Genomic DNA, 72,089 nt, shown 5'->3' on the forward strand with positions numbered 1-72,089 from the left:
GATAGGCTGCCCTTCTCTGGCCCCAATGACATCAACCACATAACATTCCACTCCTGAAGAAGTACTGAAGTTTGTTTGTGAAAATAAACTCACAGACAGTTTTGCAAACATTTTTATAGCTCTATGCATTCTTTTAACTTTGCCAGTTTTTGTAGCTAGTGGGGAACGTAGCTTCTCAATGTTAAAATTGATAAAAACATATCTGCGTTCAACAATGGTGCAAGAGAGACTTGTTGGACTTGCCACAATGTCAACAGAGCATGAAATAGCTGGAAGACTGGATCTAAAAGAACTAGTGACTGAATTTTCAAAACTTAAAGCAAGAAAAGTCATGTTTTAAGAGCCCAGAGTGTTTTTTATTCAGAGTGTTTTGTAAATACAGGTTAAAGTTCATTGAAGATTTTTCTTATTTATTTTTATATTGGATGTGGTGGTAATGGCAGTTAAAGCACGATAGCATAATGGATGATTTTGGATTTGAAATAATAAAAATTATAATTAACATTTTTAAAGCATTTTTATTTGAAATTCGACTGAAATATCATCTAGCTGTCATGTACAAATCTATTCTGAAAATTTTGTGTCTCTATTGTTTGTGATCCCAGAAACATTGGTTGGACAGATGGATGGACGGACAAACAGAATAAATAAGCCTCTGTTTTAAAAAAAAATGCTTAAAAAACATTAAAAGGAAAAAAGGGGCAAAATGTTTCCCAGTTTACCAAATACCTCAGCCTAGATCTGCCCTTGAGGTTTGGGGATTGCATGGTTCACTTAGACACCAGTAGCTGGCAGCTAGTCTAGGGCTGCCCCTGGCTGTACCTGTGGATTTAAACACTGAATGAAGAGGACATTTCATCAGAGTATGGGGATGTGATATGGAATCTTTCCTCTCTCAGTCAGCAGTTGCAGTACAGGGTCGGTGGCTAGAAAATTGAAGCCACTGCTTGGCTACACAAGGCCTACAATACAATGATGAGAGGAAGGGATGATCCGGGAGTTAAGGCATTGGCCTGGCACTCAGAAGACCTGGGTAAAACTCCTGATTCTACCACAAACTCCTTCTGTGATCTGAGGCAAATCCCATAATCTCTTTATGCCTCAATTTCCCTCATTGTTCCTTTGTCCTCGTTAGATTGCAAGCTCTTGGGAGCAGGGACTATCTCTCACTATGTGTCTGTGCAAAACCCAGACCAATGGAGCCCTGATCTCACTTGGAGTCTCTGGGTGCTACCATCATAGAACTAATAGGATATAGAAGAAAGCCCTGCCCTTCGCCGTCCCACCTCATGGTCCTGTCCAATTTTATCCCATCACTGCAAAGCCCTTTCCCTCTACTGCCCCTTCATCCTATGTATCCTCCATTTTGATCTGCTCCTCGCTTACTGATACTGCCTCTATGTACTCCCACATTATTACCCCTTCTTTCTCCTTCATTATCTCCCCACAAATAATCTCATCTATCTATTTTACTATCTACCTATCTATGTTTCATGCCACCCTCGTCACTGTGGTAGCTGAGAGCCTCACCCACTTCTTCTTCTTCTCTCATTCCCTTATTTTCCCACTTGCTGTCCACCCCTTTCCAGGATCTCAGAGATGCACAATCTGTATCCTTTCCAACTTCCCGCGACCACTGTCCTGACACTTGCCCCCCACTGGTTACCCTCTGCAACTGGAGCAGAAACCAGCCAAACCTGCTGCTGCCCTTACTGAGCCAACCATCTCAAGGGACTGTGCACCAGGTGCTCAGCTAAGAACTGGTGGAAGAGAAAGCTGGTTAAAACATACCGGTTATATATGGAAGGAGGGTTATTACCCAATAATGCTTTTAGGTTTGCAGGTTCCTCAGTTCAAGCACAGTGTCAACCAAGATGACAGCTATCACACACACATGTGTTGATTTCAGTGACATTTTCTACAAGGGAATGTGTTGATTTCAATGGACTTTCAGGAGAAAGTCAACACAAATTCTTTCATCTTTCTCATTTCATTTTGAGAATGCGGAAACATTTTGTGCTGATAATGTTGAAACGTTTTGTTTTCAAAATGTCAAAACTTTTCATTTTGATTTTATTGTTTAGAGATTTATCCTATATTTACTATCATATTATATTTTATATACACTATATTTAAAATGGCCTTTTATATTTAATATTGCATATATTAGGTGTAGTACTCTATATAATATTATGTTTGAAGGTTATCAAAATAAAATGTTTAGATGCTTCCAAAATGGCTTTTTTTCAGAATTTCCATTTTGTATTAAATTTAAACATTAGACTTTTCATTTCAGAACAAAACCAGATTTTGAAATATAGGTATTTCCCACACAATTCCATTTCCCAACCACCCCTAGTGGAATGTATTGGTGCTCTGGTGACACCCCGGTTTGTCCCTGAACCAACCCCAATGTGTGACCTCTTGAGGAGCCTGATGGGGGCAATGGGGTGGGAGGCATCTCTACCACTTTTCTACCAGTCAAGATCTTCCCCTGACAGGGGCACTGTCCAAAGGCCAGTTACCATTTATATAAGGACCCTTTGCCCTGCCTGAATCACTCAAAGGGTCAGATCAGTGGCCAGGTCTTGCCCAATGGCCCATCCTTAGGAGCTTGATTTACACTGTGAGACCCAGAGGAAGATTGTACTTAAGAGACATTTATTTTCTTTTATTCACTGATAGTAACAGCATGGATAGGAGTCAACATTTGTGGGCATTCCAACTCATTTCAATAGATATTGCTCCTCACACATTTTGTTGTCTCCCAAATGAAGCCGATGCATAGGTTACAACCCCCCGTCTTGCACCTTGGTGTAATTATTTACACCTTTGCAAAGTATTGTCCAGCATATAGGGGAACTGAGCTAGGAGTCAGGAGATCTGCATTCGATTCCTCTGCTACTGACCTGCTGTGTGACTGTGAGTAAGTCCCTTCCCCACTCTGGTTTTATTTCCCCTCCCACCCTTTGTCTGTTTACACTGTAACTCTTCAGAGGCAAGGACTATCTCCCATGTGTGACTGTACAGAGCACACTGGGACTGGGATCTTGATTGGTGCCTGTACATGTTACTATTATTCAAATAAATATAACAAACTGTCACATTCTTATTGTAGCATTCAATCCCTGCTTTAGGGAGATGGAAAAGCTCATGCCAGCTGCAAGGCAGTGGAGAATCAGGCCCATAGGTCCTCACCCTGCAAACTGCTAGATTCACCATTTCCCAGGGAGATCAATGAGAGATGCGTGCTCAACACCCCAAAGAAATATGTCCTTGATAGCAATGTACATACGTTTTGCATGCATGGTTGAGAACAAGCCCCAGTATTCTTCACAAGGTAGAAGATGCTTAATGGAGTTTTGTGCATCATCTTTTGCTAGCTTCTGACTTGAGGTGGTTGGGATGTTTTGAGTGTTGAAAAAAATAGTTGAAATTTTAAAATAAATAAAAGGAGAAAACAAACAAACTTCTGAGACCATCACTGATATAAAACAAAGAGTCATAGAACTGTATGGTTGGAAGGTACATCTAGGGGTCTTCCAGTCCATTCCCACTGTGATGGGTTCAGTCACATAGAACCTTTTGGGACTGTCACCTGACGTACTGAAACTACCTCTGAGCCCATTTTCCCTGCCAGCCTGGGACTCCAGAACCCTGCCTTGTTGAGCCAGACATGCTAGCCTGCTGCAACACAGACCCAGGGTCTGAACCACATCCCCAAAGCTGAAGGCTTTAACTGAAAGCCACTCTGCAGGTACTCCCATCTCCAGCACCCAGAAACCCAGCTCCCAGTGGGATCCAAACCCCAAATAAATCTGTTTTACTTTGTATAAAGCCAATACAGGGTAAATTCATAAAAAGTCCGCCCCCTATAACACTGACAGAGAGATAAGCACAGCTCTTTGCTCCCTCAGGTATTAATCACTTACTCTGGGTTCAATAATAAACAAAAGTGATTTTATTAAGAATAAAAAGTAGGATTTAAGTGGTTTCAAGTAATAACAGACAGAACAAAGTAAGTTACCAAGTAAAATAAAGCAAAAACATGCAAGACTAAGTCTAATACATTAAGAAACTGAATACAGGTAAATCTCACCCTCAGAGATGTTCCAATAAGCTTCTTTCACAGACTAGACTCCTTCTTAGTCTGGGCCCAATCTTTCCCCTGGTACAGTTCTTGTTAGTTCCAGCTCAGGTGGTAACTAGGGGATTTCTCATGACTGCAGCCCCTTTTGTTCTGTTCTACCTCCTTCAATAGCTTTGGCACAAGGCAGGAATCCTTTGTGTCTCTCTGGATTTCCACGCCTCCTTCTAAATGAAAAAGCACCAGGTTAAAGATGGATTCCAGTTCAGGTGACATGATCACATGTCCTGTGAGACTTCATTACCCGCTCACTGGCACACAGGTATACAGGAAGTCTTACAAGTAAACAGAGCCATTTACAACCAATTGAGCTGGTTAATGGGAGCCATCGAGATTCCAAACCACCATTAATGGCTATGACAGGATCAGGCCAGATGGCTACAGGAGAGTGTTAGAAGGTACATATATTAGACCCAGATTAAGCAGGTCCATTTTCCCTGGGTAAAGTAACAGGGGCAGTTCCAGAACAAGAAGGAACTTGCTGGAACAAATTCAGGCAGGCAGGTTAATTAGGACACCTGGAGCCAATTAAGAAGCTGCTAGAATCATGAGAATCATAAGAGTGAGAAGGCGTACTGCTTGTATGATACATGCATACAAATAGGATGGATACATTCAGTAGAACATAACCTTTGCAAAGACATGTTATATGGCATATCTAGCATAAAACATATTCCAGTTATGTCATATTTACACACATAAGCATATTTCTAAAAAGTATTATGGGGTGCAACGTCACAGGCTTTCCCTTCACTTCCCTGGTTCTTGTTACTGTCAAAGTCAGATTCAGGACTCACATAATTTGTCAGACCACTCTGTTTATTAGCAAAGCGCTTTGCCAATGCAACCAGATATGTGAGTCCCTCTCTGAGGCTCAAGCTAACTTATTTATACAAATAAGCCAAAGCCAATTTAACATAAGAGACAAAAGGAAGCAGAAACTGACAAATATACATACATATCTTATTTGCATACTAACGTTTACCAATCTCCTAGCTCAGTAGGAGCTCTAAGTTAATTAGTTTGAGGACCCATTGTCTCACACTCCTTAATGTTTCTCTTCCTGACAACTATATTTCAACAAACCCTTCAAGTAGCATTTCTTTAATGAATTATAATTTCAATATAATTCATTCTACTTTCACAATCCCTCCTTTTGGTCATGCTACGCAATGACCAACAATGACTGGGTTCCACATATCAATCGTTCTTTATCTCTTTGTTCCTCAGTGATATTTAAAATCATCAAATTAGCACTCTGGTTTGGGGCAGCTATCTGTGTAGCATGCCTGACACAATTTTGGATACAACAGGAAAGTAACTGAAAACATACAAAAATTATTAGGATTCCAAACAGGAAAGTTAGGGCTCCCTGAAACAACCAGTTTCCTATGCCAGAGAAATTGAAAATGTTACTTAGCCACTTCCGTAAAGAACTTGGCTCTTCGTGGGGAAGATATGTGATTTGTTCTAAGTGGCTAGCATGATCTATTACCTCATTGGTGTTGTCTGGTATATACACACAGCAATCTTTTCCAATGAGAGCACAAGTCCCTCCTTTTGCCGCCAGCACTATGTCCAATGCCTGATGGTTTTGGAGGGCCATCTGTCGGATTGTCCCTGTTTCTTTGGCTAGGGCTCTTAAACTTTCTCCAGTTTCATTTGCCATTATTTCAACTACTGCTTGTAACCTTAGGAGCCTTTTTGCATGGTGTATTACTCCACCTAATGGTATGAAGGAACCGCCAATGGCCTCTTCCCAGGTTAAGGGGCTTATGTTATTTACATACCATTTGGCATCTGTTAAGTCCCTTCTTTTTTGCCTGAAATTGTGGAGGCGTTCTCGAGGGAAGGTTCCTAGCACTCCGAATTGTGGGACGAGTCAGGCGGGATAACAGATTTCTGACCAATTAGCTGGTAGTGCGGTATAAGCTCTGGTCCCACACACCCAGTGATGGCCTATTAAGGCTGGGAAGGGTCGGTTGCACCCATTTGTCATATAGGTATTTGCAAAGGAGGAGGAGTATCCCCCAAAGGGTACAGGGTAATTCTCCTGACGAGGAGTGGTGTTATTTACCCAGCCCGCCACTTTTTAGTTTTGTTTGAATAATCCCATACACCATTGGCCATAATAAGCTGAAGGCAACGGCTTTTCCCCAGATCCAGCCCTGTCCCATTACACACCCAACACCAATGAACTTTTCCCTCCACCACACTTATCTACTTAGATGCATTTATTCCCACTGCTTCCCAAGTGTCATTGCTGTTCCATATATTGTTAAACGGATGAGGCCCTCCAGTGAGGTGTGGGGACTTGAGTGGGATAGCCAGGACAGGAACACCAGTTTGAGAGTGGGCTGAGATGTGGCTGCAGACCCAGCAATTAGAAATATTAAGGGTCTGAGCTAGTCACACCTGCTGCTGGATAAAAGAATTGTCATTGTGGTCTCCCCAGACCGTAAGATACCAGCAGCCGAGGAACAGGCAGAGGCACATGTTGGAGGCAAGGCTCTTCTGGTTCTGACAACCTCAACTGAGGGAACCGCAGTCACGTTTTTATGCCTACCAGGTTTTTCTTTTTTCCTCTCGTCTGCTTCTGGCAACCCTTACGAGAGTGTAGATTGTAAGGTATTGCAGACTGTTCCTCTATGTCTTCTCCTGGAGTCAAAATTGACTCTGCGTTGTCCTGAGATGATGACTGGTTCTCTGGGGATGGTGCGTTCTTACACTGTGAAGCATGTATCCACGTTGCGATGGCAGATAGTCTGTGTAGTAAGCAGTTAACAGCCTGGGTTAACAGCCGTCTGTGTAGTAAGCAGTACCTGACGAAGACCCTTTCACTGGGGCTCCAAGGCGTGCTTCCGATGATGGCACTGTACGTAGACCCAATCACCTGGCTCGAGGTTGTGGCAAGCGTCGGAGGTGGGTTCTGTGGGCCAGGCGGCTTGAACCTGTGAATGAAAGTGACTTACAGCTTGCATTAGTCCCTTGCAATACTGAAGGAGCGCACTGTGAGTCAAGTTCAAATCTGGAATGGGAGTAATGGTAGTCATAGCTCGCATAGGGTGTCCCATAACAATTTCAAAGGGACTTAATTTATGCCTTTGGGATGGAGTGGATCTCATGTCCATAAGGGCTAATGGGTAAGGCTACTGGCCAGCTTAATCCTGTAGAGTCACAAATTTTGGCAAGCTTATTCTTAAGTACACCATTTTGTCTTTCAACTGCACCTGCATTCTGTGGGTGGGAGGGACAGTGCAACAGGTGTTTGATATGCAATATACGGTCCAGGTGTTGAACAAGTTGTCCAGTAAAATGTGTACCCTGATCACTGGACAGAGTAGCAGGAATTCCCTTGGCAGGCATAATATGATTTAACAAACATTTGGCAACAGACAGTGGTCAGCCTTGCGACAAGGAAAGGCTTCAATCCAATCAGAGAATAAACATACCATAACCAATATAAATTCATATTGTTGACACTTAGGCATTTGTACAAAATCAAGTTGCCAATGCAAGAATGGTGCTTAAGGCAGACCTCAGAACCCCTGGGCCACTTTTACAGGTTTACCAATATTATGGCTTTGGCAAATGGTACAGGCTGCACAGTGGCGGGCTGCAAAAGAGCTAAAATGGGGGGCCCATCATCCTGTCTTAGTTACAGCAGAGACCATCCTATCCTTTCTGACATGCGAAACACCATGTAGCAGGGCAGCCAGAGATGGGTAGAGTGAAAAGGGGGCTACAAAGGTGCCAGTAGGCGAGCGCCAAAAAGAATCAGGATGTAGAGAGCAACCTTGGGCAACCCAGGATTCTTTCTCGGTTTCTGGGGCAGAGTCTTGGAGCGGGGTGAGGTCAGTGAGGGACCAGGACGGTAAGAGGAGAGCGGAGAACAAGGGAATCAGACATTTTGACTAGGCACGCTGCAGCAGCCACAGCACGCAGGCAGGGGGATAAGCTTTGGGCAACAGGGTCTAAAGTGGTAGAGAAATAAGCCACTGGGCGGTTCTTTTCTCCGTGCATCTCAGTGAGAACTCCAAGTGCACACCTAGATTGTTCATGGCAGAAAAGGGTAAAAGGCTTAGAATAGTCAGGCAGCCCTAAGGCAGGGGCAGAAGCCAAACCCTGTTTGAGGAAAACAAAGGCAGAATTGGCCTCAGGGGGCCACGGCATGGGGTCAGGCACAGAGAATCAAGTGAGTTCCTGGAGAGGTTTTGCAAGGGAGGCATATTGGGGAATCCATTGTCTGCAAAATCCAGCCACGCTTAAAAACTTCCAGACCTGGCGTGGGGAGCGGGGTTGGGGAAAGCTAAGGATAGCTTGGACGTGGGTGGGAGAAAGTGCACGGGAACCCTGGGAGAGGAGAAAGCCAAGGTATGTGACAGAAGCTTGACAGAGTTGTAGTTTAGAGCGAGAAGCTTTGTGACCCTTATTTGCTAGGGCAGTAAGGAGCACTAAAGTTTCAGAGGCAGACAATGAAGGGGAACAGAGGAGTAGGTCACCTACATATTGGACTAGTGTGGACCTGGACGGGAAAACAAGGTCAGCAAGGTCTCGGGCTAATGCTTGGGAAAAATATGATGGGCTTTCAGTATACCCCTGGAGCAGTGTGGTCCATGTGTACTGTTGCCCCTTGTAAGAAAAGGCAAACAGGAACTGGGAGTCAGGGTGAAGCGGGACAGAAAAGAAAGCAGAGCACAAATCAACAACAGTAAAATGAGTTGCATCTGGTGGGATAGAAGCCAGAGTCTTTGAGAGAGGCAAGTTTTGATTCTGTCCACCTATGATTTGCCTCTTCCCACCACTGCATGAAACAATCAACCTCTCCTTTTGCCAATTTAGTTTTAGGTTGGCCGAGTTTGTCTTTTAAGACGTCTACTTGGTCTTTGTCCCAAGATCCTAACAGTGGCCACTGAATTTTGGGATTCTCCTGAGTTAGCCTAGACCATTTTCCAGAAATTTACAGGAGTCTGGACCCTTCCTAAAATACATAAATTGAGCCGGTGTTCTTTTAGATGTCTGGTTACCCATACAGGAGGACTTTAGACACCAATCACACAAGAAGGAAAGTCGGGTTCGTCAGAGCGATGCCTGGTGCAACACACCAAAGGAGTCCACAGGCTACTGCCTCAATCGCCCTTGCTTTCACACCAAGGGTTTTACCCAAGGCGCGGTGTGGCTGCGACTGTGCAGATTTCACTCACTCAGACCATAGGGACAGGAACCCTTTGCTCAGCTGATCCCCGGACGGAGACGGCGCCCAGACTCAAACACATCACAGGGAGGACGGATAGACACAGAGACAAGACAGTCCTCAGTCCGGACAACACACAGAAATAATTACCTGACCAGATTCCTGATGTCAGATCCCGGGATCCCTACCAGAACAGAGTGGGAACCAACAGGTTCGATGGCATAGACTTCACTGTGGTCATGCACCCTTCCGTTCTGGCGGAGGAATGCTCGGGCCAAATACCCAGGTGCCAGCTTGCCACGGCCGTCCTAAGAACAGTCAGGACTCACATGGCCCCAGTGAAGATGGTTGCCATCTCGGTGGAACCTCCAAATTGTCAAAGTCAGATTCAGGACTCACATAATTTGTCAGACCACTCTGTTTATTAGCAAAGCGCTTTGCCAATGCAACCAGATATGTGAGTCCCTCTCTGAGGCTCAAGCTAACTTATTTATACAAATAAGCCAAAGCCAATTTAACATAAGAGACAAAAGGAAGCAGAAACTGACAAATATACATACATATCTTATTTGCATACTAACGTTTACCAATCTCCTAGCTCAGTAGGAGCTCTAAGTTAATTAGTTTGAGGACCCATTGTCTCACACTCCTTAATGTTTCTCTTCCTGACAACTATATTTCAACAAACCCTTCAAGTAGCATTTCTTTAATGAATTATAATTTCAATATAATTCATTCTACTTTCACATCACACAGACAGGAAGCAGCAAAGGACCAGAAGTCCAAAGTGCAGAAAATTCTATGTTTATTGGGGTTAGTTCCAAACAAGCCTATCTATATCTATACATGCTGGCAGAGTCTGTTCCCCAGTGTTCCATTCCCAGCTCTGACACCGCAGAGCATGTCCCCCTTCGCAGCTCTGATGCCACAGAGCCTTGCCTGTGTCCCTGTTCCCTATTGCCCATTCTCGTTTCCCATTCCCCATTTTCCCTATTCCCACCTCCTCCTTCTTAGCAGGTGCAAATATACCTGCAATGCACGCCCACAGTCTCACCCCTTACAACTTAGGGTCATGTTCCATTTTGGGTCTGGGATCTTCATCCCACCCCTTTGGTACCCCATGGGAGGCGTAAGGAGTGAGTTTGTACTGTGGTCAGGGCCGGGCATTTCTTTGGTCTTTTAGTGTTTTATACGTTCCCCCCCCCATCCCATTTGCTCCTCCCGACTGGTTGCTTGACTTTCCTTGAGATAGGGGTTGAGGAAATTTTTAAGTGTGCTCTCAAGTTACACTTTAACTGCTCTTATCTGTTCCCATTGCACTAACAAATCCAGCTGACTAGGCGGAAGCAACATCACAGTGTCTTTGTCGCTTGTTAACACTGTGACATTGCACTCCATAATGTTTTATGGAAATATGCTTATGAGTGTAAGTATCATGTAACTGGGATATGCTTTATGCAAAATTTCTCTTGTAAGGTATCATTACAAAGCTTATAATCTACTGAGTGTGTTCATCTTATTTGTATGTATGTATCATTCTTGTCTCTGAAGCTAGAAATATGAAGTAGAGCTCAGAAGTCCTATTGTAATTATACAAAGTATTGGCCATTCATGATGGTTTGGAAACTTGATGGCTCTCACTGACTAGGACAATTGGTTGTAAATGGCTCTGTTTGCTTGCAAACCTCCCTGGGTAAGTGTGGGCCAACCCTGGAAGAATGAAGAATGAGGTCTCACAGGACATGTGATTATGTCACAGGATACTGGAATCCATCTTAAACATGGTGCTTTTCCATTTAGAAGGAGGGGTGGGGATCCGGAAAGACAAAGGGTTCCCAGCATGGGCCAAAGTTATAAAAGGGAGAGGAGCGGAACAAGGGGGTTCCCAGTCATGAGAAAGCCCCTGCTTTTCACGTGAGATGCCTGCTGGAACTAACAAGGACTGTACCGGGGAAAGGATTGGGCCCAGCCTAGGAAGGAGTCTAGTCTGTGAAAGAAGCTTATTGGAACATCTCTGAGGGTGAGATTTACCTGTAAACGGTTTCTTAATGTATTAGGCTTAGACTTGCGTGTTTTGTTTTATTTTGCTTGGTAACTTATAAAATCACTTTTGTTTATTAATGTATCCAGAGTAAGTGATTAATACCCGGGGGAGCAAACAGCTGTGCTTATCTCTCTATTAGTGTTATAGAGGGCGGACATTTTATGAATTTACCCTGTATAAGCTTTATACAAAGTAAAACGGATTTATTTGGGGTTTGGATCCCATTGGGAGCTGGGTGTCTGGGTGCTGGAGGCAAGTAACCTGTTGAGCAGTTTTTGGTTAAAGCCTGTAGCTTTGGGGGCGTAGATCAGACCTGGGTCAGTGTTGCAGCAGGCTAGTGTGTCTGGGTCAACAAGACAGGGTTCTGGAGTCCCAAGCTGGCAAGGAAAACAGGCTCAGAGGTAATCTCAGCACATCAGATGACAGTCCCAAGGGGGTCTCTGTGGCCGAACCCGTCACATACACATTTTAGTTTCAGAGTATCAAATACTCAAACCTAAAATTCTACCTCAGGCTAACAAACAGACCTATATATTAACACACAGTTGTGACTAAAACATGCTGTAAATTTACAGCGGGGATTACAGTGGATGAGAAGCTGTATATGAGACATCAGTGTACCCCCATTGCCAAGAAGGCCAATGGCAAATTGAGCTGTATTAGCAGGAGCATTACCAGCAGATCGAGGGAAGTGATTATTCCCCTCTATTCTACACTGGTGAGGCCACACCTGGAGTATTGCGTCTAGTTTTGGGTCCCCCACTACTGAAGGGAGGTGGACAAATTGGAGAGAGTCCAGCGGAGGGCAACAAAAATTATTAGGGGGCTGGGGCACATGACTTACAAGGAGAGGCTGAGGGAACTGGGGTTATTTAATCTGCAGAAAAGAAGATGAGAGGGGATTTGATAGCAGCCTTCAACTACCTGAAAGGGGATTCCAAAGGGGATGGAGCTAGGCTGTTCTCAGTGGTGGCAGATGACAGAACAAGAAGCAATGATCTCAAGTTGCAGTGGGGGAGGTCTAGGTTGGATATTAGGAAAAACTATTCCACTAGGAGGGTGGTGAAGCACTGGAATGCGTTACCTAGGGAGGTGGTGGAATCTCCATCCTTAGAAGTTTTTAAGGCCTAGCTTGACAAAGCCCTGGCTAGGATGATTTAGTTGGTGTTGGTCCTGCTTTGAGCAGGGGATTGGACTAGATGACCTCCAGAGGTCTCTTCCAAGTCTAATATTCTATATATAGGTGCATCAGATCCAGGTAGGGTTGCCAGGTATTGAGATTTCTACTAGAATGCCCGATTGAAAAGGGACCCTTGCAGCTCCGGTCAGCACTGCTGATCAGGTCATTAAAAATCCAGCTGTCAGCACAGGCAGGCTCCCTAACCTACTCTGCATGACTCCTGGGAAACTGTTGGCATTTCCCTCTGGGTCCTACGCAGAGGCACGGCCACAGTGGTTCTGCACACTGCTCCCGCCCCCAGCACTAGCTCAGCAGCTCCCATTGGCCAGAAACCGCAGCCAATGGGAGCTGAGGGGGTGGTGTCTGCAGGCATGGGCTGTGCAAAGAGCCACGTGGTCACTCCTACACCTAGGAGCCGGAGGGAAATATCGCTGCTTCCTGGGAGCCGCCTTAGGTAAGCGCCACCCACAATCCACATGACCTCCCACACTCCAACACCCTGCCCCAGCCCAGAGCCCTCTCCTGCATCCCAAACCCCTTTTTTCTGGCCCCACCCCTGACCCCAAACCCCTAGCCCAGAGCCCATACCCCCTCCACACCCCAAACCCCTGCCTCAACCCAGAGCTCCCTCCCACACTCTAACCCCCTGCCCCAGCCTGGAGTCCCCTTCTGCACCCCAAACCCCTCATACCTGGCCCCAGATCAGAGCCACACCCCCAGCCAGAGCCCCACTCCCTCCTGCACCCCAACCCCCCAGCCCAGAGCCCTTTCCTGCACCCCAAACTCCTCATCCTTGGCCCCACCCCAGAGCCTGCAGCCAGAGCCCTCACCCCCTCTCGCACCCCAACCTCCTGCCTCAGCCTAGTGAAAATGAACAGGTGAGCAAGGGTGGAGGAGAGCGAATGATGGAGGGAGTGGGGATGGAATGAACTGGGGGTGTGGCCTCGGAGAAGGGGCGGTACAGAGGGCAGGGCAAGAGTTTTCAGTTTTCTGCAAATACAAAGTTGGCAACCCTAAATCCAGATAGATGCCAACTAAGATTTTCAAAGAGGCCCAATGAGCACTCAATGACAGTTATGCACCTAGGGACTTTTGAAAATCCTACTAGCCACTTAGGTTCAACCTTCTGCTTTTTAAAAGGCAACCAAAGAGAACTTTCATTTAACCTGTATAGATAGAAATAGAACTACAAACATTGTCTCAAAGAATTAACTCTAATTCTCTGTGAAAGCAGCGATTGAATTTTTATTAAATCACACTGTTTACCAGTCACATGAGAAACACAAAGATACAGCATCTGTGTATGAGGGAGAAATGTATAATGTATAATATAATATCCATATTGCTAATCTGGAACATTCAGTAATAACATTGTGGCATTTAGAAAATTACTTATGCTATATAAACTATTCTTCATTTGAAAGGGTTTTTTCTTCCTGATAAGACTTCGATTTCCCTGATTTTTTTCCATCTTTGAAATTATTAATAGAACATTTTTAGCAAAAATTGTCAGGCTCAGATCCTTAGCTGCTGCAAGATGTTCAGGGAGTGACATCAAATTGCATTAGCTAGGGATCTGGCCCGCAACTCCTATGAAGATATGCTGATTTACACCACCCAGGGATCTGGCTCATTGACTACAATGGGTCTATGGACATTTACACTGGCTAGTGATCTGGATCTCTAAGCCCATTGCAGCTAGTTCAATTTACACAAACTGAGGTCCTGGTCTATTGTTTCCAATGGAGTTCTACTGATTTACACCAACCGGTCCCATAGACTTCATTAAGGATTCTGACCCTTGGTCTGTGATTTATTTCTGAACACAATTTTTCATGATTGAGCATATATATATATGCTCTGTCTGACATATTGAAATCAGGTTTCTAATAGAAATCATCTTTCAAAAATATAAATCATGCCTCTATTTTCTTCCCTGGTAACAGCATTCTCCTCATCAGTCTCCTGATGGCCTTTTTCATCTCGGCATTTCTCAGCGTGTAGATCATTGGATTCAGCATTGGGGTGATTAGAGTGTACAAGACTGAGACCAACTTGTCCATGGGGAATTTCCTGAAGGGTCGAGCATAGATGAAGATGCCAGGAATGAATATTAAGCTCACAACTGTCATCTGCGTTCCACAGGTGACCAAAGCCTTGTGCTTCCCCTCTGTGACATGTGTCCTTATCTCAACTAAGATGACGGTGTATGAAGTGAGTAGAAAGATGAAGACTATTATGAGAAGCAGCCCACCGTTGAAGACCATCAATAGTTCAATCAAGTAGGTGTCAGTGCAGGCCAGTTTGATGATTTGTGGGACATCACAGTAGAAATTGTCTAGGACATTAGGCCCACAGAACGGTAACTGGAGGATCAGTTCAATCTGTACAATAGAGTGAGCAAACCCACCCAGCCATGCCAGTGCCACCAACCTCACACATACACCTCGGTTCATGATAGTCAAGTATTGCAGTGGTTTATAGATGGCCACGTACCGATCGACTGCCATCACCACAAGACAAAAAGTCATTGCAGCACCGATGAAATGGAAGAAGAATATCTGGAGGAGGCACTCATTGAACGAGATGATATTGCACTGAGAGAGAAGACCTGACAGCAGTTTGGGGGCATTGACTGAAGAGTCGCTGACATCTAGGAAAGCCAAGTTGGCCAGCAGAAAGTACATCGGAGTGTGCAGCTGGTGGTCGGTAATCACGGCAACAATGATGGTGAAGTTTCCCACCCAGGTTGTCATGTAGACTATGAAGAAGACCACAAAGAGAAAAGACTGTAGCTTACGATTCTGAGTGAAGCCTACGAGAACAAATTCTGTCACTGTGGTGTTGAAATTCTGCTGTTCCATTTTGTGTCCTTAAAATATATCTGCAAATTGAACAGAAATACTATTACTGCTACTCCTAATGTTTTTATAATCTCCCCCTTAAAGTTACGCATATAACATTTATTTTAAACCCACATCAAGAAACCAAGGTGGTTTGGGAATTTTCTTATATTTCTAAATTAAACAGTACATCCTCATCCCCACTTCAGGGGAATCCTGATACAGCAGATGATTGTCATTTCACCAATACCGATCTTCAGTGTTGGGGTACTTGGAATAAGGGGGGTTGGCCTGCCCACCAAAGAATTCCTCTGGTAACCATTGTGTTCATTCCTATTCCTGCAGCCCTGGGGCTCTAGACCTCCCTGATTTTCTTTTTCAGCATCCAGGTTCGGGATCTTCAGTCTGTTTTCCCCTCTTCTTTTCTTTTTTTATATTTCAGGTTACCCCATTTTTTCCTACTGTACAACTGGGGATGAGAATGTGAAAAAGTGTGAGAAAACCACAACACTCTCACATGGATGTGTGGGGATGTAACACTTGATTATTACCTGTTCTGTTAGTTCCCTCTGAGGCACCTGGCATTGGCCACTGTCAGAAGACAGGATACTGGGCTAGATGGACCTTTGGTCTGACCCAGTCTGGCTGTTCTTATGTTCTTACATTTTACCATTTGAAACGCAAGAAGTGAAAATAGTGGCTCCCAATGAAATGAAAAGTTTCATTTTATTTTGACATGTTCTAAAGAAAATTTGAGAACATCCATCCCCAAAAGTGATTTTTCCGATCAAAAATGCTGATTCAAACTAATCCTTCTTTTTGAGAGTGACCTATTTTTTTCAAATGAACGTCAACCAGCTCTGAAAATCTCTCACATAGAGAACAGCGCCATGTCACTCCAAGCATGAGCAGCGGGGGAGGATGGCTTTGAGAGTAAACCACTGGTTTGGACTGTGGGGAGCTGCGTTTGGTTTCTGTCCTGCCATAGTCATCTTCTGTGCCCTTGGACAAATCCCATCCCCTCCTGCTCTGGGATTTTCCAAGAGGAATAGGGGTACTAGGGGACCAGTTCTCACTGATTTTCGTAGAGAGTTAGTTTCCTGATTTTTTAGGGTCCTTTGAAAATCACAGCCTCAGTTCTCCCTTTCTACAATGATGCTGCAAGTTTCCGTCTCTTTGCAGGAGTGCCAGGAGGTTAAATACTCTAATGACTGTGAGCACTCAGGTAAAGTATTGATGATGCCAATCATTTGGAGGCGATGAAAATCGGGGGATGGGTGGGTATAGCTGTGGCACTATTCAGAGTTCTCTGAGACGTCCAAGGTGAATCACTGCCACCTGCTTCCAGCGTGTGAGGGCCTCGTTTGTGTCCAGTAGGGGAAACCCTCCCCAAGCACCAACTGCTGGCACCACAAGTCTCCGCTTTGAACTCCACGGGCCCCGCTCTGTCCCAATGCAGGCTAGCAATTTACACAGCCCATTTGTCTCACTTTCAGACACCTGCACTGCAGACTGATCTGCCGCCTCTGTGGAAGACACGCACCCCACCTCAGTTCAACACTGGTCCTAGCACAGGGATCTTAGATGCATCTGTAGTAAAACCACATTGAAGTTTATTGAACAGAGCTAGAGATTCAAATGATAGAGATAGAGATAGAGATTCAAACGAAAGGAAGTATAAAGGTTTGGAAGCATAAGGTTATGAGTAAAAGAACAAAACATAGAACGTAACTGATAGCATATGCTTATTAACAAGTTCCTTTCCTGCCTAATATTTATAGTCCTTGCAGTGCTTGTCCGGTTCAGAAAGCGAGGATCCACCTTTCATGAAACACCCTCACTGGCAGAGTTTTGCCTCTGTAATGGACAACAACTCTTTCTTCCTCTTTTATACACTTAAGGAGGATTGGTTCTTACCCCAGGGGGCATCTTATTCTGAGACTTTTCTTGGGTTTTTTTTCTTTTGGCTTTGCCATCCTCAAACTGGCACCTGGTCCGTATACGGGCTGCTCCATGGATGTCCATTGTTCTCAGTGTTGATAGAGTTAGCCCCACATCCACCTTGCCTCCTGTGATGAAGTTTCACTTCAACAGTTTTGAAACCCAATATCCTACCTGGTACTCTAAAATTACTTCTACAAACATCACAAAATAACCCTTACAATCAGCCAGCTTTTAGCTTTTGGCAGAGACCACACAAAACCCTCTGTAGTGAAATACTGAGAAGATGGTTGGACACAGGGGTAATATACCTGCCTGTGTATGCCTCTGTTTGTCCCCCATCTGTACATATCCGAGATTTGCTACTCTGGTGCTGCTCTTAGGATGAGGATCTCTGAGCAGGAGATCTGTGAGGAATGAATTCATGATCTACAGGTAAGAATTTCTACAGGTTGAGTGAAAGGACCAGAACTATTAGCTCAAACATTGTGTGAAAGCCACCAAACTTCTATACATGCGCTAGCCAGTAAAAGGAAAGAGAGAGGCACCCAACATTTGCATAGGATACACTTTCATCACTGTTAGATGTGTGACTTTGGAATATTTCAGACACTCAGGATGGGATTTTCAATGGAACTAAAGAGAGTTAGGTGCACAACCCCCTTTCTAGTAGAAAGAAAAATATAAAAACATAAAAATGTCCACACTAGGTCAGACCAGTATCCTGTTTTCTGACAGTGGTCAATGCCAAGTGCTTCAGAGGTAATGAACAGAAGAGGTTATCATCAAGCGATCCTTCCCTGCTTATCCAATCTAATAGGGACCGGGGCCAGATTGGATCATCAAAAATTCCAATCATCCGTAGAGCTTCATCCCCAGTTCAGTTAACACACAGAGCCGGATAATGGAGACTCTGGTAAAGAGGATTCTAAGAACATAAGAGCAATCATCCTGGGTCAGACCAAAGGTCCACCTAGCCCAGTATCCTGTCTTCTGACAGTGGCCAATGCCAGGTATTTCAGAGGGAATGAAAAGAACAGGTAATCATCAAGTGTAGCCCATTCCCAGCTTTGGGCAAACAGCGGCTAGGGACACCATCTCTGTCCATCCTGGCTAATGGATGGACCTATCCTCCATGAACTTATCCAGTTCTTTTTTGAACTGTGTTATAGTCCTGGCCTTCATAACATCCTCCCGTCGGGTTACCTTTGTTTGACCCTTTGACCACACTCCTCTTCCTGTTATTTTATTAGCTGTCTCCTGAAATCACTTGGCTTCCAGGTCCTGCGAATCTCCCCCTTAGACTGAGGCGGGGGTGGAACCCTTTAGCAGTAGGCAGGCTTCTGCCCACCCACTTCCTGGATCTCAATAGGAACATCCTCTAGCAAAGAGTTTCATAGACTGACTGTGTGTTGTGTGAAGAAATACTTCCTTTTATTTGTTTTAAACCTGCACCTATTAATTTCATTTGGTGATCTGTAGTTCTTGTGTTATAAGAAGGAGTAAATTAAACTTCCTTATTTACATTCTCCACACCAGTCATTTAACAGCTAATTTAGACCCCATCATTTTATATGTATATTTGAGATTATGTTTCCCAATGTGCATTACTTTCCATTTATCAACATTGAATTTCATCTGCCATTTTGTTACCCAATCACCCACTTTTGTAACATCCTTTTGTAGCGCTTCGCAGTCTGCTTGGGACATCACAATCTTGAGTAGTTTTGTATCTTCTGCAAATTTGGCCCCCTTACTGTTTACCCCCATTTTGAGATCATTATGGTGTTGGGAATCTCACTCTGTTTTTGTCTGCTGATCCAGGCACTTCCCTGGGTTCTTTCTAGTCTTCATTTCTCACCTCCGCCTTGCCCCAGAGATAGATCTTTCAGATCTGGGCAGCAGAGGGTCCTACCATGGTAGAAGCAAGGTGTGAAGACTGGTCTACACCTAAAACATAGGTTGACCTCAGTACTTTGCTCAGGGCTGTGAAAAACTTTATCTTCTATGCAGCGTAGTAAGGTCCACCTAGTCCCCTCTGTAGATGAAGTTAGGTCAACGGAAAAATTCTTCCATCAACCCAATTACCCCCTCTCTGAGAAGTGAATTTGCTACATAGAAGGTAAAACCCCTCCCGTCAATGCAGGAAGCGTCTACACTACAGTGGCACAGCTGCAGTGGAATAGCTGTGCTGCTGAAGCCACTGTCATGTAGACATACCCTGAAAGAGACTGTCACAGATAGCCATGGCAGTAAAGGTTCTGTGCGCCATTTTCCTTCTAACTCATGGAGGCGCCCCCTGAAAACCCCAGCTAATCGTTTTTAAAGAGCTTTATAAAAAAAGATTCCTTTATATCTACTAAGCGTATTACCTCCGACCAGATCTCTCTTTACTTGTTAGCAGAGTCTGGGGGCTGTTCTCCTCCTAACCCATGCTCCTCTGAAATCTCCAGCTGATATCTGTAAAGCCCTTCAGAGGAGAAATCAATCTATAAGTATTAAATGTTATTTCCCCAACCAGATCTCTCTTCCATTATCGGCACTGCAATAACAATGCGTATCCTTAGGATCACATTGCACATTCTATGCACCGAGAATCAGTACCTCACACAACCAGCTGTACCTGTGATCTCTAAGCCAGCTTCCTCCGAATGACCGAGGATGGCCTGGGGAGTCAAATCTCAGAGCTGTTCTTTGCTGTTCTGACAGGCAGGGGAAGAGGACCTCGTTCCAAAGAGGGGACAGTGGCACAAAACTTCCCTTTATAATTACTGACTCTTACATGAGAAGAAACAACTCTAAAATCCTCTTGCGTGTCACGGGTCATGATCAAGAAAATTGACTCTTTGGGGAACTGGGGATACTTCCACTGGAGGACTCATTAATAAGTTAATGGAGTGTTGCAGTTTGTTTTTGTGTTTATGTTAGTCACTCAAATACAAGAGGCTGTGAAAATTCCCTTTAGTGCAGAGATGTCTGGGGTTGACACAAGGGGGCTATTGGGGGTCACAGTGCAAGAACTGGACATTTGACTGGCCTCCAAAGGAAATTCCAGGATTCCTGGGTTCTGTCCTGGTGCTGACATAGAAATCTGATCAAGGGGCTGAAACACAACAGAAGTAATCAGGGTTTAAGGTTTTCATGCCAGTTCTAAATGGGCAATGCAGTCTAACAACTATAGCAGGAGGCGGTTGTATTGCTGGATCCCTCACGGTCCCCGTTAACCTATTTTGTTCAAGAGGTCTACTGAAGGGACTAATAACCTTTTTGTGATGTCAAAATGTAAGGTCCAAGTTCAAAGTTGGTCTGATTCTGGGCTCATACAATCTGGGTCCCCAAACTTCAACATTTTGCAGCTCAACAGGCACTTGGGAACTTATTGTATCAATCAGAACCTGGTCTAGACATCTCAGAAGATTCTGGTACCTAATTTTATCAGGCAGTTCAGGAATAACATTAACGGGATCCTGATTAGTCCTTTGGATAGAATAGAATTCTAATTTGTAGGGTTCTGACCAGGCCAAGTCATTAAGGGTGTTACAAACAGCAGCCTCGTTCACTTTTAATTGGACTTGTGTCCCTAGCACAACAGCACACAAAGATTACAAGAGCAACTTGCTGCAAGTGCCAGTCTGAGGCCATATTCTTAAGCTAAGGCCTTTGGCTAAGCAGCAGAAGCAGCCATAAGTTGGAAAGCGACCAGTCACATCCTCACATTCCAAACCAGTCACATTGAAAGAAGGTGCTATGGGGCTGTTAGGAATACACTCCTGTCCTGATAATGCCTATCACCTCCAGAGAAAAATGTTTAAAGACAACTTAAAGTTTGATAGCATCCTGTCTGGCAAAAAATCACTTCTCAGTAGTTGTGGTTGTAAAACCCACATTTCTGTATGTTTTATCTTTATGGCCCCCACCTTTCCATTGTCAATCTGTCTGGTTCTCTAATAATTAATTTTGCTAGCTGTAAGTTAATGAGGGTAGTGGAATATAATTGGTTAGAGAATTATGTTACAATATGTTAGGATTGGTTAGGTAAATTTCAGTAAAATGATTGGTTAAGGTATAGCTGAAAATATTACTATATAAATTAGGGGCAAACAGAAAGTAAGTGGGGATTCGAAAATAAGGAAAAAGGAACTTAAATTTAAGCTTGCTGGAAGTTCACCCCAATAAACATTGAATTGTTTGCACCTTTGGACTTTGGGTATTGTTGCTCTCTGTTCATACAAGAAGGACCAGGGAAGTGAGAGGGTAAAGGAATAAGCCCCCTAACACTTCTTACCATCCTAACCTGAGTGGCTCTGGCTGGGGATTTAAAGAAAATTAAAGGAGTTACCTGCACAAACCATTTAACTTTCCTGGGGTATGTCTACACTGCAATCGAGGGGTGTGGTTAAAGCCCCTGTGGGCATACACAAGCTAGCACTAACCTAGCTACCTGAGTAGCAATAGCAGTGAAGCATGGGTTCAGCATGGGCTAGACAAACCCACTTGGAACCCTGCAATGTGCTGCTGCTCCTGACATGAAAAGAAGCACGTAAATATCACAAAATAATATAACGTTTAAAATAATATTCAAAACAACACTTCAGAAATCTGAAACAAAATTGAGAAATTTTCTGAAATGACAACTTTCCCAAACTGATTTCTTTTTCAGAATTTTCATTTCATGGGAAATTTTGATATTTTCCTCCCCAGAATTGGACCAATTACAAATTTAAAAATGTTGAAATTTCCAACAAATTGGAAATTCTGAGTTTTGTCCATACCTTCTCTCTTCCTTCTTTTTCTATCTATCTATCTATCTATCTATCTATCTATCTATCTATCATGATTCTGTAGTTCTGAGGGTATATCACAGCTAATTATGTAGGCACAATGACGAGGTATAGGCCAATAATTTTAAACCTGTTCCCTCATGTTGTTTCTTATTTCTGGGGTGGCTGAAAGTGGTACAGTTTTGAAAATCAAGCACTTGTGTGAATGTAGGTTGAAGTCCTGGGATGAAGTGCTGGCCCCATTGAAGTAAATTAACGTTTTGCCTTTGACTTCAGCAGAGCCAGGATTTCACCCTGTATGTTTTTGGGTATTTTCTTGTTTGTTTGCGTCTCTCTCTCTCTCTCACACACACACACACGCACTCTCTTTGTGTATATTCTCTCTCTAATTTTTTTTTTTTTTAACTTTTTCCATACAGGGACACAACCAATAAAGCAACATGGTCATTTTGGCATTAAAATTTGGCCAGTGGACAAATTAAATGACAATTCCGTAACTCCAGGCCAGAGGCAGTGCTAGCCCATTGGGGGCCCTAAGCAGGAATATTTTTGCCCCTCCCCCAACGCATAATAAAAAACACATAGGAGCCCCCCTTGAGCTGCTTGGGGTCCTAAGCAATTGCTTAGTCTGTTTACGCCTAGCGCTGGCTCTGTTCCAGGGTATGTGGGCTCATGATATCAGAGCTGGATGGTGGTGACATGACAGTTTCCATCCTGCATTCCTTGTGTATGCAAAAAACCCCATGGGCCCAAACCTGAAGCCCTTCCTTAGTCAAAATCCTTATAGACTGCAGGATCAGCCCCAGTGGGCCCTTTTGGTGCACAAGGAGGGCTGAAGTCTATCAACGGCTGACCAGCCTCAACTCTATGAAGGTCCTTCAGGCCCAGAATGGCAGTGCCTTACGGAGGTCTGAGCACAGCAGTATGGAAAAGGAGCATGACGCAGTATACAAAGAACTCAGGAGCCCTTAGTTCTCACCCCAGCTTTGCCACTGACCTGCTGTGTGTCCTGAGGCCAATCATTTCCCTTCTATCTACCTCTCTATGACCGCCTATTGTTCTTCCGTCTTGCCTACTCAGATGGTAAACTCTTTGGGGCTGAAGATTTCCACTACTATTGTTCTGGGCAGCACCAAGCATGATGGGGCCCTGATCTTTGCTGAAGTTTTTAGGTACTATAGTAATGACAATGGAACTGTAAGCATGGGCATGGAGCTGGTGCAGTTTACAAACTCTCCTGACATATGTTCCCTTTGTGGCGATAGGGAGACTCTGGTACACATCTGTGTATAGTGTGTGTGGCTGAAGTCCCTCTTCCAGTGCCTCTAGAACAGTGGTTCCCAAACTGGGGTTCGCAGAACGTTACAGGGTTTTCACCAGAAAAATGTCACTAATGGCGGCCAGAGGACCCCGGGCATTGGAGGCAGCAGGTGGGACCCAGTTGCAGGGCAGACGGCCTGAGCCCCAGGGAGAGCGGGGCCGGGCAGTTGGGGCTGGCAGCCCGAGCCCTGCCCCTATGAGTGGGGGAGCTGGCAGCCCGAACCCCAGCACTCTGCTTGGGGCTGGCAGCCCAAGCCCCAGGGAGAGCAGGGCCGGGCAGTTGGGGCTGGCAGCCTGAGCCCCAGGGAGAGCAGGGCTGGGCAGTTGGGGCTGGCAGCCTGAGCCCCAGGGAGAGCAGGCCCGGGCAGTTGGGGCTGGCAGCCTGAGCCCCAGGGAGAGCAGGGCCGGGCAGTTGGGGCTGGCAGCCTGAGCCCCAGGGAGAGCAGGCCCGGGCAGTTGGGGCTGGCAGCCTGAGCCCCAGGGAGAGCGGGGACAGGCAGTTGGGGCTGGCAGCCTGAGCCCCAGGGAGAGCGGGGACAGGCAGTTGGGGCTGGCAGCCTGAGCCCCAGGGAGAGCAGGGCCGGGCAGTTGGGGCTGGCAGCCTGAGCCCCAGGGAGAGCAGGGACAGGCAGTTGGGGCTGGCAGCCTGAGCCCCAGGGAGAGCAGGGCCGGGCAGTTGGGGCTCGCAGCCTGAGCCCCAGGGAAAGCAGGGCCGGGCAGTTGGGGCTGGCAGCCCGAGCCCTGCCCCCATCAGCAGGGGAGCCGGGAGCCCGAATCCCAGCGCTCTGCGTGGGGCTGGCAGCCCAAGCCCCAGGGAGAGCGGGGCCAGGCAGTTGGGGCTGGCAGCCTGAGCCCCAGGGAGAGCAGGGCCGGGCAGTTGGGGCTGGCAGCCCTAGCCCTGGCAGTCAGCGGGACCTGCAGCCCGAGCTCAGTGGAGCTCAGTTGACCGTGGCGGTCAACAGGGTCCAGCAGCAGGAGCCCCACAGAGTGAGGAGGAAATTTAAATTTAAATCCCTGGAAATATTCATTTTTAGGAGGGGGTTCATGAGATTTCACAATGTAGTGAAAAGGGTTCGCGGGCTCTTAAAGTTTGGGAACCACTGCTCTAGTACAGTGGTCGGCAATCAGGGTAATCTGATTGAAGGCTGTGAGACATTTTACTGACGTTGACAGTCTGCAGGCATGGCCCCTGCAGCTCCCAGTGGCCGCGGTTCGCCGTTCCTGGCCAATGGGAGCAGCGGGCCATCCCCGTCACCCATTCCCATTTGTCTCCGCTGTTGACTCTCATTTACTACACCCTCTGTTGGAAAAACACAGGCACAGCAACCTGTCTCATCAGCCACTTGGACACCTGGCAAACTTGTACCAGCCTACAGCTGTTGAGGGTTTTGCATTTGGCTGTCTTTCTGGTCACAGGCTTACAGCAGTGTTACAAAACATTCAGTCTTGGCTGGCTGAGCCAGACTCTTAATTGACAGAAGGAAAAAGGAGAGAGGTAGGAAAGAGAAAAACAAAGACAGGGAAGGAAAAGGACTTCTTGCAGGGAGGGGAGAGGGACAGTTTTTGGTTTTGGGGGGGTGGGAAGAGAAGCAGCATTGGTGGGGCCACGGGAGAATTGGAGGAGCAGGAGCAGGGCCTTGGGGCAGAGCGCAGGCAAGGCCACGGCTCGGGTGCCCTTTCGGTGGCACTGCTCCAAAGGCAGCTGGCTGGCGTACCTCCAAAGAAGAAATGAGGGTTTATAACAGTAAGTGAGAACAGGCTCTGATTCTGTAGCCGTGATCCTGGGTTACTTACTGGTAGCAAAGTTGGGACTGGACAGAGTCAGATCTCTCTGAAACCAGTGTCGTGTTAATATGAAGAGATTGCACAGCACCCCCCAAATACCCCCTCCACTACCCCACAAATACATTTGCCCACTACACACACACCCCTCCACCCTCAAATACCCTCTCCTGTCCCTGTACACACACCCCCTCCCAATACCCCACCCAGTACACATACACACCTCCACCACCTTCCAAATACCCCCTCCCAGTACACACACAGCTCCAACCCTACCAAAACCCTCTCCCAACACTTCATCAATACCTCCTCCAGGTCCCCTCCCCCAGCAGTGTCCTCTATTTGGGATCTTGAAATATTGTCACCCTAGATAGAGTTGAATTTTAAAGGCAGATCTTTCTGTTTCTTCATGGTGTGAGTGCAGAAGCCCCTGCCGTGTGATAGAGGCAAGCACAGGTCAGTCCCAGGGACTCTCATCTGGCAGGAGTTGGTTCAATCTCAGATTTCACTTTTTATTATTATTATTAATTATTATTTACTTTTTAAATTTTATTTGATATTTTTAAACTTTCAAATCTATATTACTTTAATTAACTTTCTATTTCTTTTATATTCTGGCCTGTCCCCTCTCACCCAGGCCTGAGACCCCCTCCCCCAACCGAAACCAGACCCTCCAGCCATCCCCATCTCCAGCCCCGACTCAGACCCGGCCCCTCATAGCTGGGCTGCACAGAAGCAGAGGAGAAAGGGGGAGGAGGCACTTGAGAGGGATCCGCCGTCATAGCGAGATGTGGTTCCCATAACTCCTTTCCCCCCGTTGGGAAGAGGAGCTGATACCACACCAGCAGGGGAGCTTATCAGCTCAGCTCCCCACCATGAAGATCAGGCCCTGCCAGCACCGCTCCACACCCACCTGAGGCTTGCAGTTTGGGGGGTAAGGGGTAACGCATGGACCCCTGCTTCCCAAACTATGCCCATGTTAAAAATTGGGGGGTGGCCATGGGTTTTTAAGAATTTTGTAAGCCCCTCAGAGATAATGGACATATATAGCCAGCCGCTGCTCATGTTATCTATTTCCATTTTTGATATCATTTCATTCACCTTTAAATTAATATAATAAAGGGGATGAGATCTGGGTGTTCATTTTTCCACCACATAAGCTCCAAGAAATGGTCCATCTCACAAATCCTACCTTCCAGGGAGCACAGCTGCCTATTTGAAGGCCTCCTGTTTGCAGGTGTTACTGATGGGCTTCCTCTCATCCTCCCCATGTGCTGTGGTGCACTTTGAAAAACCTGGGCAACATGTTCCCCTCTTACTGCACTTCAGCTCATTAAAGAAAATCACAGAATCATAGACTATCAGAGTTGGAAGGGACCTAAGGAGGTCATCTAGTCCAACCCCCTGCTCAAAGCAGGACAAATCCGCAACTAAATCATCCCAGCCAGGGCTTTGTCAAGCCTGACCTTAAAAACCTCAAAGGAAGGAGATTCCACCACCTCCCTAGGTAACCAATTCCAGGGCTTCACCACCCTCCTAGTGAAAAAGTTTTTTTTCACCTAAACCTCCCCCACCACAACTTGAAACCATTACTCCTTGTTCTGTCATCAGCTACCACTGAGAACAGTCTAGATCCATCCTCTTTGGAACTCCCTTTCAGGTAGGTCAAAGCAGCTATCAAATCCCCCCTTATTCTTCTCTTCCGCAGACTAAACAATCCCAGTTCCCTCAGCCTCTCCTCATAAGTCACGTGTTCCAGTGCCCTCATAATTTTTCTTGCCCTCCGCTGGACTCTTTCTAATTTTTCCACATCCTTCTTGTAGTGTGGGGCCCAAAACTGGACACAGGACTCCAGATGAGGCCTCACCAATGTCGAATAGAGGGAAATGATCACGTCCCTCCATCTGCTGGCAATGCCCCTACTTATACATCCCAAAATGCCATTGGCCTTCTTGGCAACAAGGGCACACTGTTGACTCATATCCAGCTTCTCGTCCACTGTAACCCCAGGTCCTTTTCTGCAGAACTGCTGCCGAGCCATTCGGTCCCTTGTCTGTAGCGGTGCATGGGATTCTTCCGTCCTAAGTGCAGGACTCTGCACTTGTCCTTGTTGAACCTCATCAGATTTCTTTTGGGCCAATCCTCTAAACCCAGCCTCCTGTCTGTGTGAAGTCCCTAAATCATGGAAACATGGCTCCCTATGTTTTGTTTAGGTCCCATGAGAGGTGCTGACCTCTGTCGTCATTTTCTTCACTCCTTCCTTGAGGCCCTTTTTTTCCAAGCCTGGCATGATGATGTTAGGGAGTGCAAATGTCAATGTTAGGATTCAGGCCTGTATTTTTGCCTAAAATATAGTATTTTAAGTTTTGCTTTTACCTGTTTAGTTTTTGATACATATATATTCTTACTAATACATGTGAACAAAGGGATCCTTACTAAGAAAAAAAACACTAGTATGTTGCTTTTCCCCAAGCCAAATGGGTTTTTGTTAGAATAATATAAACAAATAAAAGCAGTTAAAGTGTTACTGGGCATGGTAAAAGTGTAACATACGAGTGAACACTTAAAAACTACCCCAACTCCTTATATCAAGGCAAGGTCAAGCAATCAGTCGAGAAGAACAAAGGGGGGATTTTGGTAAGGGGAGAGCCAAAAAAATGCCTGCCTCTGACCGTAGCACAACCTCACTCTCTTACCCCTCCCATGGGGTACAAAAGGGGTGAAATAAAAACCCCAGACGCATGAACCCCCAAAACACAACATAACCATAGGTTGTAAGGGGTGAAACTGCGGTGGGCATTCAGTTCAGGTATAATTATGCCGACTGAAAAGAAAAAGTCAAAACACTGAAACACAAGGCTGTGTTATGGAACACATGCTTGCTGAAAACTAACCCCAATAAACATTGGATTACCTGCAGTTTGAACTTCTGGTCTTCTGCTTTCTGTGCGCACAACAAGAAGGAGAAGGGGGAACGGGGAAGGGGGGAGAAGGGGGACGGGGATGGGGGAGGGAGATAAAGAAAGAGCTCGCTAACGAACAAGATCCTCTTAGCTTCAAATTACTGGCTCATTTTCCTTTGTGGAGTCAAACAGAGCTGTTTCCACAGCTCCATCTAGTGGCAGATCCTTCTTATACACACACTTTAATTCTGGGTGTTTTACTCCCCAAACAAATTGAACCTTGAGACCTTTCTTCAGAACATTAAAACAAGCACCAGAGATACTTTCCCCTTCCATTTGATTTCTTAGATGAAACTTATATTGTGCTGCCTTTCACATGGAACCAGAATTGCTCGAGACAGTGAAGGCAGGAGAGAGCCCTGCCTCCCTGAAGGTTGGTACCCTGAGCCAGGTCTCTCAAGGCAGTGAGATCAGCCTGAGAGCACTAAGCTCTGTAACACTGGTGTTGCTTTGTGAGGAGGGGAGAGTTTGTGTCTCCTTGTTTTCCTGTCTTTGCAACTGTAACAGCTAGAGACTTTTAGGGCCAGATTCACAAGGTGGATTTAGTGTCTCACTGCCGCACTAGGTGCCAACATTTAGAAACCGCTGGCATTCACGGAAACCCTGCTCAGCTGCTCCCTAGCCCTAGAGGTGCCTACAAACCTCAGGTGTCTAAGTTTCTACCTGTAAAGCCCTCAAGACGCCAATTTTTTTGCCAGTGGGCCTGCACAAAGCCCCCTAAGCACTGATGCTGCTGAGCAGCTCAGCACCTAATTCAGGCCTAAACCTCACTGGGATTTGCAAACTAGGTGCTCCCCCACCTATCTCGGTTGAGGGGCCTGATCCCTGTGGGTGTGCTCAGATCTCTCAATCTCTCCTGCTGAAGCTTTTCCACTCTGTGTACATACTTAAAACTTCCCTGAAGCAGGGACTTGGAACCAAGGTCTCCCAGGAGAAGGGACTAAGCCACTAGGCTACAGAGAGAGTGAGAATTACTCTACAGCCTAGTGGCTAATATGGCTAGTGCATTTGCCTGAGAGAGCCAGGTTCCAGACCCTGCTTCAATGAAAGCTGGACCCAGGTCTCCCACCTCCCATGAGACTGCCCTTCTGGCAGGCTCCTGGAGTTCCCAGGATCCTTGGGAGCCCCGCCTGCCTGCCTGGTGGGCTGCTGCCCCCTACTGGGGCTTCCAGGCACCACACTCCTCTCAAGGCTCTTCCCTCCCCATTCCCACAATGTCCAGGAGGGGTGAAATTAGTGTGTGGAAAAATGGTGGTACGCTCCTGAAGCTTGACCAACTGTGAAGCTGAGTTGAATTCACAGAGATCTTGGTCCTCCAGTTTCCAGAGAAGAATATGAAAGATTTCAGGGGGAAATTAATCATGTGTGGCTTTTATGGTAGCAGTCCTCTGCTAAGGCAAACAGAGTCTGGTGTCTCTGTCCACACCACACTATCAGTTCACATTACACTTACCTCCCAATCTCCATCCACAATTCCATACTCCCAACCCAACCCCTCAAAGATCTACAATAAGGACAAATGCAAAGTACTCCACTTACAAAGGAACAATCAGTTGCAAACATACGAAATGGGAAATGACTGCCTAGAAATGAGTATTGAAGAAAGAGATCTGGGGGTCATAGTGGATCACAAGCTAAATTTTGAGTCAACAGTGTAACACTGTTGCAAAGAAAGCGAACATCATTCTGGAATGTATTAGCAGGAGTGTTGTATGCGAGACATGAGAAGTAATTCTTCTGCTTTACTCCACTCTGATATGGCCTTAGCTGGAGTACTGTGTCCAGTTCTGGGTGCCACATTTCAGGAAGGATGTGGAAAAATTGGCAAGAGTCCAGAGAAGAGCAACAAAAATTATTAAAGGTCTACAAACATGAAAAAAATGGGTTTGTTTAGTCTGGAAAAGAGAAGACTGAGGGGGGACATGATAACAGTTTTCAAGTACATAAAATGTTGTTTCAAGGAGGAGGGGGAGGGTGGCTAAGCACTGGAATAAATTACCTAGGGAGGTTGTGGAATCTCCATCATTGGAGATTTTTAAGAGCAGGTTAAACAAACACCTGTCAGGAATTATCTATATAATGCTTAGTCCTGCTATGAGAGTGCAGGGGACTGGACTAGATGACCTTTCAAGGTCCCTTCCAGTCCTATGATTCTATGATTCTATTTCTGTTGAATTAGTCAACAGTGAAACAGCTAATGGTGTGCATAGATGCGCCAAATGGGATTTGAAAATGACGGTGTTCAAACAAAGCTTTAAGGCTGGGATTTTCAGAAGACCCTTGGGGAGTTAGGCATCCAACTTCCATTGGCCATCATGGAAGGTTAGCTGGTGGCATTACTGCCTTTTACATCCCTTTGAAAACCTCAGTCTCAGTGCCTATGATTAGGTAAACCAACTTTACAAAGCTGGCCCAAATATTATCAGTAGGCTTTAGAGTCAAGACCCTAATTGAGAAGCGAGAGATCCATCACCATGTTCCATGGACATCTTGGGTCAAATTTATCTCTGGCATAAATAGATTGATTTAAATGAGGTTAGAGCAAATATTTCTTTCTGGAGATTCCAAGTGACTGCTACAAATTTTAGATACTCAATTCCGACTAAAACTCAGTGGAATTCAGACACCAAACTTCCTTAGATCCTGTTTAAAATCTTAAACATGGATTTTCCACACAGAATCCTTTACCAGGGTCATGTTTAGTGAATTTATTTCCCACCCACAAGGCTTAGACACTTATTTCTTTCTGTAAAATTGTCAAAGCCAGAGAAGTGTGAGTGATCTACACCACTCCAGAAAGACACACTCTGGCTTTGGATGTAAACTGGCATAGAAATGTACATCAACAATGAATACCACTGTTTCCAATATACATCAAGGCTGTACACTACAATTAAATGTACTTCAGCAAATAACAAGATGCTGACTTCCCTCCCACATCTATAGCAGCATCATCCTTGAAAACACACCAGATGCTCTGGGGATATGTTCTCAAGAGCCCTTTTTAAAGTACATATACTTAAGTTCTCCTTCAAGTTCCCCATTGTTAGTAATAAAGAGCCAACACCATTTATTTATTTGAGCTACTTGGTGAGATATATTTCATGTTTTGCTGTAGCTATTATAATGGATCTGATTGTTCAATCTTTCATGCATGTTTGAATCTAATCTATCTATCTATCTGTCTATCTATCTACATTTCTATTTCCCCATTTCTGTATGTGTGTTCCTTTCTGTCTCTTTCTTTTCTATCTGTGTGACCATTTGTGTCTCTATTGGAATGTTCAGAACTTTCAGGTGTGGTGGAAATCAGAATCGGTAGTCTTTTAAAAAACTACCATGCCGTACATTTCATTCATGCAATCATCAGATAATGTAATCTTTCTGCTTTTGCTATGCTGAAAATTAATGGATCTCAGTATCAAATGGACTCAGAAATCTGGAAGTATAAATTGTGAAATATAAAGGATATAATTATTCTAAATTTTATTAATTAAAATATGTTATTGTTTTCTATATATTTATCACCAAATTATTATCTCTCCATCTATGTTTGTGTCTCTCTCTTTATCTATCAATCTAACTCTTTGCCTGTCCATTGAATTACTTGAAAATTATGGTTGTTGGGAGGTTAGAATTTGGCTCTTCAGAAGAGAGCTATTATAACCTGTCATGCATTGGCTGGCCCAGACATTTCATACTTCAGCACTATCTTTAGGGTATTATTCTTTCTCTTTGAACATCTGACTGACTTCCACACACATCATTGTGTTGTCTTTCTAATTCAACTAAGCTGAAAGCTGATGGTGGATCCCAATGTAAAGAGGACTGTGATACTTTGCATGGTAGAATTGTGGGAATGTAAACAAAATAAGAATGAAGCCTAGGGTGAGTCTTTATTTTGCTAGCAAATAAAAGCAATGATCATTATCATCTCTCTCTTTCTCCCTCTCTCTCTCTCTCTCTTCCTCTGTGTGGAAGCCTCTTTGTCTCCTTCTCGATCTGTCTGACCATGTGTCTGTCTATTGAAAACTTTTGGATATTGTGGTGAGAACAAATTGGCTCATCTGTAAAGACTTGCTATAACCTCCCATATCTTTGAAGGGCACAGAAAAGTCCTACATAAACACTTTATTTAGAAATTTGTGCCTTTTTTTCCCTGAACATATAAACATATGAGATAATGTAATATTTCTGATTTAGGTAAGATGAAAATTAATGGATTCCTATATCAAATGGACAGTGATACTTTGCATGGTGGGAATCTGGGAATGTAAAACAGTTTGAGTAACGAAGGGTAGAATTATTCTGTATTTTATTAATTTTAATAGCAACCTATCTGTCTATGATGTCCCTTCTGTTTCTCTCTTTCTCTGTTTCTGTACCTATAATATTATACTCAGTGCTTACAGTGAGGTTGTGGAGAACAGAACTTGGCCCCTTATTCCATAATGTTACCATGTTTCTGAAGTACACTGAAGTCTCTCCAATAGAAAAGTTTTGTTAGAATATTGAACATTCTTTCTGAATGGGCAGCTGAGTTGGAAAAAAAAAGACAAAAGGTACTTTGCATGAAATCTGGAAATGTGTAGCCACTAAGTAAATGAAGACCAGAGCATTTCTATATGTTCTTCCACTTCAAGAAAATTATCTATATATCCAACCTCAATGTTGTCACCTTACTCTGCCCCTGACTGTAATATTAAACTTACAGTCCACAAAGTCTAACTTCCTTTATTTATCACTTGGATAGGTACTCCACAGTCCATGGAAGGACAAGCTGTTTCCTGTGATTGGCCTATAGAGAAGGATTCCTGAACTCTGTTCCAAGCTGCAAAAGAGGAGTGGGTTCCAGGGTTTAGAGGTTCATGGGGCTCCTGGGTAAAACTTGGTGAATTTTTTGGACAAAGAGTTTATTTGGTATTGAGAAAGGAAGTTTCAGTTTTTGGACAAAGAGTTTATTTGTTATTGAGAAAGGAAGTTTCAGTTGTCCTGAAAATATTCACTAATTACATGAACTGTCAAATAGTTTCAGCCAAAAATATATATTTTCAGGCTAGATTCAAAGGGATCTAGGTACCATTCCCAAAAGAGCCAGAGGAGGAGGAGCACCCTTTAAGATTTTTAGCCTCCTTGTCCAGACACTCAGCTGGGACGTATCAGTGTGAATGCCTCTTCTAAAGCAGGGATTTGAACCACAATCATCCCCCCTTTTTCTAATTAAGCACCCAAACACGGTGCTATAGGCCAGGCTGGGTGGGCACTTTTCTTATTCTTTTCTTTTGAAGCTGTTCCATTTTGTGTCACTAAATAAATATTAATTGCAGCAGCCACTTGAACTTGGGACTCCCACCTACCCAATTTTTGATTTTTCAGAGCTACTAAGGGACACATATTCAGCCAGCTCTTCTCCTGGGTTCTGTGCCCTGCTAGGAGGGTGGGGTGGAAGGTAGGGAATATGATCTATTGGTTAGACAAGAGGAGGTTGGGCATCAGCCCTCTAAATTTCTATTTCCAATTATGGGAGGAGATTGGGGTCTGGTGGATTAGAGCCCGGGCGTTGGAGACAGGTCTGCTGCATCCCATTCCGGTTCAGGCAGGGAGTGTGGTTCAATGGTTAGAGTAGTGGGTACTAGGAGTGAGGTGCAACCTTGATATAGAGTTTTCTCTGGCAGTGAGACACCCTGGGTCTGTTTTGAACTCCAGAAGGGAAGCAGTTTCTGGTGATTAGATGAAAGTCAGAGAGTCAGAACTCCTAGATTCTATCCCATGTCAGAGAGGAGTTAAGTGGTTAGAGTGTGGGGGATGGAAGTCAGGACTACTGGGTTCTCTCCCTGGCTTTGGAGAGAAATGAGATCTGTTAGTTGGACAGAGGAATGGGAGGGAGAAAGAAACTCCAGATTCATCCACTGACCAAAGTGAAACTTCTGACATATTGCATCCTTACTCGTTCTTCTTGTTTGTACTCCATGCTCTTCTCCCCTGCAGTTAAGTGAAGAGGTGGCCATGGAGAATCAAACCACACCAACTGAATTCATCCTGTCAGGATTTTCCAAACTCTGAGGCTTGCGTTTCCTCCTCTCGGGCGTCATCTCCATCATCTACATCTTCACCCTGCTGGGGAACATGCTCATCCTCCTCCTTTCCTTGGTGCAGCCGTGTCTCCGAACCCCCATGTATCTCTTCCTGGGGAACCTCTCCCTCCTAGACATCTGCCAGACCACCACCACCATCCCCCAGATGCTGCAGCACCTTCTCTCAGGCAGCAGCAGCATCTCCTATGCAAGCTGCATGGCACAGCTCTACTTCTTCCTCTTATTTGTGGGGGCAGAGGGCATTCTTCTGGCCACCATGGCATATGACCGCTATGTAGCCATATGCAACCCACTGCACTACACAGTGCTCATAAGTAACAAGATTTGTTCCACACTAGTGGCTGCCTCTTGGCTCATTGGCAGTCTCAATGCAGCCGTTCACACAGTCCTCACAATCCACCTGTCCTTCTGTGGTGTCAACAGACTCAGCTACTTCTACTGTGATATCCCACCCCTGCTGGCTGTGTCCTGCAGAGACATCTCCCTCAATGTCACCATGACAGTGATCTCCAGCCTCTTCTTGGGCTGGGGTCCTTCTTTGTGCATCATCCTGTCATACGTGCACATTATGTTCAGGATACTGAAGATGCAATCGTCCCAAGGGAGGAGAAAGGCCTTCTCTACCTGTGCATCCCACCTCATGGTAGTCCTGCTCTACTACGGCAGCTGCATCTTCACCTACATCAGACCCATCTCCAGCTACTCTCTGGACAAGGACAGGATGATCTCCCTGCTGTACAGTCTCATCACCCCTATGTTAAATCCAATCATCTACACCCTCAGGAACAAGGATGTGAAAGGGGCTATGAAAAAGGTCTTTGATAGGAAAATGTTTTTCTAAGGGAGTCAAGATTACTGCCACCTACCCCCAATGCTGGGAAGGGAGTGGGATGTAGTGAATTAGAACATATGGGAGGTGGTATTCAAGATTCAGCCCACGTTCTAACCCCTTCCTGAGTAGAGAGTAGTGTCTAGGGGGTTAGAGAATAGGGGCAGGACTCCTGAGTTCTGTTCCTAGCTCGAGGAGGGGAGTGAGGTCTAGTGATTGAAGTAGGGGCTGTGACGGTGCCCCCCATAAGGCTTTATGGAAATATGCATATGAATGTATATATGACATAACTGGAATATGTTTTATGCTACTGTCATGGTGCAAGACTCACCCCTATGGTGCCTCCTGCTGGTCTCTCAGGGAATTAGCTCTTCCAGACCACCTCCCGGAACCTGGTGCCCCTTTCCCTGGAGTGCTGCCCCCTGGCAGTACCCCCACAGATCTGGGTTTCCCCTCCCTGGGGAACCACCACCCACTATCCCCACCTCGCCTCAGTCTTTGGCTACTGCCAGTCACCACTGAGTCCCCGCACAGTGGGGCAGACTGCAGTGTATGAGCCAATCATCCCAGGCAAGGGGGGTTTGGACCTGCTGCCTCTGCTTACCTGTGGGCTTCCCCCTGCAACCCTAGTACTTATCCAGCCTTACACTAGGCTAATGGAGACAGCTGGAACCAATCAAGGTCCCACTTATACTGTTTAAAAGCTCTTCTTCCAGTGCCCTCCAGGAGGCTGAGGTGAAAGGAGCTGGAGGAGAGGAAGCATTGCTGAATCCTGAGGTAAGGCTGAAGCTAGGAAAAGGGGGCCATGGGGGAAGTGGCCCAGGGAATCAAAGCGGTGTCAGTGGTGAAGGGAAAGCCACCAAAAGCTGCCCACATTAGGGTCCCTGGGCTGGAACCCAGAGTAGAGGGCGGGCCCAGGTTCCCTCCCCCCACCCTCCACCCCCATACTCTACAGAGATCCCCTGGAGAAGGGAAGCAGGACTCGGTCCAGGCAAGAGGCTGAACTGCGCCTACTGAGGTCTATGGAGCAACAGAGGTTGTGGGGTATTCCCCCTTCCCATCTCCCATATTGGCCAGTGATGAAAGTAACTCAATAGGCTGTGACTCTTGGTGCTACACTGAGAAAAGGAGGTCACATTGGGGCTTTATCGAGTTTCTGAGGTCACTGAAACTGCCCAGAAGTGCGGGACCTACCAATACAGACTCAGGACTTTGTCACAGTTCCCAGTCAACAAGCACTTAAGGACAATGGCTCTTAGAATGCTCCAATCCACATAAGAAGTCTACTTGAGGATGTTCAAGGTAGCATGTGACCCATGGCTGCTACCTGTAAGTTCTGAGTCATGCATGGAGTTGTGACTGGCCCATGTGACTCCAAAACTCCATATTGTAGCTGGGATTCTACACGGGGGAGTGAGGGGTGTCCACCCACCAGATAAAGTCTATTTAAACCCCAGGGAGACCCCTGCATGTGGTCTTCAGCTTGCTAAGGAGATAGCCTCTCCACCCCCAAGGATACCTGAAAGAAACTGGAACAAAGGACAGTAACTACAGGGGGTGTGAGTGTTTGCTGGACCCAGACTAGAAGGTGACTAGTCTGTAAAAGGAAGCTTACTGGAATTCCTCTAAGGGTGAGGTTTTTATCTCTATTAAGTTTTCTTAGACATAGACTTCCGTGTTCTATTTTATTTTGCTTGGTAATTCACTTTGTTCTGTCTGTTACTACTTGGAACCACTTGAATCCTACTTTCTGTATTTAATAAAATCACTTTTTACTTATTAATTAACCCAGAGTATGTATTAATACCTGGGGGGGGCAGTTATGCATATCTCTCTATCAGTGTTATAGAGGGCGAACAATTTATGAGTTTTACCTTGTATAAAGCTTATACCGGGTAAACATATTTATTTGGGGTTTGGACCCCATTGGGAGTTGGGCATCTAAGTGTTAAAGACAGGAACACTTCTTAAGTTGCTTTCAGTTAAGTCTGCAGCTTTGGGGCATGTGGTTCAGACCCTGGGTCTGTGTTGGAGCAGACTGGTGTGTCTGGCTCAGCAAGACAGGGTGCTGGAGTCCCAAGCTGGCAGGGAAAGCAGGGGCAGAAGTAGTCTTGGCACATCAGTTGGAAGCCCCAAGGGGGTTTCTGTGATCCAACCCATCACAGGGGCTGCTGGGAGTCAAGACTTCTAGGTTGTATTAAATGACGCTTGAAGTGGAATGAGCTGAAGGGTAAAGGTGGGGGGGGGGCAGGAGTCAGTCTTACTGAATTCTATTAGGGGAGAGGATCTAGTGGTTAGAGCGGAGGACTGGTAACCCAAGGGCGGATGAGTTTTATTCTTATTTCTGCTAGTAATGTATTGTTTGACATTAGGACAATATTTATGCCTAATTTTCCACGTGAGGACACTAGAGGTAATGATACTTACCCACTGCTATAAAAAGCTTTGATATCTCCAGATGAATGTTTTTATATCTGTGGAAATCGTTGTTATTAAATATGGAGGTCAATCACTAGGCAAGTTTGAGAGATGCATACACCATTACAGTTAAATTAAATATTAATTATATAATGTTAATGGCAGGCAGTATGTGGCCTTTAACATATACATTGGACATGACAGTGGAATCTGCTTGGCACAACGAGTGGTCAAGGACAACAGTCAGTAATCACTCTTTTGTCACTGACCCAACCATCTATCCACCAGGTTTTGATCTGCCAAGGCACCTATGGTCATCTCTGAACTGGTTTTGAACAGGACAGGACAATTGTGTGGCCAATCTCTTTAATTATGGTCAACTTCAGACTATGTCACATATCTTTCTCGAATGTCCACTGACTTATTTCAAATGGCAGTTTCTCTACCTGATTGATGATGGCTGGGCACGTTTTGCATATGCCAAAGAACATATACTTTTAACTACAGCCTTGAAACTGGATGAGGCTTGGATTTTCATAAGATGCTAAAGAATTTTGTTGCCCATCTCCCATTGAATTTTCTCATCGCCAAACTCATCCATTTCATCCTCACCCATAACAATTTTATATTCAACATTTGTCCAAACCAGGTGAACAGCCTTGGGTACTAGGATGGTACAATGTGCCACCCTCTTCATAAATCATATTGAATAAAAATTTCTGGACAAGTGCACCACAAAACCAATGATATAACTGAGATATGCTGATATTTTCATCCTCTGGACAGATGGCTCAAACTTCCTCATAGATTCCAGCACAACTTCAACAACTACCACCTGTCCCTTAAAAATGTGGTATACCGTATCCAGTGTAACAACAACAATGTGGGTGAAACCAGACAATAACTATGTTCTTGAATGTATTCACACAGGAAAATGATAGAAGACAAAGACACCCCATCACTTACGGGTGAACTTATGGTCTGCTTGATACTAAAAATCGTGGACTGAACAGAGACACTAGATTTATGTCTTATTCCAAAAATCTCTAACCCATTAGCCTTCTCTTTTTCTCCTATGACTGCATAGGTGTTAACAGGTCACTCCACCCTGACTGGTCTCTTATAATATATACTAACTGTATATGCTAAACAATCTGTTCCACCTTGCATTTAACTGTAATGCTCAGAGTACCTTTCCCAGATCTGAAGAAGAGCTCTATATAAGCTTGAAAGCTTTTGTCTCTCTCTCTCACCACGAGAAGTTGATCCAATAAAAAATATTACCTCAGCCAACTTGTCTCTCTAAACAGGTTTCTGCCAGACAAAGCATGTATATTCACCTACCTGCCTTGGTTCACATATAATTAAACATTGTAAACTAACACAACTGGAGCCCTGTTTGCATATGTAACAACCTTGAAGTCATGAGGATAAGAAATCATCACCCCAGGGAATAAGCCCTGGGGACTGAAAATATGTTTTGGGGGATATAAGGAAAAAGCAGAAGGACACCTCCTTATCCTGCACCTGTGGAAGTAATCGGCCAGTGCAATTACATTCATTAAAATGGGATCCCAACCTTCCCTGGGTGGAAGCACTGTAAGGGACATTTAGGTGAGATAAGACTGCTAACAAGTGGTCAACCGGTTAAGTCTCTAAAATAGTATGCATGGATTTTGTTTTATATCTTACCTTTCTTTTTTCATTATTATCCTTGCTCTCCATCTCTTACATCTTAGCTTTTGATAAGAACATAAGAACGGCGATACTGGGTCAGATCGAAGGTCCATCTAGCCCAGTATCCTGTCTTCTGACAGTGGCCAATGCCAGGTGCCCCAAAGGGAATAAACAGAACAGGTCATCATCAAGTGATCCCTCCCCCGTCACCCATTCCCAGCTTCTGGCAAACTTATGGTTGTTTCCTCTACAAATATATCTGAGTGTTGTGATGTGATACAGGAGTTGATACTCAGCTCCATGAAACAAGCTGTTGTGTGCACTGTCCACTTCGGGATAGCTGACCTGACATTTCTGTACAGGGACTGGCTATCACAGGGGAACATGTCAAAGGGGCTCTAGGAATGGAGTGCACCTGTTGTTAACCTGCAAAGCAAAGTAAGGGCTAGCCACACCAAACAGGCCCTCCTAAGAAGCACCAGGCATGAGTTCATGTACCAGACAGTGAACTTGCAAGCCGGCGTTTTGCTTTCTGTCAGAGTCTGACTTTTGATCATAATCTAATTTATGCTAATTTTGCTTTTGTGCCGCAGGCCCTGTCTTTTGCTGACTTTTAGTTCAGACCTCAGTGACAGAGAGACTGCCGAGACTCATCAAGCCCTCGGATCGCTACCCCTTCCTGCTTCTCCACGTGGGCACCAATGATACTGCCAAGAATGACCTTGAGCGGATCACTGCGGACTACGTGGCTCTGGGAAGAAGGATAAAGGAGTTTGAGGCGCAAGTGGTGTTCTCGTCCATCCTCCCCGTGGAAGGAAAAGGCCTGGGTAGGGACCGTCGAATCGTGGAAGTCAACGAATGGCTACGCAGGTGGTGTCGGAAAGAAGGCTTTGGATTCTTTGACCATGGGATGGTGTTCCATGAAGGAGGAGTGCTGGGCAGAGACGGGCTCCATCTTACGAAGAGAGGGAAGAGCATCTTTGCCAGCAGGCTGGCTAACCTAGTGAGGAGGGCTTTAAACTAGGTTCACCGGGGGAAGGAGACCAAAGCCCTGAGGTAAGTGGGAAAGCGGGATACCGGGAGGAAGCACAGGCAGAAATGTCTGTGAGGGGAGGGCTCCTGCCTCATACTGGGAATGAGGGGCGATCAGCAGGTTATCTCAAGTGCTTATATACGAATGCACAAAGCCTTGGAAACAAGCAGGGAGAACTGGAGGTCCTGGTGATGTCAAGGAACTATGATGTGATTGGAATCACAGAGACTTGGTGGGATAACTCACATGACTGTAGTACTGTCATGGATGGTTATAAACTGTTCAGGAAGGACAGGCAGGGCAGAAAAGGTGGGGGAGTAGCACTGTATGTAAGGGAGCAGTATGACTGCTCAGAGCTCCGGTACGAAACTGTAGAAAAACCTGAGTGTCTCTGGATTAAGTTTAGAAGTGTGTGCAACAAGAGTGATGTAGTGGTGGGAGTCTGCTATAGACCACCGGACCAGGGGGATGAGGTGGATGCGGCTTTCTTCCGGCAGCTCACGGAAGCTACTAGATCGCATGCCCTGATTCTCATGGGTGACTTTAATTTTCCTGATATCTGCTGGGAGAGCAATACTGCGGTGCATAGACAATCCAGGAAGTTTTTGGAAAGCGTAGGGGACAATTTCCTGGCGCAAGTGCTAGAGGAGCCAACTAGGGGGGGCGCTTTTCTTGACCTGCTGCTCACAAATGAATTTCAAGCTGGGTCTAATTGGCAGAGACTCTGGAGGTTTTTTACCTTCCTCTGCAGCATGGGGCCTGGGTCACCTGCAGGTTTAAACTTGTGTAAATGGTGGATTCTCTGTAACTTGAAGAATTTAAATCATGATTTGATGACTTCAGTAACTAAGCCAGAGGTTGGGGTCAATTACAGGAGTTGGCAGGGGAGGTTCTGTGGCTTGCAACGTGCAGGAGGTCAGACTAGATCAGGGGGTCTCAAACTGGTGTTTGGAACCCCTCAGGGGGTTGTGAGATTATTACATGGGGGGGGGGTCGCAAGCTGTCAGCCTCCACCCCAAACCCTGCTTTGCATTCATCATTTATAATGTTAAATATATAAAAAAGTGTTTTTAATTCCTAAGGGGGGTCGCACTCAAAGGCTTGCTATGTGAAAGGGGTCACCAGTATAAAAGTTTGAGAACTACTGGACTAGATGATCATGATGGTCCCTTCTCATCCAAATGGAAAAGGCAGATAGAACTTTAGGACCACAGGATGGTAGCTAAGGATGCAGGGCTAAGGTTTGGAAAGTATCCTATGGCAGATGTTTGCTGACTTTCAATTGGACTCATGCTCAAAGTCATTTAGGCATTGCTGAGGATTTACCAATATACTTTCAATGGTATTTATGCTCCTAAATAACTTGTGTGCTTTCAAAAATCCCACATTTGTATCTTTCAGTGTGATAGAAACCACAGCTGGGATTTTGAAAGGGTCTTAAAAGAACTGGGCATCTAACTCCATTAGGCTCCTTTGAAAATTTCAAGCAGAACCTACCTACTATTTCTGCCTCTACTATTGTTTGTTGCTCTTGTCTGCATTGTCAGATTTCTCTCACTCTTGTTCATGTTTAGTGGGAATTTACACCATGAGTAGCTTATTGTAACTGAAGGGACATAAAGAGTAAGTTGCTACTCATTGAGTATGGCAGTAAGTATTTCTTGGGTGGAGACTCTTCTTAAATGCTCCTGGAGTACAGCATCAAACTCAGCCATCAGCTCCACAATTTTAAGGAAGTTTCCATTGTTTGGCACATACAGCTGATCTGAAGTGCCACGCAGTGCTAGGTCATGGGTAGCAAGCATTCTCACAATGGCAATGAGCCTTTTCAGAACATTTTGCCAGTAGAGAGACTCTGATGCAATCTGTGGTGGCCTTTAACCTTCGTCTCATCTCAAGCTCTTTCCACCTATGGAATGCTGTGATGGGGTTGGGACTCACCACCATGGCACCTCCTGTTGGTAACTCTGGGAATTAGCTCAGTCCATGTGGAGTGCCTTCCGCTGGTGGCGTCCCGTCCATCTCTCGTGCTCTGCTGGCATCTGGACCCACATTGCTCCCTTCTCGCAGCATCCTCTTCAGGGTACTGCCCTCCATCAGTGCCCCCTAGTCCACTCTCACCCCCTTCTGGGGGAGAGAGGCGGGTTATCAGCAGTTCTTCCATTTTGCCCTGCCACCATGGCCAGCCACACCCACAAAGTCTAACCCCTTCTGGCAGGGGTCAGGTGCAGTCCACTATGGCCACTTCTAACGGCCGGGAGTAATACAAGGGGGAAGGGGGGGACCCAGGGCCTCCCTCTACTCTGGGTCCTGACCCAGGGACCCTCTGGCAGCAGCCTCCCTGCCCACCTCTCCTCCCTGGGCCGCTTCCCCTTCAGCCACTTTGCACCTCATGGGCCCTTCTATCAGGACCTGCAGCCTGGCATGTACAAGGCTGGAGTTCCCTTCTGCTCCCCTGAGCCTGCCCAGGGCTACGCTGTCCCAGGTGCTGGTCTCCTCACTCAGGAGACAGACCTTCCCCTTTGAAGGTCTGGGAGAGACTCTCTGCCTCTGGCCTGGGCAGCCTTTATATAGGACCTAGCCTGGCCCTGATTGGCTGCCTCTTTCTCTGTGCTGACTGGCTCCCCTCAGGCCCTCTCTGATTGGCTGCCTGTCCGTGCAGCCACTCTGGCCTACTGTAGCCTAATCTGGCCTGGGTGTGGGGCATCGCCCCACCACAAATGCTCTCTGGTGATTTGCTGCCTTCTCATGGCATGCCAGATTTCTAGCCAGATTTTTCTAGTCCTTTGTTCCTGTAGGTGGCTGAAGCATTAGACTGGAAGAGTTCGCAATAAAAACAGTATGCAGCATTCTGGGGTTTTGAGTATATAAGCCATGGCTTCTCCACTTTGCCACCATTGGGGATTTCACATCAGTAATGTGTTGGATGGAAACTTCTATTTTCATTGTCTTTTGGGAACACGAAGTTTTTCACTTGCTGTGGCCCATGCAGTACAGGGAAGTTTCTCGGGCTACTGCTCAAGTGGGTCCACAGTCCTGGATCATCTAGACTTAAGGAACTAAACTCAGCAGCAGCTGTTTCTTGGGTCTCCACCACACTCTTCTCTGATCTACACTTTTCTTCAGGAATGTGCATGGTTACATCCATTTGAGATGGAGATATGGATGCTGCTGTAGCTGCCAGGTCACCTGTACTCTCACTAATTGGAAGATCAGGCATCTCCTCACCACTCACATCCTCACTGGGGCCGGAAGGCTCACCACGAACATTTGTGTCTATGTATCTCAGGAGAGCTCCTTCCTGCTTAGATAGAAAAGCTTCCTTTGCTTGCTTGCTTTTTCTGAATGCTGCCCCAGAGGGGCGTTTTCTTCTTTCACTCATGACTGCTGTTCTGTGCCAGCTATAGTGGCTCTCAACACTCAGTTGAAGGGGACAAATAAGCAGGCTGGTAGCAGGGCCTGAGTGAGGGAAGATATCAGCATCTTAAGGGCCTAACTGGCTCCTACTCCTTCAGTTGACGGCCTGTTCTCCTCAAGTGGGTTCATGGCAGCAGCAGGAAACAGGCAGCTCCCTGAGAAGCTGGTGTTAATCAGTCCCGGCTCCTGGGGGTGTTAGAGAGGTACATGAGAGGCTCCTCCTCCTCTCTCTCCCTGCAGCTCCTGCTGCTTTCTGTTATTCCTTCTCACCTTTTCTCCGCCTGCCTGTTATGTCTCTTGTGCCCTCCTTCCTCCAGCACAGCTCTCCACCCTCTCTGTGCATCTAGAGCAGAGAGAATACATACGCACCAGCAGCAGACACAATTTTCTACACTCTGGGTTCTAGTGGCACCCCCCGCCCCCCGTCTGGCACCTGAGGTGGCCGCCTCAGTTCGCCTCATTGCAAGGCCAGCTCTGTTCGGGAGGATAAATAAGTTATAGATTGTGAGATAGACAGATGGACATGTAATCCATAAGCCTTGTGCCAGTCCTCCGCACTGTACTGAAAGGTGTACACAGCCCTTGTGCACCATTACTATAAAGTCTATTGATTCGTACATCATGCTACCAAGAACAAAGACAGGGTTCATTTGAAATCCTATACAAAATCTTTCATCCTCATAAACCCATCTGACATTGAGACTACCAGCCTTCATTTCTGCTCTGTAGATGTGTGAGGTCATCAGCAGAGACTGAACCCCGGATTTATGGCTATTAGCCAGGATGGGCAGGGACGGTGTCCCCAGCCTCTGTTTGCCAGAAGCTGGGAATGAGCAGTAGGGAATGGATCACTCGATGATTACCTGTTCATTTCCTCTGGGGCACCTGGCATTGGCCACCTTTGGTCTGACCCAGTGTGGCCATTCTTATGTTCTTACGGAATTGAAAACATTATCCTCTCTTGACTGAGCCAGAAGAATGGACACATGAGTTGAGAGGTAGACTCATAAATGTAATTCAGCCACTAGAGGGGGATAAAGAGCTGCATAATGTTGGTGTGGTCTACAGCTGTCTTTTCTAACCATCATTTTATGTGGGGAGACAGTTAGCTGGGAAATCAGAAGAATGAACAGTGTTTGTGTCAATGATTGCACAGTCAATAATCAGGCTTAATCCCCACAAATAGTACCTTTGATGCTTAAAAGCATTTTACAAACATTATCTATTTAAATCATCCAATTGCAACACCACTGTAAGGTCTAGTTGCAAACCTAAAATATACAGCAGGAAGGAAGTGTGCCTTTATTTCTGAAGCCCAGTTGCATGCACTGAAATTAACCAGGCAGAGTAGACAATCCTCTGATAAAGAAAAGAAATTATAAGACTTCAGAATTATAGGTAAGTGTATTTTCCCCTATTTTACGGCTGGGAAAATTTAGTGACAAAGAAGGAAAGTGACTTGAGCAAAGCTACAAAACAAGTGGTTGTATTTAATGGCTTTTATATCACATGTCTGAAACATTTGAGATAGTTTATAACAGTAATTTTTCTTTCTTTCTTTCTTTCTTTCTTTCTTTCTTTCTTTCTTTCTTTCTTTCTTTCTTTCTTTCTTTCTTTCTTTCTTTATTCTGTAACATAGTTTCAACTGGTTCCAAAACTTTCAGCCATTTAGGAAATCAACATTTGACCAGTTAGAAAGTCCTTCATGAAAACATGCACCTTGCATCTTTTTCTAAGGTTCGTTCTGAGTTCCATTTCCACAGGAAAGCAAACACCAGAGCTCCAGGCTTGCGAAGGAACCAGTCAAGGTTTGTCCCATCGTGACCTATTTCCCAGGGTATGGAAGCATTTTCTTGATTGCCATCTTGACATCTTTATTCCTTAGGGTGTAGACTATAGGATTGAGAGTTGGCGTCACCAGGGTGTACAAGGTGGCTATCATCTTGTCCCTGTCAAAGGAGTAGCTAGAGGCTGGCCGAATGTAGGTGTAGATGACAGTGGAGTAATAAAGAGACACCACAATGAGGTGGGAGGAGCAGGTGGAGAAGGCTTTTCTCTTCCCTTCAGCCGTTTTGATCCTCAAGATGGCCCTGACAATAAAGTAATAAGAGACACATGTCAACAGGAAGTCCCCCATAGCTAGGAAAATGTCCGCCATGAAGACCATGACCTCATTTAAATGCACTGAGGTGCAGGAGAGAGCCAGCAGTGATGGGATTTCACAGAAAAAGTGGTTGATAACGTTGGGCCCGCAGAAGCTCAGCCGCAACACGAGGCCAGTGTGCACCCACGAATTGACCACAGCAATGACTATCACTAGGGCAGACAGGCCCACACTTACGGTCTTGTTCATCATGATGCTGTAACGCAAAGGGTGGCAAATGGCCGCATAGCGATCGTAAGCCATGACGGTGAAGAGTACCATCTCAGCCCCCAGAGACCATGTGAAGAAGTAGAGCTGGGCCATGCACCTAGGGTAAGAGATAGATTTACTGACAACCACTAGATTCCCCAGCATCCTGGGGATGATGGTGGAGGTGCAGATGATGTCCACCACAGCCAAGTGGAGGAGGAAAAAGTACATGGGCCTGTGGAGCTTGGAACTGGAAAGGATGGCAGCAATGATTACTAAGTTGCCCAGCAGGGCAATGATGTAGATGGAGAGGAATAGGATGAAGAGTGGAACCTGGAGTTGGGGTTTACTGGAGAGTCCCAGAATGATGAATGTGGTCACGATGCTTTGGTTCTTCATTCCTGGAGCTCCAGAGATTGTTGCGGATGAAGGCAAAAGCTTCTGAAACATCTCTAGGACTTGCACTGGACAACTCAGGCTGAGATATTCAAAGGTTCCTATGGGGTTTAGATGCCCAATTTTCATCTAAATCCCTAGATGCAGAGTTGGGTGGAAAACAGAATTTCCATTCCATGGGAAATACCAATATTTTGGCATTTGTTTTCATCCTGAATTGGGATAAAAAATTGAAATATCATTGTTCTTTATTTATTTTGTGAAAAGTTCTGAAAATTGTCAATTTTAACCTCTCTCTGTATATGCCTGAAAAAAACTATTGACATATCAAATTTTATTCTGAATCAACCTTTTTTTCCCTCCAAAGGATATTAAGATGACACACAAACTAAAATTTTTGTTCATAAATCAGCATGCTGATTCAAAATTTTGATTTTGAATCAACATTCCAAAACAAAAGTTTAACTTTGTTTCAAAATTTTGATTCTAAATTAAATTTAATATTTCATGGAAAATTTCTTGAAAATCCAATCAAAATTTTCAATTTTAACTAGGGCTGTCAATTAATCAGTTAAATCATGTGATTAACTCAAAAACAAATTAACTTGATTAAAAATTAATCTTGATCAATTGCAGTTTTAATTGCACTGTTAAACAATAATAGAATACCAATTTAAATTTAATACAAATATTTTTTATATTTTACTACATTTTCAGATATATTGATTTCAATTACAACACATAATACAAAGTATACAGTGCTCACTTTATATTATTTTTATTACAAATATCTGCACTATAAAAAAGAACCAAAAAATAGTATTTTTCAATTCTCCTCATACAAGTACTGTAGTGCAATCTCTTTATCGTGAAAGTGCAACTTACAAATGTAGATTTTTTTTACTGCACTCAAAACCAAAACAATGTAAAACTTTAGAGCCTTCAAGTCCACTCAGCCCTACTTCTTGTTCAGCCAATTGTGAAGACAAACAAGTTTATTCACATTTACAGGTGATAATGCTGCCTGCTTCTTATTTACAATGTCATCTGAAAGTGAGAACAGGCATTCCCATGGCACTTTTGTAGCTGGCATTGCAAGGTATTTAAGTGCCAGATATGCAAAACATTCATATGCCCCTTCATGATTTGACCACCATTCCAGAGGACATGCTTCCATGCTCATGATGCTCGTTAAAAAAAATAATGCATTAATTAATTTTGTGACTGAACTCCTTGGGGGAGAATTGTATGTCTCCTGCTCTATGGTTTTACCTGCATTCTGCCACCTGTTTTTTGTTATGGCAATCTCGATTTCAGAACACTTTCATTGCAGATTTAACAAAATGCAAAGAAGATACCAATGTGAGATTTCTAAAGATAGCTACAGCTCTCAACCCAAGGTTTAAGAATCTCAAGTGCCTTCCAAAATCTGAGAGGGACAAGGTATGGAACATGCTGTAAGAACATGCAACACTCCAATTTGGAAACTACAGAACCCAAACCACCAAAAAATAAAATCAATCTTCTGCTCATGGTATCTGACTCAGATGATTAAAATGAATGTTCATCAGTCCGCACTGCTTTGAATCATTATTGAGCAGAACCTGTCATCAGCAATATATATATTGACATATTTTTTGTTCCTCAGGTTTTGGAAAAAAACACAATTTTTATTGATTTTTTGTGTGAAGAAAAATAAATTATTGAATTTTTGGGGTATTGGGTTTTTTCCCCCCACCCTCCCCCATTTTCCATAGAAAAAAATGGAGATCAAAATTGTTCTCTTTGTCAAATCAAAACAAAAGCAAAAGATCCCCCCATACATTTGCTTTTTCCAAATAAAAAGTGTCAAACTCCAGTACCTTAATTGTTGGTCAGCGGGATCCAAACTCTTGACTTTTTCAGTCAGCGCCTGTTACCCTCTGAACTAACAGGATGGCTCCTTCAACTGCTACTTGTAGCAGACTCATCTCTTGGAGGCCAGCCACTGTAGGAGAACTCATAACACACAATGAACAGTGGGCTGCATAATCCCTTAAAGGGTTTTTAAAGTGTGGTTCTGTTCTGGAAAATGATTTGTTAATAATGCCAGTCATTATAATAAAAAGCTAGGGGACAGATCCCCAATTCATGTAAATTAGAATATCTCCATTAAAATAATTGAAGCTACTGTATTTTACACAACATGAGGATCTGAGCCAAAAAAATTTCAACCATAGCAAAGCAAACGGGATATTTTCCACTCCTGTCCTTCAAAAATCTAAAGGTTAGTGCTGTTTGTATTTCCCTCTTCATACATGCATCGTACATGGGGCACATGTAAAACGTTCTAGCAGACTTCTTCATTCTAAGCACATAGAATATCTGTGGAAACTATAATATCTCTAAACTGGAATCAATATTGTGTGTCTGTCCATTTTACCACATGCACTGCAATGAAAGCAATTTGATTTCATTTCAGATTTCAGACATTTGGAGCTTCATGAATTCAATGTTACATATATCTATCTATCTATCTCTCTATCTATCTACATTGAAACTCACCAACAGGGAAAATATGATTTTCAAATGTAAAGCAGAAATATTCTTCTACATAGCAGTCTGGCTGTCTCAGTACAGTACCTGGCAAAGCAGATCTCAGTCAATTTCTGCGTGGAATCAAAATAAGAAAAAAGGAGGCAGTTTGAATTAATTTAGTACTATATAATGGGGCAAAATGTGTTCTAATGGCAAAATAATGGCAAAATGTGAGTAGCACATTTGGCTCAATTCCTTGCTTATCAACGGATTAAGTAGCTAAGATATTTGGCAATCATGTAAATTCTCACAGACCAGTTCTGGTTGCTGCTCCTCTTCTCCAATGTCAAGTGTGTTGTTAGAGGAAGATTCTATGTAGTAATCCTGTGAAATTATGGATTAGATTAATAATAATAATTATTAATAGGAGTAATTCCAGTTTTAGCACAGTCTGCACATCTCTAATGTATTCCTTATGCCAATCATAGTTCATCTACAGAGTGCATAAGAGTGGTTAGGCTAAGATGAGTTTTCAGCCTAATATACAGATTGCCATGGGGATATGTTTCCCATAATTACTCCAATGCAGGCCCTTTAGGAAAAACAAATACATATATAAATAAATGTCTCTTTTGATTGGGTGATGGTAAAAAGATGATCCAATGTTATTTAAATGTTCAGCATGTATTTTGGTTGGTGATATCATTCTTTAAAATTATATCTGTTAATAATCATTAGCATTTAGAGAGGGCTTTTCATCCATAGATCTCCAACAGCCTTGTTAAGGATGATCAGTGTCATTAAGCCAATTTTATTGATAGGGAAACTAATGCACACAGAGACTTGAAAGGCCAGTGAAGGAATGAGACCTAGAACAAGATCTGATGATTCTTAGGTCAGGGGTTAGTGCCCTATTCACTGGACCACGCTGCCTTCCACTGTTAGGCCAAAATCTCAATTTTTTGAAATCACCCACTAATGTTAGGTGTCTATATTTAGAGTGAAGAACTGACAAACTCATAGGGCTGGATTGTTCCCAGATCCACAAACCCTACTGCTCCCACTGATTTCAAGTTGTACTTAGCTCTGCTGAAACACAGGCTCTAGGTAGCTCAAGACAGTTACTGAAAAAACATACCATGCTAAATTGAAACCTGATTCTGTGTGATGCTGCGTGCCATGGTGTACACTCAGCAAAATATTGCTCTAGACTTGTTTGTGTCTCAGTGATTCTGTCCGTAAAGTGGACAAGATAACAGGGTACACCTTCTTTTCTAAAGTCTCTAGAGATGTGGGGAAGAAGGATGTTTCAATGTCCTCAGGAATGGTGTTAAAACAGTGTGGATGGCAGATTTAGGTTCTGCAGAGTGTAGGTTATCATGATGATTATTAATTAGAATCATCAATATCTTGCCCTTTTGGTTAAAGGAAACTCTCCCAAAGAAGCCCTGTGAATGCTGTCTGAATAACTCTGTAGACAGTTTAGAACAGACAGTGAGCTGCCCCTTTCTTCTCAATTATGTGTTCACTCTGAAACTTAATGTTGTTGGTTTAAATACCAGTGAGGCTGATGATTTAACCATGAATCACTTTTAGTAAGAAAAGCAATCTCTTTCAGGACCAGGGGTTGGGGACATAGCTTCAGTATTTCTCCTCCACACCATCATTATGACCTCTGCCATCCAGTGTAATTTTGGGGAATATTGGCAGAGGATGGGTTTATATGCTGTATTACTTTAAAGTAAAAGTTAGAAGACTGTAAAGGTTGCAAAGTCAAAACCCCCAAAGTTAAGAAATGCCAGGTTTAAGCTTGACTGTGCAACCTGAATTTTTTAAAGTTATTTACTTCTTCACAAAGTGCAAAGTCCCAATCTGTGGGACTTACTGACAGGGGATGTTGTGAAGGCCAAATGTGTAAATGGGTTAAAAAAACAACTAGATAAGTTCATGGAGGATTGGTCCATCAATGGCTATTAGTCAAGATGGTCAGGGATGTAACCCCATGCTCTGGGTGTCCCTAAACCTCTGACTGCTGGAAGCTGGAACTGGATGACAGGAGATGGATCACTCAATAATTGCCCTATTTTGTTCATTCCCTCTGAAGCATCTCTCCACTGTCAGAAGACAGGGTACTGGGCTAAATGGACCATTGGTCTGACCCAGTATGGCCATTCTTATGTTTTTATATTCTTAAGTTTTCCCTTTGAGCATACTTATTAGGATACTATTTTATGACCTGGCCAAAGACTTTTTTCCAACAAGACCCCTGCCTCAGTCAATGCACAGGACAAGGACACAGGAAACTTTGTCGAAGTGGGGGGGGCACTGGTGCCAGAACTGGGGGATCCAGGAGGCCATGCCCCACACTTTTTAACATGGGCGTAGTTCGGGCGGCTGAGGGCGGTGCTGTCCCCCAAACTGCAAGCCTGATGCAGGTCCCTGCCTGCGTTGCTCCATGCTTGCCTGAGGCTTGCAGTGTGTGTGTGTGTGTGGGGTGGCAATGGCACCCCCTGCTGCCCAAACCATGCCCATGTTAAAAAGGGGGGGCATGGTCTCCTGTCCCCCCCCCCCGGTTGTGACACCTTTGGCACATGATAGATGGTGCTCATGAATGTTCAGCTATTCAATATTTCTTTTTAACTGCCTCCTTCAATGTGCTGTCCCAGGCATTCTTAATTATTCAACTGGGCAATCAGCTTTTACATGGTGTTCTCATCACTGATATATTAGGGCTCAACTCACCTAGGAACTTATGTGTGGTAAACCTGAACTGGGATTCACAAAGCTTGAGCTAGGCGCTCAGGCTCCCCATACAATGAATGAGAGAGATAGGTGCCTAAGAACCAGATTCACAAAAGCCAGCTCTGGTGCTCTGAGGTTCAACCCAGACTAGTAAGGGTCAGTATCACTACCTGCCCTGCAACTCTGCATGCCTTCAGTGCTATGCTGCTGCGGCTCACAGTTCGGACACCAGCAGGTGACAGACAAGCATGCATGTCTCACCCTGGCTTCCGCCACCCCGTTGCTTTTCACAGAATGAACCTAACTCTCTCCCAGTTCCAAATTTCCCCAAAACCACTCACAAAGTGTGACATCCAGCTGGCTTTCCCCAAACGGTGAGTCACGTGTTACCCCTCTCAGCCTCAGCAAGTAAGCTGCTGCTAAGCTGTGTGACAGCAACCTCTCCAGGACTCTGCCAGTCCAAACCTTGCCCAGCAGGTAACAATCAGTGAACCCCAGCTCCTGAGTTCCTCAGAGATGTCTCTCTGCTGTGTCCAGACCTCCCACAGAACATTCCCAGAAGTTACTAAATTAATTTCTCCTTTAAAGAGACAATGCACTGCAACTTGTTGGCATAACTGGGGTTATCACGCTGAACTGCTTTATAGGAAAAGTAAAACAAATTTATTTAACAAATCGACATTGTATTAAGTGATATCAAAGATAAGGAATAAAGATAGAAAGAGTTACAAGCAAACAAAAGCAAAACTATGCTTCTAAAGGCTAACACGTGAATTAACAACTTAGATTTTCTTGTTCAAAGAAGTGTTCCTTTCCAAGTCACTTTTCCAGTATGTCCGACCAGACGCTCTGGCCTGGACCTTCACAGATCTCGAAGTTCTCATTTCCTTTGTTCCTCCAGCTGGAGGATGACTAAATAGCTTTTTCCTCTCTACTTACATCTTTCCAAATTTCATTGACCCCACCTCAAGAGGCAGGAAGGCTTCCTGGGCCTGCAATTGCCATTTCCAGTTGAGACTGTTAAGTAGCCGCCTTTCCCCACTCACTTTCCTGATGGCTTTGTTTACCTTCCATATGAATGAGCTCCTCTTTGTCTTTGGTCACAGCTTTCTTAATTGACATTGGAGACAGGTAGACAGCTGCCTTCCCTCCAGTTTGGGAGAAACCTGTCTTTCTCACTTTGTTTGGTCACAGACTTCAAAACATAATATCAGCGAGTAGCCATAGTTCCTCACATTCTGTTCACACAGACATTTCACAATGATATTAACCACCAGTGTGTCATTAGCCTTCCAGTAATATATTACATGACACCTCTTCGATACAGGTTATGACAACAATGTGGTAGGTGCAGTGAGTTTGTCAGGTCTGACAAGAGTGACTGACTGAGGATAATGAGCCACCAATGGGCCTCTCGGTCACTCCAGCAAGGTAGGTGGCTCCCTGCCTAAGCTACTTAATGGGAGATGCCAAGGAGATGGGTGTGTCCTAAGCCCCCACCCCCTCCCAGAAGAGAGAAGAACAGCTTCCTCTGAAGAAGAAAAAGAAGACCACCTTTTACCCCTGTGGTTAGGATGGTCACTTGGGGTATGGGAGACCCCTGACTAAAGGTGAACTTGAACAATTGGATGAGTGCCCCAGCCTCACAGCTGGGTGCCCCAACCTCTGGGCTAGAGGAGATCCTGCTGTCAGAGCCCATCAGTCACTCCACTTTGGATTCAATAATTAAAGAGTCGCTGGGCCGCAGTGGAGAGGAAGCACCAGTACGAGAATGACTCTATAGCTTGGTGGTTAATGCCTGGACATGGCATGTGGGAGACCCACAATCCCGTCCTCACAGTCCAACCAATCTTTAATTGCTTATCCAGAGTGGAACGGCTTCAACAGCTGAGCCTGAGAGACCTGCCCCCCTGCAGAATATCCCCTAACCCATTGGCTTGTGTATTCAGTTAAGAGGTGGCAGATACTACTTCAAATCAGATCTCCCCCTGAGGTGAAGAGGGGACTTGAGCTAGGAGTCTCCCGCATCCTATGTGAATGCCCTAACCATGGGGCTGGAAGTAATGCAGGGCCTCTCCCTCCCCTACCATTCTGGGTGAGCCTACATGCAGGGCCCGATCCAGTAAGCAGCCTCTGAGCACGCTTACCAGATTGGGCCCTGCAGGTGAGTTAGGCAGGGGAACACCTATCTTCTGCACAGCTCTGGGGCTTAGGCAACTCAGCACTGAGAATGGAGCAGCAGTGTGCATGTTCAGATGCAACAATAGAGGTTCTGGGGAAATTTTACTGCCAAAACTTCGGTGTCAAGAGAACTTAGGTGCCCATAGTGTTTGGAAGCAACTCAGCAGGGGTTTTGTGAATCCCAGGGGCCCTGATTCTGGGATTTAGGTGCCTAAAGTGGCAGCTAGGTACCTAAGTCCTCTTGCAAATTTAGTCCCTATATGCTTTTGAAAATCCTACTAGATGCCTAAATACCTTCAATATCTCACACTAAGTGCTTAATTCATATTTCAAAATCTGGCCCCAGGTGCCTAACATGCTTAGGTACTTTTGAAAATCCTACTGGAAATGGTCCAACCAGTAGTGTAACTACTCCTAATTTAGACAAAACTCTTCTTGAGCAGATTCTTTTCACAAACATTCAGATCCAATTGCCAAGTTCCCAGTCATGATGAACCCATGTTCTTTATAACACTGGAGCTAATTGAAAAAAGACAATGATTTTCCATTGTTTTAAAGAGACTAAACCTTGAAAAAATAACACATGAAAATCTTCCAGTTTCCAAATGGGAAGCCACCCCTCAAAAATCAGTATTTTTAAAAAAATTGGTTAAAGATAAAGCTCAATTTTCAGTCAAATCTATTGTTTTGGAATATTTTTCCCAAGTTTTGGAATTCTATTTTTTATTAAAAAACAAAACAAAAAACAAAACAAAAACACTAAAAAAACCCAACAACAACAACAAAAATAAGAACCTGGAAAATTCAGATGAAAACAAAAAACATTTCCAAGAACATCCCTGAAGCTGGTGAAGGAAGGAAAGGGAGAAGACACAAGCTCTAATGTGGGTTACATATACACTCAAAGAAATTGGGCTCAGTGGTGTTCAAGGATGAATGATAAAATAAGGTCCCAGTCCTGCAAACACTTAAGTACATGCCTAGCTGTACTACCATGAGTAGTTACAAAATCAGTGGGACTACTCACAGTTGTGAAGTTAAGCATGTAAGTATTTGCAAGATTGGGGACAGAAGTTGTACTCACTTTGAGTGACAACCTGCATGCTGTTTGTGACCGCCTCTGTTCCAAGTCTCATGTTTATGTGTAAATGACACAAATTACATGAAGAAAATGTCCAGACTCTGCATCACTCATTTCCCCCTTCAACAAGAAATGACAGAGATCCATGTCTCCTGACAGGGGTTTTTGCAGACTGCACAGGTTCCTGCCTAAACTGTGTTATTGCCAACAAACTGTAAAAGGCCCGTGTCTGCACTCTGCTATCTCTCCAGAGGGTATAAACAGTGCAAATGTCCATAGTTATAAGTTACCACACAGCCCTTTCTAAGCAGGCACATTTATTCTTAAGGTGAAAGCTTGAAAGGGATCGAAGATCTCCCTGCAGAAGGTTACTATATATGAAGAAAAGTCATCCTCAACAAGCTATGACTCACTCAGAGTCTATATTGAAATTACAGCTTGGTTCATTATTTTGGAAGCTTGCATGAGTGGTGAGAATAGTCCTCTTGCTTTCTTTCCTGCGTTCTCACAATTTGTGCTTCTAAATGACTTTTTCAGATTGATATTTTCAAAGGTTCCTAAGAGTGTTATGCACCAACCCCCAATGAAATTCAGAGAGAGTTCAGTGACTAATTCCTTTATGCTCTTGAGAAAGTTGAGCAACTTTTAATTTATATTTTATTTTATTTTTTGTAATTTCACTAAATATGGTTTGCAGGAATACACATTTCCTCAACTGTGTTTATGAATCTTGGACCATATTCTGATCTCAATCTGACCAGTACAAATCTGGTGTAAATTCACGTACATTTGTAGAGTTTATTTGATTTTAATTGCAGTTGAGTCTAAAATAAATGAAGTTACAATGTTGTAACATTATTGGGAGGGGTAGGCGCCGACTTCCTTTCTACTTGGGGGATGCTTGACCCCACACGCCGCCGCAGGCCAGCCCCAGCTCCCTCCCTACTTCCAAGCCCCCACCCTTGCCCTGCCTCTTCCTGCCTGTGCTCTGGCCCTGGCTCTGCCCCCACTCTACCCCTTCCCCAAGGCCCCACCCTACCCCGCCTCTTCCTGCCCCCACTCCACCCCCTCCCCTGAGCATGCTCCATCGCCACTCCTCCCCTCCCCTTACAGCCTTCTGAATGCCACTGAACAGCTGTTCTGTGGCATTGCAGGAGGTTCTGGGAGGAAGAGGGAGGAGTTGATCAGTAGAGGAGGATGGGGGGAGCTTGGCTGCCAATGGGTGCTAACCACCCACTAATTTTTTTCCATGGGTGCTCCAGCCCTGGAGCACCCACAGAGTCAGCACCTAGAATCATGTAGAAGAATCATGACCTATTGTCTGTGCCCGCAAAAAATTGCAATCAGATTAGAAATGCGATGCAAAGGGTGGCAAGTTTTTTATTAAAAATGATCTAAATATAAAATATGATAATTTAATCCAATACAATCTCATGATTAGTTAGATTTGCTGGCCCTGATGACCTTTTCTTTTTAATCATTTTTATAATACAGTAACTTCATTGCTGTTATGATACATGGGTCTCAAACCTGGGTCTACAAGAGCAGCCATGTTCCAGCCCTCCATCAGGCAGCCTGCTAATGCTTGATTACCTGGAAATCACGAAGCCCAGCTCCAGCTTAAGGCTCCGCCTCTGCGTCCTGGTGGCAGAGTCCCAGTGCAGTGGATTGGCCAGCTGGCTGTACTTAAACCAGCAGCAGGAACAGGAAGTTGTCTGAACAACTGGTCTCCACCCTGTTCTGGACAGTGTGCCTCCTGCTGCTCTGGCATTCTGATCTGGTGTGACTTCTGGCATCTGATTCGTGGTTCTGATCAGTCCAGTTTCTGAGTCCAGTTTCTCTCCTGACTCAGCTGACTCCTGACTGCTGCCTTGTGACCAAGGAGTCTGGCTCTGACTACTAGGTCTGGCCACCCACAACTCAACCATGACAACTTGTTTGGACAACAGTTACCCTGAGGAGCTGAGCCTTGTCTCAGAAGGATGCACCCAGCAGCACCACAGCAGCTACCAGAAGCATCGGACTTGCCCAAATGGACCCTCCACCTCCAGGTGGGTAATCAAGCATTTGCATGCCCAAGTTGCACAGCTGCTGTCAGACAAACAGCAGCTGGAGGAGCAAGTGGGGGAGCTCAGCACTGTGAACACAGCGTGCAGTGCCTTGCCCTGGTCAGGGACCTGCAATACCATTACCGCAATGGTCTGACAGGAACCACCAGCAGTTCTGGGGCTTCATGAACCAATGCCACCTTCTGTTCCTGAAGTATCTCCAAATCTATGCCTCTGACCAGGCCAAAATGGCGCTAGTAATGAGCCTGCTGACAGAAGATGCGTTAGACCAAGTCTCCCCCTTGCTGGAAGGCCATAGCTCAGTGCTGTCGGACTGGGATGCTTTTCTTCAGTGTCCACTATCTTCGCTGACCTGAACTGAGTGTGAGTGGTTGAGGCTGCCATGAGGGGACTCTGGCAGGGGCAAGGCACAGTGGCCTCCTATGCAGCTCACTTCCACTGCCTCACACCGGGTACAAAGTGGAACAAAGCAGCACAGTTGTACCAGTTCTGATGAGACTTGAGGGAAGGAATCAAAGATGGACAGGAATCTGTAGAGAGGCCAATGGGCCTAGATGCCTTTTTGACCTCACCATCTACATATGTAACCGTCTGTGAGAATAAAGGGAGGAGAAAGGGGGTTCCCTGTAGCCTACCTTACCACATACCATGACCCAAGCTTCTGTATCAGCTGCTGAACCCATGCAAGCCAATCTGGCTCACCAGCAATTCACATCTGAAAAAAAGGAACAGCACCACCAGCACTCCCTGTTCTTCCACTGTGGTGAAACTGGCCATGCCATCTCAGTCTGCACAGTACAAACACCGAAGAACATGGGGAAACAAGCCAACAAGGCCTGGTGGGGGCAATCAGCCTGGACCTTGACAGAAGAGAACTTCCCCATATTCTAGTCCTTAATGAGGCACCCATCCATAGGCTTTCCATTTACAGGTTCCTATCCAGCTGCACATCCTGGGGGACTCCTGACAGATTCCCCTTCAACAGGCCCTCATGAATTCAGGAGCAGTGGACAATTTCATGAATGCAGTTACAGCACAGGCCCTACAGATCTCCCTGCTGTGCAAGGCCAAGCCTGACACTAACAAAACTCTTGAAGGCTCCCCACTGTCCTCAGATCCAGTTCTGGAGGAGACAGTCCCCCTGGAGGCCGTTATTCAGAGACACAGAGAAATAATACAATTTGGTGTGAGACATTCCCCACATTTCCCCTGATCCTTGGCATCTCCTGGCTGATCCTTCATGACCCTCTCATTCATGGATGAGAACAAAAACTCACCTTTCCTTCAGAACTCTGCCAACAGCATGGCCAGGGACCAGCAAATGTTGCACCCAGACCCAAGAAGGCTCAAGTAGAAGTAGTGGCCCACATTGAAACACCTAGTGGGGGAACTATGGAACTTTCCCCCAAGTACCTTAACTACACTGCTGTCTGTAAGAAGAAGAAGAATGCAGAAAACTCCCCCCTGCACATTGTGACTGCTCCATAGAACTTTATCCAGTGGTGAAGATACTGTTTGCATGGATATACACAATGTTGGAGCCTGAACTGGTGGCATTGCAAGAATATCTTCAAGAGAATGTGACCCGGGGATACATCCACAAATCAACTTCACTAGCTGGAGTCCTGGTCCTTTTCATAAAAAAGAAGGATGGCAGCCTTCTCCTCTGTGTTGACTACCGAGCCCTAAATCAGATAACAGTATGGAACTGTTACCTGCTACCTCTGATCCTTGAGTTGTTGGACCATGTGGGGCTGTCTGTATATTCACAAAAGAGGATCTCTGGGGAGCTGTGGTGGTGTATGCACACCCTGTCCCCCTTTGAGGTGGATTCTGGGTGTGGTGACACCGCAGTTACAGTCTACTCGACTGTTCAGGGACTCAAGACAGTGCAACTTAATGGCCAGAGTCAAAGCGACTGCCCTTGGGTTCTGGGCTGTATGGCCTAATGGCCCAAGACAATACAGCCCCCCTAAGCGCAAGGCTGTGTGGTCTAGTAGCTGGAGTCAATGTAGCAGCCCTCGAGTGCAGAGCTGTGTGGCCTAGTGGCCAGAGTCAATACGGCAGTCCTCGAGTGCAGGGTTGACCCTGGTCTAGTGGCCAGGGTCAATTAAGAGGCCCTTGAGTGCAGGGCTGTGTGGCCTAGTGACCAGAGTCAATAGGGCGGCCCTTGAGTGCAGGGTTGTGTGGTCTAGTGGCCAGATTCAACACAGCAGCCCTCAAGTGCAGGCCTGTGTGGCTTAGTGGCCAGATCTGGTGGCTTCCACCTAAGTAGGGGTGGCTGCTCAGGTAGAAGGCCCTGGGCCCATCCGATTCCACCAGGTCCCAGCCAAGGGCCCTAACAGTGGCGGAGTGGTCTGCCACTGGATCACCAGGGAATCCAGCCACAACATGCTGACCATACCCAGATGGGAGATACCACTCACTCTACCTCCCTGGGTCACTTCCTACTGGGCTTCCTGAAGCTGCAGTCCATAGGACATCGGGGTCTCCGGGCACCTCAGCACAGGTAACTTGCTGGGGCTCTTACTCAAGCTGGTCAACTGCAGTGACAGGTCTCCATTCAGGGTCTTAGGATCTCCGGCTCCCACACACAAGGGCTGTAATGGCTCCTGGGCTGGAGCCTCCACCAAGCATCCTTCCTCCTTGGCGGTCAGCCTAGTCTGAGCTGGGCTGCGCTCCTTTATAAGAACATAAGAATGGCCATACCGGGTCAGACCAAAGGTCCATCCAGCCCAGTAGCCTGTCTACCGACAGTGGCCAATGCCAGATACCCCAGAGGGAGTGAACCTAATAGGTAACAATCAAGTGATCTCTCTCCTGCCATCCATCTCCACTCTCTGACAAACAGAGGCTAGGGACACCATTCCTTACCCATCCTGGCTAATAGCCATTAATTGACTTAACCTCCATGAATTTATCCAGTTCTCTTTTAAACCCTGTTATAGTCCTAGCCTTCACAACCTCCTCAGGCAAGGAGCTCCACAGGTTGACCGTGCACTGTGTGAGGAACTTCCTTTTATTTGTTTTAAACCTGCTGCCCATTAATTTCATTTGGTGGCCCCTCGTTCTTATATTATGGGAACGAGTAAATAACTTTTCCTTCTTCACTTTCTCCACGTCACTCATGATTTTATATACCTCTATCATATCCCCTCGTAGTCTCCTCTTTTCCAAGCTGAAAAGTCCTAGCCTCTTTAATCTTTCCTCATATGGGACCCATTCCAAAACCCTACTCATTTTAGTTGCCCTTCTCTGAACCTTTCTAATGCCAGTATGTCTTTTCTGAGATGAGGAGACCACATCTGTAGACAGTATTCAAGATGTGGGCATACCATGGATTTATATAAGGGCAATAAGATATTCTCTGTCTTATTCTCTATCCCTTTGTTTAATGATTCCTCACATCCTGTTTGCTTTTTTGACTGCTGCTGCACACTGTGTTGACGTCTTCAGAGAACTATCCACGATGACTCCAAGATCTGTTTTCTGATTAGTTGTAGTAAATTAGTCCCCAACATATTGTATGTATAGTTGGGGTTATTTTTTCCAATGTGCATTACCTTACATTTATCCACATTAAATTTCATTTGCCATTTTGTTGCCCAATCACTTAGTTTTGTGAGATTTTTTTGATGTTCTTCACAGTCTGCTTTGGTTTTAACTATCTTGAGCAGTTTAGTATCATCTGCAAACTTTGCCACCTCACTGTTTACCCCTTTCTCCAGATCATTTATGAATAAGTTGAATAGGATTGGTCCTAGGACTGACCCTTCGGGAACACCACTAGGTACCCTCTTCATTATGAAAATTTACCATTTATTCTTACCCTTTGTTCCCTGTCTTTGAACCAGTTCTCAATCCATGAAAGGATCTTCCCTCTTATCCCTTGACAACTTAATTTACATAAGAGCCTTTGGTGAGGGATCTTGTCAAAGGCTTTCTGGAAATCTAAGCACACTATGTCCATTGGATCCCCCTTGTCCACATGTTTGTTGACCCCTTCAACGAACTCTAATAGATTAGTAAGACATGATTTCCCTTTACAGAAACCATGTTGACTTTTGCCCAACAATTTATGTTCTTCTATGTGTCTGACAATTTTATTCTTTTCTATTGTTTCAAGTAATTTGCCCAGTAATGACGTTAGACTTACCAATCTGTAATTGCCAGGATCACCTCTAGAGCCCTTTTTAAATATTGGCATTACATTAGCTATCTTCCAGTCATTGAGTACAGAAGCTGATTTAAAGGACAGGTAACAAACCATAGTTAATAGTTCCGCAATCTCACATTTGAGTTCTTTCAAAACTCTTGGATGAATGCCATCTGGCCCTGGTGACTGGTTACTGTTAAGTTTATCAATTAATTCCAAAACCTTCTCTAGTATCACCCTTCAGACCAGGCTGGTCTAGTCTTATTCTTGCACAGAAGCTGGAATGCCCAGCCTGGTCTGAAGGGTGGTATTTCCTCCCATTTCTCGCCTATTGAGGGGTATGCACATCCTGTCTGTGATGCTCTGTACCTTGGGGGAACACACAGCATCCCTATGTTCATCCTTGTAAAATGATTGTGTGGTATCCAATGCAAAGTTTGTCATGTCGGGTGTCTTTGGAAAGGTCATGATGCACTGAGCATGGTTGTTATAGTAATGTTATAGTAATTATTATAGTGATGTTATAGTAAAGTTCTAGGTTATAATTATATTTATATAGTTATGAGGCTAGAAATGTAGCCTCATGGCTTAAAGCAAGACAAGACAAAAACTCCCCAGAAGCACGGGGGCAGTTCACACCTCATCAGGGCATGGATGGAACAAACGCAGCCCAGCCTCACAGGAACAATGGACACTGGCCTAGGCAGCAACAAAATAATCTGTTAGGCTCTCAAGGGAGTCACCCCCCTTCCTTTGGTCAGTTTGAAACTGTGATGAGGTAATGCTCACCTGACACTGAAGGTGGGGGCAAAGCCAATAGGGAAGAAAGGACATGATAAAAGGGAGAGACATTTGCCATGCTCTCTCTCTCTCTCTTCCACCTACAGACACCACCACCACCAAGCAACTGAAATACTGATCAAAGGGGAGAGCCTGGCTGACGAGCAACCAGCCAGCCTGTGGTGAGAAGCATATAAGTTTGTAAGAACAATGAAAGTGTTAAGATCAGTTTAGAATGCGTTTTGCTTTTTATTTAATTTGACCAATTCTGACTTGTTATGCTTTGACTTATAATCACTTAAAATCTATCTTTATAGTTAATAAATTTGTTTATTCTACCTGAAGCAATACATTTGGCTTGAAGTGTGTCAGAGGCTCCCCTTGGGATAACAAGCCTGGTACATATCAATTTCTTTATTAAATTGACGAATTCATATAAGCTTGCAGTGTCCAATGGGCATAACTGGACAACGCAAGACAGAATCATAGATTCATAGATTCATAGATATTTAGGTCAGAAGGGACCATTATGATCATCTAGTCTGACCTCCTGCACAACGCAGGCCACAGAATTTCACCCACCACTCTTACAAAAAAACCTCACACCTATATCTGTGCTATTGAAGTCCTCAAATTGTAGTTTAAAGACCTCAAGGAGCAGAGAATCCTCCAGCAAGTGACCCGTGCCCCATGCTACAGAGGAAGGCGAAAAACCTCCAGGGCCTCTTCCAATCTGCCCTGGAGGAAAATTCCTTCCCGACCCCAAATATGGCGATCAGCTAAACCCTGAGCATATGGGCAAGATTCATCAGCCAGATACTACAGAAAATTCAATCATAGAATATCAGGGTTGGAAGGGACCTCAGGAGGTCATCTAGTCCAACCCCCTGCTCAAAAGCAGGACCCATACCCAATTAAATCATCCCAGCCAGGGCTTTGTCAAGCCTGACCTTAAAAACTTCTAAGGAAGGAGATTCCACCACCTCCCTAGGCAACGCATTCCAGTGTTTCACCACCCTCCTAGTGAAAAAGTTTTTCCTAATATCCAACCTAAACCTCCCCCACTGCAACTTGAGACCATTACTCCTTGTCCTGTCCTCTTCCACCACTGAGAATAGTCTAGAACCATCCTCTCTGGAACTACCTCTCAGGTAGTTGAAAGCAGCTATCAAATCCCCTCTCATTCTTCTCTTCTGCAGACTAAACAATCCCAGTTCCCTCAGCCTCTCCTCATAACTCATGTGTTCCAGACCCCTACTCATTTTTGTTGCCCTTCGCTGAACTCTCTCCAATTTATCCACATCCTTCTTGTAGTGTGGGGCCCAAAACTGGACACAGTACTCCAGATGAGGCCTCACCAATGTCGAATAGAGGGGGACGATCACATCCCTCGAGGTTCCTAGGGTTGTGTCTGGGACTGGAGATATTGGCTAGTGTCATTCGGTTGCACAATCCCAGGAGCAGCTTACATGCCAGAGGCTGTGCATGAACATCCCAGGAGTGGGGTTCTTACAGCAGAGCAGGGTAAGGGTGGCTCCCAGAGTCAAGGATTGGAGTGACCGAGCAGATCACCGGTCCAGATAACACCAGAGGGGAATGTCACACCATCACAGTATCTTACAATCTTATCAATATCTGTAATGGAAGACCACCTTTTGGACCATCTACAGCCACTTTTAGTGTTTAATTATTCCATTTGGACTGACTATTGCTCCAGCAACATAGCAGCATTTCATTAACTATGTGCAAAAGATCTATGTGCTACAAGATCTAATTTGTCTAGGTCCCTCTGTATCCTATTCCTACCCTCCAGCATATCTACCACTCCTCCCAGTTTAGTGTCATCTGAAAATCTGCTGAGGGTGCAATCCACGCCATCTTCCAGATCATTAGTGAAGATATTGAACAAAACCAGCCCTAGGACCGACCCTTGGGGCACTCCGCTTGATACCGGCTGCCAACTAGACGTGGAGCCATTGATCACTACCTGTTGAGCCCGACAATCTACCCAGCTTTCTATCCACCTTATAGTCCATTCTGTGACATTGTACTCTATATGATTTTAGAAAAATATGATAATGAGTGTGAATATAATATTACTAGAATATGCTTCATGCAAAAGGTCTCTTGTAAGGTATCATTACAAAGCTTGTAATCTACTAAGTGTGGTCATCCTATTTGTATGAATATATCATTCTTGTATCTGAAACTAGAAATATGAAATATAACTCTGAGGGCCTACAGTAATTATGCAAAGTGCGGGCCATTAATGGTGGTTTGGAATCTTGATGGCTCCCATTAACCAGGACAACTGACTGTGGATGGCTCTGTTTGCTTGCAGGCCATTCTGTGAGTCAGGTTGGGAGGAATGAAGGCTTGGAGTCTCACAGTAACATGTGACCGTGTCACCTGGTACTGAAATCCATCTTAAACCTGGTGCTTTTCCATTTAGAAGTGTGGGGGGGGACCCAGAGAGACAAAAGATTCCTGCCTTGTGCCAAAGCCATATAAGGGGGTGGAACAGAACAAAGAGAATTACAAAATAAAATAGAACATGCAAGTCTATGTCTAATACAGTAAGAAAACTGAATACAGATAAAATCTTACCCTCAGAGATTGAGTACAGTCAGAGATGTTTCAATAAGCTTCTATAACAGACTGGACACCTTCCTAGTCTGGGCACAATTCTTTCCTCTGGTACACAGCTTGTTCCAAATCAGGTGGTAGCTAGGAGATTTCTCATGAAGGTAGCTGGGCATATCTCTCTGTCAGTGTTATAGAGGGTGAACAATTTATGAGTTTACCCTGCATAAGTTTTATATAGGGTAAATCGGATTTATTTGGGGTTTGGACCCCATTGGGAGTTGGGCATCTGAGTGTTAAAGAGAGGAATACTTCTTACACTGCTTTCAGTTAAGCCTATAGCTGTTAGGGAATGTGGTTCAGACCTGGGTCTGGGTTTGCAGCAGACTTGATGGTCTGGCTCAAACCAGGCAGGGCACTGAAGTCCCAAGCTTTCAGGAGAAGAAAGCAGGGGCAGAAATAGTCTCAACACATCAATTGGCAGTTCCCAAGGGGGTTTCTGTGATCCAATCCATCACACATTCATCCAGCCCATACTTCTTTAACTTGGTTTTACAAAAAGTAGATTGTGCCAAACCAACCTGATTGCCTTCTTTGAGAAGGTAACAGATTTTTTAGACAAAGGAAATACAGTGGATCTAATTTACCTCGATTTCAGTAAGGCATCTGATACCGTGCCACATGGGGAATTATTAGCTAACTTGGAAAAGATGGGGATCAATAGGAAAATTGAAAGGTGGATAAGGAACTGGTTAAAGGGGAGACTACAACGGGTCACACTGAAAGGTGAACTGTCAGGCTGGAGGGAGGTTACTAGTGGAGTTCCTCAGGGATCGGTTTTGGGACCAATCTTATTTAATCTTTTTATTACTGACCTTGGCACAAAAAGTGGGAATGTGCTAATAACATTTGTGGATGACACAAAGCTGGGAGGTATTGCCAATAGAGAGAAGGACCGGGATATCATATAGGAAGATCTGGATGACCTTGTAAACTGGAGTAAAAGTAATAGGATGAAATTTAATAGTGAAAAGTGCAAGGTCATGCATTTAGAGATTAATAACAAGAATTTTTGTTATAAACTGGGGACGCATCACTTGGAAGTAACAGAAGAGGAGAAGGACCTCAGAGTATTGGTTGATCACAGGATGACTATGAGCCTCCAAGGTGATGTGGCCTTGAAGAAAGCTAATGTGGTCTTGGGATGCATCAGGTGAGGTATTTCCAGTAGAGATAAGGAGGTCTTAATACCGTTATACAAGGCACTGGTGAGACCTCATCTGGAATATTGTGTGCAGTTCTGGTCTCCCATGTTTAAGAAGGATGAATTCAAACTTGAACAGGTACAGAGAAGGGCTACTAGGATGATCCGAGGAATAGAAAACTTGTCTTATGAAAGGAGACTCAAGGAGCTTGGCTGGTTTACCCTAACCAAAAGAAGGCTGAGGGGAGCAGTGGGGGCAAAAGACATGTCTGGCTTCAAGACAAAGCTTGATATGTTTACGGAGGAGATGATATAATGGGATAGCCTAATTCTGACAATTAATTGATCTTTGACTATTAGCTGTAGATATGCCCAATGGCCTGTAATGGGATGTTAGATGGGGTGGGATCTGAGTTACTACAGAGAATTCTTTCCTGGGTGTCTGGCTGATGAGTCTTGACCACATGCTCAGGGTTTAGCTGATCGCCATATTTGGGGTCAGGAAGGAATTTTCCTCCAGGGCAGATTGGGAGAGGCCCTAGGGGTTTTTTGCCTTCCTCTTCAGCGTGGAGCATGGGTCACTTGCTGGAGGATTCTCTGCACCTTGAAGTCTTTAAACCACGATTTGAGGACTTCAATAGCTCAGACATAGGTTAGGGGGTTTGTTACAGGAGTGGGTTGGTGAGATTCCATGGCCTGCGTTGTGCAGGAGATCAGACTAGATGATCATAATGGTCCCTTCTGACCTTAAAGTCTATGATTCTATGAACTTGCTGGCAAGAATACTGTGGGGGACCGTATCAAAAGCTTTGCTGAAGTCAAGGAATATTTGGAACACAGGGAGGCACCTATCTCCGCTTGGGATTCTCAGCTGTGGGCCTTCTCTTGCAAGTGTTTCTTAAAAGAAACCAGCGGGGAAGGAGCTCCCTCATAAAGTTTAGATCTTGGTGATGGCACTCATTTGGGACAGGGGAGACCCTGATTCATGTCTCTCCTCTGCCTGAGGGGACTTGAGCAGGAACCTTCCACCACTCGGATGACTGCTCTAGCCATGGGGATAGTCTGTTGAGGGGGCTTCTTCAGTCTCTCCTGCTGAAGCTGTTCCACTTTGGCTAAATACTTCAACAGTCATTAGGCCAGAGAAAGAATGCACAAGTATGAGAATGACTTTAGAACCTAGTGGTTAGAGCATGCACCCAGGATATGGCAGAACTAGGATCTTCTCCCTCTGCTCCAGGGATTTTTTTAAAAAAAAATTATCCACAACAGAACAGTTTCAACAAAAGAAATTGACAGAATCCAACATCAGAATATCCATAGGCCAGTGGCTAGTGCATTCCCCTATGACGAACCATTGTGATCATCTACTCTGACCTCCTGCATAGGCCACAGGATTTCCCAGAATTAAATTTTCATTGAACGAGAAAAGATCTTTTAGAAAAAAAAATCCAATCAGGATTTTAAAATTGCCAATGAGGGAGAATCCACCAAATTCTGGTTAATCTGTTCTAACAGGGCTAGATCCACATTGGTGTAAATTAGTGTTGCTCATTGAAATTAGTGAAGTAGGTCCTGTTGTGCAGAGGCTGGTACTATCAGACTTGCAATGAACAAAAGACAAACTCGTCCTGTTAGAAAAATACTTTTTATGAAAGTCAGCAGCAGTGGAACACAACTAGACTGCTTCAAACTGTCTTGTTTAAGTGAAAGGAACGATGATAAGATGTCTCCAGGTTCCTGAAAATTCAGGGATTGTCATGGAAACAAGCCGAAAAATTCCAGAAATGGGCGAAAATGTTCACAGTTGATATCACCAAAATGATTGGTGAATGTCGATGGGATGAAGCTGCCACACCTTCTGGAATTCTAATTATCTGGGGGTCAATTCATGGGATCAGAAAGGATGGGTGGACTGGAACGTGAAAGTTTTACCATTCTGTCTGCCATCCCCACCAGCTCCCAAGACCCTGGATCCACCATGACATCATTTGGTCTTCCTCGTCCAGATTCTGAAGGGCGTCCTGACCAAAACAGAACAGACAGAGGGAAAATAAATTCCATCAATGCACACACACCCCACCCCACCACCACCCGCCGCCTCTCCAAGCTCGGACTAACTCCCAAAGCAGAATATGAGTCTTGGGTTCCTGCCGCTACTCCGTCCCCCATGGGTCATTTTCCTTCCCTGCTTTGTATTGGGATTTCCTCCAAGGCCTTCTCCACTCAATCTATCCAGAACACCTCAACCAGTTCTGGGAGAACAGTTCATCCTGTTCTCTGGGACTCAGAAACTCAGCTCGACTCTAGTTCATCACTTTATTAGGCATGTTACATCTCTGTATCCACGCTGGCCAGGTCTACACATGGGGGCGTTGAGGTAAAGGGTGACACCACAGTTGCAATTCATGTCACACACTGCACAGTGTATATGCATTTTTCCTAGCTACTAACATCAGTATTTCTTGAATCTGCTTGGATGGGATATCCCACAGATCATGTAAGGACCAATTGCTCTGAAGGGTGGGAGGGTGTGTAAGGACCAGTTGCACTGCAGATCATGTAAGGACCAGTAGCTTATGTCCTCATCTTATCTACATTTCAAGCTTATTAGTTCATGGTTTTCCCATTTATTTCAACTAGCCTGAGAACACTGACTCCATTGCAAGGCCTCTCACTCCCTTGTTCACAGTTTAACCTCACACTTAAATCAAACTATACATAGCCCAGCAAGATCTATGCCTACACTTTGTTTCTCATTTTTCTCTATTTGTCTTCTGTCCAGTAACAGTATGGTTTAGCTATCATGGCAGCTGCATCCTTTATTATGGTGCTAAAAGCCTGTCACCAGAAAGACAGCTAAAAGCAACCCCTTAAACAGCATAACCGGGGTACTAGTTTGTCAGGTTTCAGTGCGAATGATCAGACTGCGTGCTGGGCTGGTGTTTCTCTAGCATGAGGTTGCAAGTGTGAGTCAGCAAAGGGACAGAAGCTGCATTCTCTATCTTTGCTGACCTTTTCTCTCTCCTTTGATCTATGTTGCCCTTGTTTTAGGATCAGACTCCAATAAGAACAACAGCTCAAGAGTCTCAGAAGTAATGTTTTCTCCTTTCTCTCCAAAAAGGGGAGCTAAGACCATCTTTAATATCATTAAAAAAAATCCACTGTAAACAGGATTTCCATATGAAAGAGTCAATACTGCTAAAAGGAAAGGGAGTAAGGGATATTGTTGCAATGAAATCCTAATTTAATATGTTATTTCAAATATATCTGAACTGTTTTTTTATGTAACTTTTTTCTAGTAATTTTTTAAACGGTTAAAAGATATGCAATGATGGCAATTGTCATAGCAGTCAACAGCAATAACCGGACGTAAAACCCTGACTTCAGTGAACTGTATATTGTTGTAACAGCAAACAATGGTTTAATTAATATCTTATCTATTTCTGGGATTGAGACAGTTCCTTGTCAACAGGTCTTTAAAAACAATCAATCAAACAAACAAACAAATCCTACTGTTGAATGTGTGCCTTTACAGTTAGATAAAAATGCATTCTGATAAAAATATATTTTTTAAAAAAATCTGTGACCTGAATCTATGGCACATGGCCAGGATACCTCTAGATCTCAACAGATATGTGATTGAAAAGTTTTGGGTTTTTAATGTCTCACAAGAAATTAGAGATCAGAGAGAAAGCCAGTTTTATTTTGCTATTCTACTTACTCATTGAGGAATTGCATAATATATTCTGATTCAATGAGATTTCATGCAAAGTTATTTGCTAAACAGTGGGGCAGCTTTTTCCATATATTTGGGCACCTAATGTGATTTTCAAAAACATCTAGACACCTAACATCCATTGAAATCAATGAGTTTTAGGTGCATAGTTAATTAAAAAAAAATCCCACTAGGTACCTGAATACCTTGACAATTTTGACCGAATGCACCTTAGTCCAGCTAGCATAACTCAAAATGTCACAGTTGCTGTCAGCGGGTCCAGATCTCCAGCTAGTGTAAATCAGCAGTGTCAGTGCGATGCATTCCTGCCACTGTAAAATGTTGTCGTTCCACTGAAGTAAATGTACTCTAATGTAAATCTATGTCTATTGAAGTCCACAGTTCTGCCTCAATTTACACCACCTGTGGACCTGGCTTAGAAGGAGCAAGGGAGGTAAGAATCAGGTGAACTCTGGGAATAATTATTGTTTTGTGGTGACAGGAAAGATTTTCTTGAAGGCTATGTTGACCTCCTTATTGCACAGACTGTAGATGGGAGGGTTCAGGGTGTGAGTCACTAGTGCGTACATTACTGCTGCCATCCTGTTGTTGTTCAGAGAGTTATTGGAGGATGGCTGGATGTAGGCATCAAAGATGGCGGAGTACTACAAGGTGACCACGAGCAGGTGGGAGGAGCAGGTGGAGAAGGCTTTCTGCTTCCCTTTGGAGCTCTGGATTTTCAGGATGGTGATGATGATGAAGCTATAGGACACGGTGATCAGCAGGAAGTTCATGATGACCAGGAAGATGTCTGCCATGTACATTGAGATAGGCTGAGCTGCAGGACAGTGACAGCATTGTTGGGACCTCGCAGAAGAAATGCTGGATGAGGTTGGGTCTGCAAAAATCCAGGCGCATCATGAGCAATACGTTCACCAATGTATCGAAGACAGTGACAGCCCAGACACCGGCTGCTAAACTGACGCAAATTCTCTTGCTCATCAGGTTGACATACCTCAAGGGGTGGCAGATGGCTAAATACTGGTCATTTGACATGATAGTGAGCAGCACAAGCTCCGTCGCTGCTGACAAAGTGAAGAAAAAGAGCTGGGCCATGCAGCCATCAAAGGAAATGGTTTTCTTCTTCTGTACCAGGGTTTCCAGCATTTTCGGCAGAACCAAGGAACTGCTAATAATGTCGAGGGTGTTCAAATTGACGATGAGGAAGTATATGGGGTGTGGAGAGGCGGGTGGGTGACAATAGCCATAATGATCAGGTAATTGCCCATGATGACTACTATATAAATGCATGGAATAGTGCAAAAAACAAGCCCTGGTGGTGAGGATGGTCAAAGAGGCCCAGCATGATGAATTCGGTCACCCTGGTGTGGTTACTGGGTTCCATTACTTAAGTGTTCCTTCTGCAGGAACAAAGATTAAAGTTGCTGTCAGGTGTTTCAGGTGTTGTATCAACAATTACGGCAATATGGGTGACTGACGCATCTAGAATGACTGAGAGAGAGAGAGAGAGAGAGAGAGAGAGAGAGAGAGAGAGAAATCTTGTTTTACTCTAGACATTTCACACAACATGAACAAACTTAGCTATATTAAAATATATTAGCATAATAATCTGTCTCAGCTACTAAATCTACATTCTCCTGATACTTGATTCAAGGAGGGAAAAATAACACTCTTGATGTTCTAAAATAGAGGTGTGTGAAGTCATTGGGAATGTTTCCATCAATGGCATGAGTTAGGAGTTCACAACATAATCTTAAACATCATTCATACACCAGTATTCTTATTATTAACCAGGATTCTACTTTCTAAATGAATTTATCAAAATCGATCTGTTGCAATATAGGATGCTGTTAGTGTGTGTGACTTATACCACACATCTAATACAAAACATAATAATATGTTTATTTCTGTAGAATCAAGGTTCCCCAAAAAATGGACTGGAATCACCTTTAAGGGACCCTTGTGTAAATCAGAAAGAGCTCCATTGCAGTGAATGTGGATGATTCCCCACGCACTGGATTTCTCTGTTATACAACTAGTGTAAATGAGAGGGGAATCGTGCTTCCAAAATTTGATTTTTTATGATACGCCACATGGCAAGATGTTGCTTCATTATTAGGAGTATCATTCACATGATTTGACAAGTACTCTATATTGTATCACAATTATGTCTCCCTTTACTGTCTTCAGACTTCTCTAATCTTATTACTACTTTATGGCTTCTGCTGATTTTCCTCTTGCTCCTAGTGTAGGAAATCAGGAGTATCTCCTTTGAAGTTAAGGGAATTATTGAATTGTAGAAATGATGAAAATGAGAAGACCATCAGGGTAAACAAATCAAACTTATCATGAGATCATATTAGACTAATTTATCTTATTTCATATTAGAATATTTTTTAAAGAAATTGTCACCCTTTGCATCACATTTCCAATGTGATTGCAAATTTTTCAGTGCACAGACAATAGGTGGGGAATCTTCCACTGTTTCTATTAATGTTACAACATTATATCTCTATTGACTTTAGACTCAGCTACAATTACAGGAACTCCACTGATGTATGTGAATTTACATTAGATTTGTATTGGTCAAATTCAGATCAAAATATGAAAGAGTGGTGTAAATGAGT

General features: G+C 44.6%; 2 protein-coding genes and 2 pseudogenes across 2 annotated transcripts; 1 reads left to right on the forward strand and 3 right to left on the reverse strand.

Annotated features, from left to right (window-relative positions):
- Positions 1-14,481: 14,481 nt before the first annotated feature.
- On the reverse strand, positions 14,482-15,429 carry LOC144273567 (olfactory receptor 4D2-like). The gene has a single exon (XM_077832208.1). It carries the CDS (start codon positions 15,427-15,429, stop codon positions 14,482-14,484), a length of 948 nt encoding a protein of 315 aa, XP_077688334.1.
- Positions 15,430-34,201: 18,772 nt separating this feature from the next.
- LOC144273873 (olfactory receptor 5V1-like) lies at positions 34,202-35,131 on the forward strand (annotated as a pseudogene).
- A 10,358-nt stretch (positions 35,132-45,489) lies between these two features.
- LOC144273151 (olfactory receptor 13G1-like) lies at positions 45,490-46,416 on the reverse strand. Its single transcript, XM_077831670.1, has one exon. The coding sequence runs from the start codon at positions 46,414-46,416 to the stop codon at positions 45,490-45,492; it is 927 nt and encodes a 308-aa protein (XP_077687796.1).
- A 23,507-nt stretch (positions 46,417-69,923) lies between these two features.
- On the reverse strand, positions 69,924-70,846 carry LOC144273829 (olfactory receptor 13A1-like; annotated as a pseudogene).
- Positions 70,847-72,089: the final 1,243 nt, after the last annotated feature.

Source organism: Eretmochelys imbricata, chromosome 13 (assembly GCF_965152235.1).
Source record: "Eretmochelys imbricata isolate rEreImb1 chromosome 13, rEreImb1.hap1, whole genome shotgun sequence".
NCBI lineage: Eukaryota > Metazoa > Chordata > Testudines > Cheloniidae > Eretmochelys > Eretmochelys imbricata.

Excerpts from the sequence above, each read along its gene's own strand:
- LOC144273567 (XM_077832208.1), bottom strand. The coding sequence starts at position 15,429 with ATGGAACAGCAGAATTTCAACACCACAGTGACAGAATTTGTTCTCGTA.
- LOC144273151 (XM_077831670.1), bottom strand. The coding sequence starts at position 46,416 with ATGAAGAACCAAAGCATCGTGACCACATTCATCATTCTGGGACTCTCC.